We start from the raw sequence: 72089 nt of genomic DNA, 5'->3' as shown, positions 1-72089 counted from the left end.
TCCATTTTGAGACCATGATCCGAGATGATGTACTCCAGGAAGGGCAGGGACGACTTTTCATAGACACACTTTTCCAATTTAGCGTACAGACGATTCTCTCGTAAGCGTTGTAAGACCATCTGCACATGCCTGCGATGAGTTCTGATGTCTCTGGAAAAAATAAGAATATCATCCAAATAGACAACAACACAAGAATAGAGCAAATGTCATTGACAAACTCCTGGAAGACAGCGGGGGCATTACTGAGCCCGAAGGGCATCACAAGGTATTCATAGTGTCCATCCCTGGTATTAAAGGCTGTCTTCCATTCGTCACCCTCACGAATCCGTATTAAATTATATGCCCCCCGCAAGTCCAGCTTAGAGAAGATCCGAGCCCCACGGAGTCTATCAAATAATTCAGAAATTAACGGTAAAGGGTATTTATTCTTGACTGGTGATCTTATTCAGACCACGGTAGTCTATACAGGGGCGAAGAGACCCATCTTTCTTTTTCACAAAAAAGAATCCTGCCCCTGCAGGTGAGGAAGACTTCCTGATGAAACCCCTCTCAAGGTTCTCCTTAATGTAATCTGCTGTTGCCTGCGATTCAGCAGGAGACAGAGGATAAACACGACCCAGAGGAGGAGAAGTCCCAGATAGTAAATCAATTGGGCAGTCATAGGGGCGATGGGGAGGTAGTGTCTCAGCCTCTTTTTTATCGAACACATCCGCAAAGGAATGATAGACCATCGGCAAGGCCTCCAGGTTTTTAGGGAGGGATATAGAGACCCTTCGTTGAATAGAACATAAGCACTTGCCTTGGCACAGCTGTCCCCATTGAAGAACCTCTCCAGAGCTCCACTCGATTACTGGATTGTGCATCCTAAGCCAGGGAAACCCCAGCAAAAGAGAATGGGACAGTTCAGGGAGCACATATAGAGAAATCTTTTCAACATGTAACCACCCTACCTGCAGTTCCAACGGCTCAGTGATGAACCGGACTGGATCCGTCAGTACTTGTCCACTGACGGCAGTCACCAGCAGGGGATTTTTAAGCAGGCGTACAGGAATGTGGTATTGACTCACCATAGCTTGGTGTATGAAGTTCCCTGCAGAGCCGGAATCCAAGGAAGCAGATATGGAGACCTTGATGCCCCCAAGAACCAGAGTCACAGGAATTTGGAGAGTGGAACAGTTTTCGCCTAGGGCCGCCTCTCCCAAAGACCCTAAGCATTGGAGTTTCCCGACTTCTGGGGACAGTTGCGGACACGGTGACCCGGACCACCACAGTAGAGGCAGAGTCCAGAAGACATGCGAAGACGACGTTCCTCATCCGAGAGCCGAGTGGAATTCACCTGCATGGGTTCAGGATTCGAAAAGGAGATGCGTAATGGAGGTTGAGACATCTTAGACTTAAACAGTTTTTGTGGAAGTCTTTTTTCTCGACGGGCCTCCAGAGCTCGTTCCGAAAACCGTATGTCGATTTTAATAGCCAGAGAGATTAGAGCCTCAAGGGAGGTAGGCACATCACGACCTGCAAGTTCATCCTTAATACGTCCAGACAAACCTTCCCAAAAGGCCGCCACCAAAGCCTCCTCATTCCACGAAACTTCAGACGCTAAGGTGCGGAACTGAATCGCATATTGGCCCACCGACCAGCTTCCTTGACGGACGTGCAGCAGAGAGGAGGCCGCAGAAGAAGCTCGACCTGGCTCCTCAAACACTCTTTTAAAAGAGCCCATAAATAGTGCCACATTATTGGTGATAGGACCAGATCTCTCCCATATTGGATTCGCCCAGGCCAGAGCCTCACCCTCGAGATGAGAGATAATGAACGCCACTTTAGCGCGGTCTGATTGAAAGTGATGAGGAAGCAGTTCAAAGTGAATTGTACACTGGTTAAGAAACCCACGACAGGCTTTCGGGTTGCCGCTGTAACGTGGGCGGAGCAGATAATCGTGGTCCGGAAACGCTTGGCAGTGCTGCAGCCACAACAGGGACAGCAGGAGCAGTAGGAGCCTGTGCTGTAGCAAGGGAGTCCAGGCGAGCAGCTACATGCTGCAAGTAATTTATCACTTGTTTCTGGGTGGTACGCTGTTGTTCAAGTTCATGTAGTACTTCAGACATTCCTGGTTTAGAGCCAGCGGGATCCATGGCCCAAGCGTACTGTTACGACCAGAGGATGTGGATCCTCTGTGTCAGCTGATAGAGGACTGGAATTAGTCCAATATTGCTGACTGCTGACTCTCAGAGTCAGGACCCTGGTGTCTGCACCTGTTACCTTGAATGCAGCTACCTGCAGTAGTGTGAACAGAGTCCAACAAAGGCAGAATAAAGGAACAGATGGTCTTTTTTTTTTTTTAAAACATATTTTTTATTCGTGATGCATCAATAGTACATGTCATTTCCTCAGCATGTCACATAAATATGCATACAACACATCACATTTTTTGCTTTTATAGATACAACATAAAACAAAGCAGTGAAATAATATCATAACGGCTCAACTCCCCCCTCCCTCCCTTCCCACTTTCCAGGATGTCCAACCTTACAATCCCCTCCCCTACCATAGTTTCAGATATTATAGTCAAGCTACAACCCTCCGTTGTCTACCCTCAATGTCGTCAATCTCCCAGTTAACACTGCATTAGAGTACCATTCTGTATATTTGAATGATGCCATCAGCTCATTGATATCTCCCCGCGGAATATGCTTCTCAATAAATGTTTGCCATTTGCGAAAGAAATTTTTGGTCTTTCTCTCTTTCTGATGTTCCGTGTCTAATTTATCTATATACATGAAGTGAGACATCTGAGAGATCAACTCACCAATTTGAGGAGTATTGGGTTTCAACCAACAATTCAGAAGACCACGGAGAGACACCAATAAGGCCACATCAATTATCCCTCGAGGTTTGGATACATCCTCAAAAACATGAAAAAGCAAAACAGTGGGGCTGTGTACCAGCGTCAGACCCCAAGTCTCCCTTATCCACACCACCACCGCCTTCCAAAATGTTTGGACGAAGTCACACTCCCACACACAATGCAATAGGTCCGCATGCTCAGTACCACATTTCGGGCAGGCTGTCAAGTACCCAATTTTGGGTGAACGTCTCGAAACATTAAACGCATATATTGCCGAATGCATGAGACGGAAATGCGACTCCCTCCACTTTTCGCAGGGTACTGCCTTGCAAACCCTCTCCCACCCCGTCAGGACCTCCTCCACCACCAACGGGACCTGTAACTTCCTACCCCATTTCTTAAAGAGACCGGCTTTCTCTTTGTTATCTATTGATTCTCTCATGACAAGATATAGTTGGGAAATAGAATATTTCGTCGCCCCATGTCCCAGTGAGAAAGCCAAGTATTGGCTCGCGCATTCGCTAGAGACATCTAGCAACCTTTGTTTGCAAAAATAGACCACCTGTTGATAAGCCAAGAACTGGGATTCATCAAGACCAAACTTCTCACACATCTCCGGAAATGTCATATATCTCTTCCCAGCAATATGAAGCATGTCTAGAAACGTATGAATTCCCTTGGCCCTCCATGTCTTAAACATTTTGTTTTGAGCCCCCAAAGGGAACTCCGGATGCTTCCAGAGTTCCAAGTTTCTGGATGCTAGAAATGATCTCTTGGCTAATTTGCGCACTTCCTTCCATGCAACCATCGTGTCTCTCAGAATCAATGAATGCTTCAGACGGGGTGGGAGCAATTGCCTCTTGGTAAGCAGCAAGTTCACCAAAGGCCACTTTGCGGAGAGTTGCTGCTCCAGTGTGGAATCAGAATAATAATGTGTTTTGTGCATCCAATCCAGACAATGCCTAAATAAACACGCTAGATTATAAATTCTCATATTCGGGATATTTATACCTCCTTGGTGTCTAGGCAACATCAGCTTAGATAATGACACTCTGGGTTTCTTCCCTGACCACAGGAAAGTTGAGAACATTGATTGAATGCTCCGTACATCTGAATGTTTTAAAAGCAGTGGCATTGTCTGCATGGGATACAGCAGCCTTGGGAAGCAAATCATTTTGATGAGGTTGCCCCTGCCCGTAAGGGACAGCGGTAGGTTTTTCCATCTCTCCAGGTCATTCCTAATTTTTTTGAACAGTGGGACATAATTCAGGGCATACAGTGACTCAGAGGTTCTCCCTATTTTAATCCCTAGATATTTAATAAAGCTCTCAGCTATGACAATCTGGCTGCATGACCTTGGCAGTTCAAATTTGGCCCTGGGTGTGCGTAACGTAAGTAACATGCACTTGTCTACATTTATCTTGAACCCTGAAACTGGTCCAAAAGAGGACAGAAGCTGTGTCACTTTTTCCAAGTCCGTCATCGGATCAGCTAAGAAGAGGAGTAAATCATCAGCAAATAGCGATGTCCTTACCTCCTGGTTCCCTACTTTAATGCCCTGGAAGATATCCCCCTCCTCCAATAACCTAATTAAGGGTTCTAATGCCAAATTAAATAATAATGGTGATAAGGGGCATCCCTGACGCGTTCCTCTAGCTAACTGAAAAGGTGCCGACAAGAACCCTGGCAGCGATATCCTAGCCTTGGGGTCTCGATATAATGCTGATAAAAAAACTCTAAAGGGGCCTATGATCCGCATCCTATCTAGCACCCTATTTAACCAATCCCATCTCACATTATCGAATGCCTTTTCCGCATCAAAAGCCACCAAGGAAGGCAGTATAGCTCTATCTGACTCCCACCGAACTGCGTCTAACACTGTAAGGACTTTACGTATATTAGTCACTGCAGCCCTGTTCCTGATGAAGCCCGATTGCGATGGGGACACCAAATCCGGCATCATTAGTGACAGTCTATCCGACATAATTTTAGCTGCGATCTTCAGGTCAACATTGATAAGCGAGATGGGACGGTACGAAGCAGGGAGCGTGGCGTCCCTCCCCGGCTTGGGAATTAGTTTGACATAGGCTACATTATCTGAGGATGATAAGGAAGATCCCGAAAGGACACTGTTAAAAACTTTCGTGAGGGGCTCCACTATCTCCCCACCCAGCATCTTATAGAATTCTATTGAAAACCCGTCAGGGCCTGGGGCTTTATGTAGCTTTGCATTTTTAATAATCCCTAACACCTCTGGTTCAGTGAACGGCAAGTTTAAGGTATCTAGCTGATCCTGCGATGGCGAAGGCAGACTAGTGCATTTCAGGAAAAATTCAGACATGGGGTCGGCTGGGCCAGGGTCCTCATAGAGCCGTGCATAAAAATCTCTCAGGATAGAAACAATTTTCGCAGAGTTCGTATGCAACCCACCCTCATTATCAGCAATAGAAGTTATGTGATTCTGTTTTCTGGAGTTCCTAACCAATGATGCCAATAATCTACCTGATTTGTTTCCTTCCCTGAAAAATTTAGCAGTGCTATTTGACATATCCATCTTTGCCTTTCTCTCGTACCATAACTCATAATTAGTCCTGGCCTCTTTCCACCTCTGCCTAGCTTGCTCTGTTGGCGTAGTCGTGAAATCGGTATAAGCCAAGCGTAGGAGCTCGCTATAGTTCCGCAATGTTGATACTATTTTTTTCTTTAGCCCCCACGTATAGGCCATTATACGTCCTCTCAACACCGCTTTGGCAGCATCCCAGTAGAGAGACGGTGAATCCTGATAAGCAGTGTTGTCTCCTTTATATTCCCAATACCAGCCCCTGAGGAGATCGGAGAAATTCTCATCCTGATATAGGAATGACGGGAAGCGCCATAAAATGTCAGAGCCTTTTGGCTGCAACTCTGCTATATTTATAGATATGGGGGCATGATCAGATATAATAAGATCGTGGATTCTGGTATCCGAGATCCTGTTTGTCAGACTACCAGAGATCAGAAGATAGTCAATTCTTGACCACGAGTCATGAGGATTCGAATAAAATGAATATTCCCGACTATCCGGGTTTAGCAACCGCCATGAGTCAATCAATGCCGTCTCCTCCATGAACCCGGCCAGGGCCCCGTCGGCCGCAGAAGGGCGCTCACTAGCATTCCGCACTGGTTTCCTATCCTCCCTCACAGAGGCCACGGCATTGAGGTCTCCCCCCACCAATTTATTGCCCGACGTATCTCTTTCAATAATCCCAGCCAGCTCCGCCAGAAAAGGTCTACCATCCCCATTCGGGCCATAGATATTATATATCTGAAGCTCATCCGCTCCCAGAGAGATCCTTACTGTACACCGCCTGCCCTCGCCATCACTAGACTGATCTAAAACCGTGCATGCCAAGTTTTTATGAAACAATATCATTACTCCCGCTTTACGGTTAACCGCTGGAGAACCCAACACCCTACCTACCCACATCTTCTTCATCCTAGAGTAATCCTCCTCCAGCAAGTGAGTCTCCTGTAGGAGGGCTATATCCGCATGGAGAGTTTTCAGGTGTCTAAGTATCTTATTGCGCTTTTGAGGTGAGCGCAGACCTTTGACGTTCCATGAAACTACTCTCATGGTGGGTTCCACTGGACTTCATAACTGAGTAGTGAGCGATTGTATGTAGACATCCCAGAAGTAAATATGAACAATACCCTTCCCTTACTCCCTCTATATAGCAGTAAAAACCCCCCAAAATAAACAAAAAACAGAAGGGCGATAAGCCCTAAAAGTAACCCTGAAGGCCACAATTGTTTGCATTGAACCTTCACTTTTTTCCCCATGTGAAAATGAGCAACCATGATGTTTCATTTGCTCCGCTCCCCAACTCCCCTGCCCTTTATAAACATCACCTTAAATGCCACTCAGCGAAACATGCAATACTGTGCTAAACTATACATATGTTTCCCCCCCCCCCCATCCAAACAACCTCTCGGACCCGAGAGACCATGGCCCCAGGGACAAAGGCTACGCCCTAGGACCCTGAAGGAGCAAACTGCCCACCGTCTCCCCGGCCCGGGAAGCCGCCCCAGGTAAACCCGTGAATGGACTGGAGTGCATCCTACTCGTCATCTTGACTGCGATGCACAATAGCACAGCAGGACATGCCAGTGGATCCAAACCCCAGACCGGGAAGACCGGGCCCCCGGGTCAGAACAACTCCAGAGGAGCGAAATCGCCCCCGACCTCCCCCATCTAAAGGATTTGTCCCCAGAAACATACCAGCTCTCGCATCTTAGGCCCTCTCAAAGTCCACACGATGACGCCGTTAGAAAATGAGGATCTGGATCAAAGTCATCTCGCTCCACTATGTTGGCTCGGACTGAGCTGACCCACCGCGGGTCTCTCCCGGACGCCCGATCTCGACGGATCCTCGACTGAGCCCTGAAGTCCCCACTCTCGACGTCTCGGAGATGTCTGTGCCCCTTGGACAGATGGTAAGTATCCTTCCATGGCAACAAGCGCTTCATTCGGCGAGTGGTATAATGTAGACGAGATATGGATGGTGTAGAAAGGACAAAGGAAGAAAGGCCCTTCACACCCGTGAAAAAAAAGTTTGAAACACGTATCAGGCGCCAAATCACTCAGTCAATAGTCGTGATGTAAATGCAGATGGATTCTTATTAGTATATAAGATGTAGATAAGACCTTCACCGGGGTCTGTGTGATGTTAGAGGTCATAAAATAGTGATAATAATAAAATTAAGGGTAAGAATAAAATCAAGGATAAGAATAAAATCAAATCCACTCACTTCACGGGGGGGGCAGTCACCAGGATAAACTCAATACACCTGGGACTATTTTTCCCCCCCAGCCAGGATCGTATGTAGAGATGTAAATAATTGAACGCCGCCTACACATGTGGCTTCTGGTCAATCATTTTATTAATACAAGGCTCAACGCGTTTCGAGGGTCTGAGGCCCTCTTCTTCAGGAGTGCTTTGGTGGATTCCAAGACCAGTCAGGAGTCATGACTCCTGACTGGTCTTGGAATCCACCAAAGCACTCCTGAAGAAGAGGGCCTCAGACCCTCGAAACGCGTTGAGCCTTGTATTAATAAAATGATTGACCAGAAGCCACATGTGTAGGCGGCGTTCAATTATTTACATCTCTACATACGATCCTGGCTGGGGGGGAAAAATAGTCCCAGGTGTATTGAGTTTATCCTGGTGACTGCCCCCCCCGTGAAGTGAGTGGATTTGATTTTATTCTTATCCTTGATTTTATTCTTACCCTTAATTTTATTATTATCACTATTTTATGACCTCTAACATCACACAGACCCCGGTGAAGGTCTTATCTACATCTTATATACTAATAAGAATCCATCTGCATTTACATCACGACTATTGACTGAGTGATTTGGCGCCTGATACGTGTTTCAAACTTTTTTTTCACGGGTGTGAAGGGCCTTTCTTCCTTTGTCCTTTCTACACCATCCATATCTCTTCATAAGTGGACAAGGGCAATCCTTGATCCATTGAAACACTTGAGCTGCCTATCTTGTTCCATAACTTCAGATGAGCATAACTCCTATATTGTTCTGTATAGAACCCTCCTCCGCCCCCTGGCGCCTCTAATAGCCTCTACTCTAGGTACTTATTTTGCGACTCCTGGTGCACGGTTAGACCAGGTAGTTCAAATTGTACTATAATCCTCTTTTTGTATCTCTACATTCTGCTATAATGTAGACGAACCATCCGAGCGGTAAATCCGAAGGGAGGCAGGGTACGTCAGCGCAAAACGTATGTTCTTATTGTGCAGCTGCGTGCAGATCGGGGAAAACGCCTTACGTCTCCTTGCCACCTCAGCAGAGTAATCTCCGAACAGTAAGATTTTCACCCCTCTGAGCATTACCGGGCTTTTGCTAACTTTAAAGGCTCTGAGAATGGCCTCTTTGTCGGAGTAGTCCAGGTAGCGCATAATGACCTGTCTCGGTCTGGGAGACTGGCGCTCATCGCCCCGGTTATACGGGCCCACTCGGTGTGCTCTCTCTACTTTACAAAGTCTTTGTATTCCCAGGGCTTTAGGTAGCTCAGTTTCACAGATAGCCATTAGTTCACTTGCCGGGATCGCCTCCCTCAGCCCCACGACTCTCAAGTTATTGCGCCTGGATCTATTTTCCAAGTCCTCCACTTTCTCACAAAGTCTCTTATTCTCAGTAAGGACTTTCTGTAACTTGTGCAGAACGGATTCTGTGGTATCCTCTATCACTTGTATCCTGGATTCAGCGAGATTTAGCCTGGTGTCATGCTCCTGGACTGCATCTTGCAGTTGTTGCATCACATGCGCGACTGATGAGGCCAGAGTCTCTCTAAGGTCCGGGGCTAGGTGAGCAGCCACTTCAACTGCGAGCACTTTATAATCAATGTGCCTGATTAAGGAGTCTGGCATGAGATTCCGCACCTCGTTCCCCTCGTCGGGCCCGAGCACCAAGGCCTGAGCCCCGTCAGTGTCCGCCGCCTCCGTGCCTGACGCCATACTGGCGGGAACTGCGTCCCCTTGTAGTGGTGATGAAAGCACTCTGGATTTCAGTTTCTTGCCCATATTAACAAGATATCGATCCATACAGCGTAAGCGGATCGCGTGTCCTCTCTAACCGCACCGGTCTAAAGGGTGTACGGGCAATTTGTCACGGTTTGTGGCAGGTGCTTGGGGAGCTCACTTTCCAAGCGACTTCACATGGCGGCGCCGGAACCGGAAGTCGGAACAGATGGTCTTTACTGGCAGACAGTATTCAAAAGTCACTTGACAGATACAGGCAACACAAAGTTCAGAGCAATATAGCATGCAGATATAAGCAGTCTCATAGGCAGCACAGGGTCTGGATCCAGGCAGACTTACAGGAGGAGATGGACAGATGCGTAATCAGGCAGTGCAGATATAAGCTGTCTCGTTGTCAGGCAGTGCAGAGGTCTATAATCCAGGTGGTCCAATAAACAGACAGCAGGCAGATGCGTAGTCAAATGAAGCGGAGGTCAGAATCCAGGAAATCCAATAAACGGACACAGTGGAATGCTTCAGCGGGAGTCAAGAGGTACAACAACCACGCTTGGGCACTTCATGATGAGTGAAGCTGCCTTAAATGCAAAATAGTCCCGCCTCCGGGTGGGGATGGTAATCAGGAACCAGCTGCCTACTCCTATAAGAAAGGGAGAGGTGCGCGTGCTATAGCTCATCAGATGACACCTGGCAAAAAGGACGGATGCGGCGGTATGCTGGCGGGCACCTGCGTCTCCTACAAGGTAAGCCAGTACTGGGACCCATAGTGCTGCAATGTGTAGACAGCGATCTGCCACCCTGCCGTGGAGACACAGATCCCATACTGACAATACATAACAAAAAAGTGTGAAAAAATATGTCATATTCTAGGTTCTTCAAAGTAACCACCTTTTGCTTTGATTACTGTTTTGCACACTCTTGGCATTCTCTTGATGAGCTTCAAGAGGTAGTCACCTGAAATGGTTTTCACTTCACAGGTGTGCCCTGTCAGGTTTAATAAGTGGGATTTCTTGCCTTATAAATGGGGTTGGGACCATCAGTTGCATTGTGGAGAAGTCAGGTGGATACACAGCTGATAGTCCTACTGAATAGACTGTTAGAATTTGTATTATGGCAAGAAAAAAGCAGCTAAGTAAAGAAAAACGAGTGGCCATCATTACTTTAAGAAATGAAGGTCAGTCAGTCCGAAAAATTGGGAAAACTTTGAAAGTGTCCCCAAGTGCAGTCACAAAAACCATCAAGCGCTACAAAGAAACTGGCTCACATGCGGACTGCCCCAGGAAAGGAAGACCAAGAGTCACCTCTGCTGCAGAGGATAAATTCACCCGAGTCACCAGCCCCAGAAATCACAGGTTAACAGCAGCTCAGATTAGAGACCAGGTCAATGCCACACAGAGTTCTAGCAGCAGACACATCTCTAGAACAACTGTTAAGAGGAGACTGTGTGAATCAGGCCTTCATGGTAGAATATCTGCTAGGAAACCACTGCTAAGGACAGGCAACAAGCAGAAGAGACTTGTTTGGGCTAAAGAACACAAGGAATGGACATTAGACCAGTGGAAATCTGTGCTTTGGTCTGATGAGTCAAAATTTGAGATCTTTGGTTCCAACCACCGTGTCTTTGTGCGACGCAGAAAAGGTGAACGGATGGGACTCTACATGCCTGGTTCCCACCGTGAAGCATGGAGGTGTGATGGTGTGGGGGTGCTTTGCTGGTGACACTGTTGGGGATTTATTTAAAATTGAAGGCATACTGAACCAGCATGGCTACCACAGCATCTTGCAGCGGCATGCTATTCCATCCTGTTTGCGTTTAGTTGGACCATCATTTATTTGAGGACAATGACCCCAAACACACCTCCAGGCTGTGTAAGGGCTATTTGACCATGAAGGAGAGTGATGGGGTGCTGCACCAGATGACCTGGCCTCCACAGTCACCGGACTTGAACCCAATCGAGATGGGCAAAAGGGCCAACAAGTGCTAAGCATCTCTGGGAACTCCTTCACGGCTGTTGGAAGACCATTTCAGGTGACTACCTCTTGAAGCTCATCAAGAGAATGCCAAGAGTGTGCAAAGCAGTAATCAAAGCAAAAGGTGGCTACTTTGAAGAACCTAGAATATGACATATTTTCAGTTGTTTCACACTTTTTTGTTATGTATATAATTCCACATGTGTTAATTCATAGTTTGGATGCCTTCAGTGTGAATCTACAATTTTCATAGTCATGAAAATAAAGAAAACTCTTTGAATAAGAAGGTGTGTCCAAACTTTTGGTCTGTACAGTAGGTGTGCCTCCATTATACATATACACACATGTCGGATATTAGATACATGCATCACAATTCCCAAAACTATCATGTAGATACAGTGTACCAAACGTAAGTGAAGTGTGACCAGGGTGATAATGCTCAAGTGTGAGATTGTGGAACAGCTCTGCCTGTATAATGTTTTATGCCTAAATTGTATTTGAACTGTCATTTGGCATTCCGGGCACTAGAGGCCACTGTTTTGCAGCTACAGCCAGCACACTCTGGGATTTACATATGCAAAGCAGATGATGACTCATGCAGGCTGCTTCTGAGAATAACCAGGAAGTCTGAGCTGATGTGACATGGTGGAAGGATTGTGCTGGAAGGATTGTGCTGTGAGAGACTGAATCCAATTCCATCCTGGCTTGCGGATGTCCGGCAGTGAATGGACACTCAGAGGAAGGAAAGTAGCTGTCGTCCTCTTACTGGATCCAGCTCTTTGTAAGAGAGATTGTCCCAGGAAGACTATTTACAGTGTGTGGACAGAAGCCTTATTACCAAGCAAGGCCGCACGGTTGCTGAAAGGTTGGTGGCCATCCCGGGTAAGCAGCATCCTCGGGCCCAGAACGGACGCAGGTCAGTACACCTAGTTGCCAATTGTACTATACTGTGTGGCGCCTAAAGTAACAGAGACTAGCCTAGGCCTTGTATTAGCTAGATAGATAGGGTTATATCTTTGTTAGGCCTTACTGTACTGGACTGCAGCGCAGTAATTGACTTGTAGGATCTGCTGCGTCTGCCACCGGTTAGGTGTGTCCTCTGTAGCGGCACAGCATGACTTGTAGGCTCTGCTATGTGCACCAATGGGCAAGGCCTGTCTCTCGGACAGGGACGGTGACTGTGGGCCTGGGGTATTACTTATTCTGTTTATACTTGTGTTATTACTATTTCCAAAATAAAGTTTCTGTTCTTGCATATAAAGCTGGTGTCAGTGTCGCTTTCCTTGTCTGTGACTTCGCTGTATCCTGGGGAGCCCACCCTGGTACACAGCTTACACAAGTGCCATGCAAAGTGAAGAAAGAAGGAAGCTGTGCCAAAGTGATAATAGGCATTGGCGTCTGGAAGGCCAATACCTCCCTGTTCTTTTCTCATAGTTAGCTTATTATGTGCAATTCTGGGTTTCTTCCCCTTCCATAAAAAGCTCTCACCTGGGAGCAGTATGTACATGAGTTTGGACATAACATAAGTTGTTAGTACGTTTTTCCATCCCAGCCAGGATATATAAAGAATTTTCAAGGTCTTGAGTTGGTCTCTGATCTCTTTAAGCATAGGGATATAGTTCAGTTGGTATAATTGGTATAGTTGGATTTTAATCCCCAGATAGGTGATATGGGACCGTTGCCAAGCAAATGGGTTGTGGTTTTCAGGGCTTTAACTGTTCCTTTAGAGGCAGAAATGTTCATTACCTCAGTTTTGGTATGGTTTGCTTTGAAGTTTAATAGTTTGCCATATTTTTCAAATAGTTCTAGGAGACGTGGGAAGGCCCCCAAAGGGTTTGTAACCATGATAAGAAGGTCATCAGCAAAGGCTACGTTTGTATATCTGGTTTTCCCATCTTTTACTATAACACTTTGTATATCTGGATGTTCTCTTATTGTTTGGAGTAGAGTTTCCATCACTAGCACATATAAGGTGGGGGACAGGTGGCATCCTTGTCTCGTGCTATTTTTTATGGGAAAGGGGTCTGAGAGTATCCCGTTTACTCTAACTTTGGCACTCGGTTCCCTGTAAAGGGACATGATCGCCAGGGTGAAGTTTTCTGGGATTCCAAATTTCGATAATGTCTTCTGCATGTATTCCCAGCTGACCCTATCGAAGGCCTTCTCCGCGTCTACTCCAAGCAAAACCAATGGTTCTTTCGTTCTCTGGGCCATTTGGATAGTTGTAAGTAACCTGCAGGAGTTGTGGTTACCCTCCCTGCCTGGTACAAATCCCGCTTGCTCCAGGTGAATCAATTTAGGCATGTATGTCTTTAACCGTAAGGCCAGTAGTAGGCAATTAATCTTTCAAACCATGTGTTGACAGAGGTTCAAACGAGTATCTTGAGTAAGGGACTGTCACCACCAGACATCTGAGAAGCTCTGACAGACGTTCTTTAGAACCTCCTGCTTGAGGTTCCTTTTGTTTTGCTTTCGTTTTCTCATCTTGTTAGCCTCTCTCAGCTGTCATGTAGTTGCACTGATTGCATCCCTTTAAATCCCTTCCCATACTGCATCACTTTGCGGTTTATACTACTTCCTGGAGTGTGTGCATGCTGGATGCTACTACTGAGTCTTCTACAGATAGGTTTGTTCATTCATTTGGGTTTTCCTGTTTGCTGGATCCTAGGTGACCCTGACTCACTCCGTACTTAGTGTAGGGAGCCGGTGGTCGTGTCCCCTCACTATTATAGGGTGTTCAGGTTTCATACAGTCAAGGAACGAGGATATGCAATCATCTACCATAGATATTTTTGCATAGGCTGGGCAGTAAGGGAGAGAGCCAGGTCTGTTACAGGGCTTACCCTCTGGTTCCTTAGTTTTGGATCCAGTCAGTCGGATCTTCATTTTGTGTCTTCTAGTTTCTGTACACCTTCCATGACAGGGACTTACATTCTGTCCCACTGCTAATTTTGATCCTTTTATAGCCATAAAAGATCTGCACCTCTTGTCAAGAAGATTGTTTTTTAAAAGATTTTACCAAAAGAAAATGGATCCTAACTTTGGCACTGTGGCAGAACAAGAGGCACTGCGGGACTTAGTCTCACTGTTGGATGAACAGGAATTGAGTGGTGATGAATTCCCTGCATCATTGATCCCTAAATCAAGGAAATAGACCTATTCATCAGATTGGTGAGTAAGGAGTTAGAAAAAATTCCTGCAACAAGACATTTTGATAACTGTAGTGTGGAGGAAAGGAGGGCTCTTAATGAACTGAGTGGATAGAAGGATGTAGCCATTAAGCCGGCCGACAAAGGCGGGAATATTGTAATCTGGCCCGTCACAATGTATGAGAAAGAAGTCTTTAGTCTATAATTGAAGACACAGGAGTGTTAAAAAAAACTTACATTTAACCCACTTGTTAAATTTAGTGAAGAGTTAAAAACTATTCTACTAATTTGTTCCTGGGGCTGTGGGAGAGACACATCTTCCTCACGGACCCCCAGCCAATGATTGAGCGAGTCCTCTTTTGGGGAAGGTATATAGATGATATCCTGATCATATGGCGGGGGTCCGTGGGGAATTTTGAGGTTTTTGTAGACAGTCTGAATAACAATGGGCTCAATATCAAGCTCACATCGAAAACGAGCACCAGGGAAATTGACTTCCTGGATGTCCATATAACTGTGGAAGAGGAGGGCTGGATTCGAACTGAAACATCTGTCAATCCCCTCTTACATGCTGTATCATCCCATCCTAGGAATCTAGTTAAGAACATCCTGCTGGGACAGTTCCTGAAGATCAAAAGAGTATGCTCCACCCAAGCAGCTTTTGAAACACAAGCAGATATTTTATGGAGGCAATTTCAACAACGGGGTTATAAGGAGATGGACATCAGGAGGGCATACGAACGAGCAAAATTCACGGATCGGAATAACCTCCTATATCCTAGGGTCGATAAGGAGACACAGGCCAAGAAGGAGGGGAAAATGAGATTCATCACGGAATATAACGGAGATTCCAAAGAGGTAAGGCAGGCCCTGTTAAAATATTGGGAAATCTTAGGGATCGACCCTCAACAATCGGAATGTGTTGGCTCATGGCCTTCTATTGCATACAGAAGACCCAAGAATCTTTGAGATGTACTCGTGAGGAGTCACTATACAGGCCCCACAATGGGGTGGATTTTTGGCACAAAGGGCCCAAAATGTGGGTGCAGACCATGCGGGTCTTGTCTTGCCTGTGCTAATGTGGATAAAGCTGATCGATTTTGGAATATGCCCAGTACCCGAGGATAGGTCATGAATATTCATGGGTGGATAACCCCTTTAAGGCCCAAACCAGACTGTATTTTGTTTGGCTGGATGAAAAATAAAGCACAGTTTTGGCCTTTTAACTCCTGAAGGCTGTCATTTCTGACCTCATCCCAATTACACAGATCCCTACAATTGGTAGAGGTATGCAAAGGGCAAGTTGCTAAGGGCAATGGCATGAGTAAACAGCATGTGAAGATGAATGCTGCTGAAATTTAAAGGGCTGAAAGCCTGGTTTTGAAAAAGTCGTGTTGCATGAAAGCCCAAGTTAAAGGGAACCTGTCATCAAATTTATGCTGACCTCACTGTGATTTATATATTGACATGTTATGTAGGTTTACATGTTATTTTTCAATAAAAATATTGTGAGATAAATGTAAGGCTACTTTCACACTTGCGTTCGGTGCGGATCCGTCTGGTATCTGCACAGACGGATCCGCACCTATAATGCAATTGATGGTATCCGTTCAGAACAGATCCGTCTGCATAACAGCTTTTTCAGATCTGAGTTTTCAAGATCGTGAAAACTCAGATCCGACAGTAAATTCTAACACAGAGGCATTCCCATGGTGATGGGGACGCTTCAAGTTAGAATATACTAAGAACTGTGTACATAACTGCCCCCTGCTGCCTGGCACCACCCGATCTCTTACAGGGGGCTGTGATCTGCACAATTAACCCCTCAGGTGCCGCACCCCCTCCCTCACCAGTATTAAAAGCATTGGTTACTTAGCTTATACTTACCTGCGCTGTCTGTGGCCAGCTGACACTCCTCCTACTGGTAAGTGACAGGTCTGTGTGGCGCATCAGTAGGAGGTGTGGCACCTGAGGGGTTAATTGTGCGGATCACAGCCCCCTGTAAGAGATCAGGTGGTGCCAGGCAGCAGGGGGGCAGTTATGTACCCAGTTTTTAGTATATTCTAACTTGAAGCGTCCCCATCACTATGGGAACGCCTCTGTGTTAGAATATACTGTCGTATCTGAGTTTTCACGATCTAACTCAAATCCGATGGTATATTCTAACATAAAGGCGTTCCCATGGTGATGGGGACGCTTCAAGTTAAAATATACCATCGGATTGGAGAAAACTCCGATCCGATGGGATATTAATAGGGACTCCTGACTTTACATTGAAAGTCAATGGGGGACAGATCCGTTTGCAATTGCACAATATTGTGTCAACGTCAAACGGATCCGTCCCCATTGACTTGCATTGTAAGTCAGGACGGATCCGTTTGGCTCCGCACGGCCAGGCGGACACCAAAACGCCGCAAGCAGCGTTTGGGTGTCCGTCTCCTGAGCGGAATGGAGGCGGAACGGAGCCAAACTGATGCATTCTGAATGGATCCGCATCCATTCAGAATGCATTGGGGATGTACGGAACCGTTCGGGGCCACTTGTGAGAGCCTTCAAACAGATCTCACAAGTGGAAGACAAAGCTGTCCCTGCTGATAAAATATGCATGATTTAGAAATGTAGACAGTTTTGGTTATGGATAGTTTAGAGACCCCACTTTGGTAAATACTCAGGACAGTGATAAATGGTGTACCAAAGTAACCAGATGCTGCCATCCATTTCCACACTTTTCTATGAGGAGTGATCTTTGGTATACAAGTATCAAAGTTTACAGTGGGATTGTGGAGCAGCTTCTGGTACCAACGCCATACCGTTGTTTGGTACTTGACATGGCCTATATTCAGGGCTGCCATCAGAAATTTTGGGCCCCCTTACACAGCTCAAGGCCTGGGCCCCCCCTCCTACCCTTCAGAATTCGTCCTGACTCCACCTCCCCTCCACCCCCAAGGACCTACCCCCAATTTCATTATTTTTTTACAACTACAAAGACAGTAAAAAGTGATAATCAGCGATTTCAGTAAGGAATTAATTTTTGACCAAATAATATGAAGCCTGCTACCACGACAAGGTAGACTCTTTTAAGCAGGACCCCACACTAACACTAACTACACTACCTGTTCTAATCTGTCCTAGCAATCTTCCCCTGGCACATTTAAGAAAAAACACCTTAAAAGCACAAGGTTTACTGTTACAGTGTTATGGGGGGATCGGTGGATGACTTACTGTTATGGGGGGAATCTGTGGATGACACACTGTTATGGGGGGAATCTGTGGATGACACACTGTTATGGGGGGAATCTGTGGATGACACACTGTTATGGGGGGAATCTGTGGATGACACACTGTTATAGGGGGAATCTGTGGATGACACTGTTATGAGGGATCTGTGGATGACACACTGTTATGGGGGGAATCTGGATAACGAACACTGTTATGGGGATCTGTGGATGACACTGTTATGGGGGATCTGTGGATGACACACTGTTATGGGGGATCTGTGGATGACACACTGTTATGGGGTACTGTGGATGACACACTGTTATGGGGGATCTGTGGATGACACACTGTTATGAGGAATCTGTGGATGACGAACACTGTTATGGGGATCTGTGGATGACACTGTTATGGGGGATCTGTGGATGACACACTGTTATGGGGGATCTGTGGATGACTAACACTGTTATGGGGGATCTGTGGATGACGAACACTGTTATGGGGATCTGTGGATGACAAACACTGTTATGGGGGATCTGTGGATGACACACTGTTATGGGGGATCTGTGGATGACACACTGTTATGGGGGATCTGTGGATGATGAACACTGTTATGGGGGATCTGTGGATGATGAACACTGTTATGGGGGATCTGTGGATGACACACTGTTATGGGGGATCTGTGGATGACACACTGTTATGGGAGATCTGTGGATGACACACTGTTATGGGGGATCTGTGGATGACACACTGTTATGGGAGATCTGTGGATGACACACTGTTATGGGGGATCTGTGGATGACACACTTATGAGGGATCTGTGGATGACACACTGTTATGGGGGATCTGTGGACAGGGCCGCCATCAGGGGGGTACAGCCGATACCCCAGTAAGGGGCCCAGACCCTGGGGGGGGGCCCAGCCAGTTCCAATGTAAAAAATATATATATATATATGTATATATATTATTATTTTTTTTTTTTTTTTTTTACCCCCTCTCATTGGTCAGTGACTTGAGTTGAACTTTATTGCATCGCTAGAGGGGGGCAATTGATCATTCCTTGCTAGTGATGTCCAGTTCATGAGCGAATCATTCATTTGAATCGATTCAGTTCACTGAACCGATCTGTGTGAAGCCGCTCAGTCTGAGTCAGTGAGTCACACAGCACACAATAGCAGAGCCTCTGGCAGCAGGGAGGGACTCGGGAGGAGTGTAATCTGATCCTAGAGTGGAAGCTGCTTCTGCCAGCCCCTCCCCTCCCTGCCCACCAACCAATCAGAGCTGAGTCAGTGAGTCACAGCACACAATAGCAGAGCCGCTGGCAGCAGGGAGGGGAGGGACTCGGGAGGAGTGTAATCTGATCCTAGAGTGGAAGCTGCTTCTGCCAGCCCCTCCCCTCCCCGCCCACCAACCAATCAGAGCTGAGTCAGTGAGTCACAGCACACAATAGCAGAGCCGCTGGCAGCAGGGAGGGGAGGGGCTCGGGAGGAGTGTAATCTGATCCTAGAGTGGAAGCTGCTTCTGCCAGCCCCTCCCCTCCCTGCCCACCAACCAATCAGAGCTGAGTCAGTGAGTCACAGCACACACTAGCAGAGCCGTTGGCAGCAGGGAGGGGAGGGGCTCGGGAGGAGTGTAATCTGATCCTAGAGTGGAAGCTGCTTCTGCCAGCCCCTCCCCTCCCCGCCCACCAACCAATCAGAGCTGAGTCAGTGAGTCACAGCACACAATAGCAGAGCCTCTGGCAGCAGGGAGGGACTCGGGAGGAGTGTAATCTGATCCTAGAGTGGAAGCTGCTTCTGCCAGCCCCTCCCCTCCCCGCCCACCAACCAATCAGAGCTGAGTCAGTGAGTCACAGCACACAATAGCAGAGCCGCTGGCAGCAGGGAGGGGAGGGACTCGGGAGGAGTGTAATCTGATCCTAGAGTGGAAGCTGCTTCTGCCAGCCCCTCCCCTCCCCGCCCACCAACCAATCAGAGCTGAGTCAGTGAGTCACAGCACACACTAGCAGAGCCGCTGGCAGCAGGGAGGGGAGGGGCTCGGGAGGAGTGTAATCTGATCCTAGAGTGGAAGCTGCTGCTGCCAGCCCCTCCCCTCCCCGCCCACCAACCAATCAGAGCTGAGGCAAGGCAAGCACTAGCAGCTCTGAGTCGGAGTCACTGACACAAGTACAGGGAGTCTAAGAAAGAATCGAATGAGTCACAGGTTAAAGGGTTTCTACCACATCGTTTTGACATAATTAGCTATCAGACCCTAGCGATCCGCTAGTGTCTGCTCTACCAAACAATGCTATTATAATAGCTTTTTGTGCAGCCGTTTCCATAACAAATTAACATTTATTGATATGCTAATGAGCCTCTAGGTGCTATGGGGGCGTCTTTTCAGCCCCTAAAGGCTCGGTCTACCTTCACAAAATGCCGCCCAGCGCGTCCCTCCAGCACGCCCATCTCCTCTGGAATGTGATCCTACCTCTGTCTTCGGTGCATCTGTCTTCGGCGCAGTGAATGTCTGACCGCTGCCTGCACAGACATCTCGGTCATCGGTGCAGGCGCAGTGGAGATGTCTGTGCAGGGAGCGGTCAGACATTCACTGCGCCTGCGCCGATGACCAAGATGTCTGTGCAGGCAGCGGTCAGACATTTACTGCGACGAAGACAGACGCGCACGGCGCAGGCGCGAGAATTCGTCCGCTGACTCAGAGGTAGGATCGCATTCCAGAGGAGATGGGCGGGCTGGAGGGACGCACTGGGCGGCATTTTGTGAAGGTAGACCGAGCCTCTAGGTGCTGGAAAGACGCCCCCCATAGCACCTAGAGGCTCATTAGCATATCCATATAAGTTTGTTTTTTATGGAAACGGCTGCACAAAAAGCTATTATATTAGGATTGTTTGGTAGAGCAGACACTAGCGGATCGCTAGTGTCTGACAGCTAAATTTGTCAAAACTATGTGGTAGAAACCCTTTAAAAGAATCTAAAGATCCAACTTAGTTAGAGACTCATTCGATTCATCGAGTTAAAAGAGCCGTGAGTCAGGCTGGAGAACAGTTTACACTGAGGCTGATGCTTTTGTGGCAGCAGTGATAAGATTAAGGGACAGGAGCAGAGAGATAAGAGAAGTGACAGATGACTGTTGCTCAGAAGCCATGAGATTGTAAGGCTACTTTCACACTAGCGGCAGGACGGATCCGACAGGCTGTTCACACTGTCAGATCCGTCCTGCCATTATTTCGCTGGACCACCGCTCCATCCCCATTGACTATAATGGGGACGGGGGTGGAGCTCCGGCCCAGCACGGCAGTGCATGGCAAAAGGCCGCCGGACTAAAAGTACTGCATGTCCAACTTGTTGTGGGGTCTTTGCTCAGGGGTAAAATGCAAAGCTGTTTTCTGGATTATCCCACAGGGCCATGATCCTCCATCATTGTTATTAACCCCTCCCTTGCCAGCCCACACAGCCCTATTTAGCTTTGTGTTCAGCTTTGAAAAAAATGTTTAGGCCATGAAGGGGTTAATTAAGTGTTGGAGGGGGTGGGGGGTGTTATTGTGCATATTGTGTTTGGGATCCATTTAACAAGTTTGACCAGTTGGGTTTGAGAGTGGTTGAGTGTCATCCACAGATCCCTCATAACAGTGCGTCACCCACAGACCCCCCATAACAGTGTGTCACCCACAGATCCCCCATAACAATGTGTCATCCACAGATCCCCCATAACAGTGTCATCCACAGATCCCCATAACAGTGTCATCCACAGATCCCCATAACAGTGTCATCCACAGATCCCCCATAACAGTGTGTCATCCACAGATCCCCCATAACAGTGCGTCATCCACAGATCCCCCATAACAGTGTGTCACCCACAGATTCCCCCATAACAGTGTGTCATCCACATATTCCCCCATAACAGTGTGTCATCCACAGATCCCCCATAACAGTGTGTCATCCACAGATCCCATAACAGTGTCATCCACAGATCCCCATAACAGTGTCATCCACAGATCCCCCATAACAGTGTGTCATCCACATATTCCCCCATAACAGTGTGTCATCCACAGATCCCCCATAACAGTGTGTCATCCACAGATCCCCCATAACAGTGTGTCATCCACAGATCCCCCATAACAGTGTGTCATCCACAGATCCCCCATAACATTGTGTCATCCACAGATCCCCCATAACTGTGTCATCCACAGATTCCCCCATAACAGTGTCATCCACAGATTCCCCATAACAGTGCGTCATCCACAGATTCCCCATAACATTGTCATCCACAGATCCCCCATAACAGTGTGTCATCCACAGATCCCCCATAACATTGTCATCCACAGATCCCCCATAACAGTGTGTCATCCACAGATCCCCCATAACTGTGTCATCCACAGATTCCCCCATAACAGTGTCATCCACAGATTCCCCCATAACAGTGTGTTATCCACAGATTCCCCCATAACAGTGTCATCCACAGATTCCCCCATAACAGTGTGTCATCCACAGATCCCCCATAACAGTGTGTCATCCACAGATTCCCCCATAACAGAGTGTCATCCACAGATCCCCCCATAACAGTGTGTCATCCACAGATCCCCCATAACATTGTGTCATCCACAGATCCCCCATAACAGTGTGTCATCCACAGATCCCCCATAACAGTGTGTCATCCACAGATCCCCCATAACATTGTGTCATCCACAGATTCCCCCATAAGAGTGTCATCCACAGATTCCCCCATAAGAGTGTCATCCACAGATTCCCCCATAAGAGTGTCATCCACAGATTCCCCCATAAGAGTGTCATCCACAGATTCCCCATAACAGTGTGTCATCCACAGATTCCCCCATAACAGTGTGTCATCCACAGATCCCCCATAACATTGTCATCCACAGATCCCCATAACAGTGTGTCATCCACAGATCCCCATAACAGTGTGTCATCCACAGATCCCCATAACAGTGTGTCATCCACAGATCCCCATAACAGTGTGTCATCCACAGATTCCCCCATAACAGTGTGTCATCCACAGATTCCCCCATAACAGTGTGTCATCCACAGATTCCCCCATAACAGTGTCATCCACAGATTCCCCCATAACAGTGTCATCCACAGATTCCCCCATAACAGTGTGTCATCCACAGATTCCCCATAACAGTGTGTCATCCACAGATTCCCCCATAACAGTGTGTCATCCACAGATTCCCCCATAACAGTGTGTCATCCACAGATTCCCCCATAACAGTGTGTCATCCACAGATTCCCCCATAACAGTGTGTCATCCACAGATTCCCCCATAACAGTGTGTCATCCACAGATTCCCCCATAACAGTGTGTCATCCACAGATTCCCCCATAACAGTGTGTCATCCACAGATCCCCCATAACAGTGTGTCATCCACAGATCCCCATAACAGTGTGTCATCCACAGATCCCCCATAACAGTGTGTCATCCACAGATCCCCCATAACAGTGTGTCATCCACAGATCCCCCATAACAGTGTGTCATCCACAGATCCCCCATAACTGTGTCATCCACAGATTCCCCCCATAACAGTGTGTCATCCACAGATTCCCCCATAACAGTGTGTCATCCACAGATTCCCCCATAACAGTGTGTCATCCACAGATTCCCCATAACAGTGTGTCATCCACATATTCCCCCCATAAGAGTAAGTCCTCCACAGATTCTCCCATAACAGTAGGTCATCCACAGATCCCCCCATAACACTGTAACAGTAAACCTTGTGCTTTTTTAGTTTTTTTTAAAAAAAATGTGCCAGGGGAAGATTGCTAGGGCAGATTAGAACAGGTAGTGTAGTTAGTGTTAGTGGAGGGTCCTGAGTCTACCTTGTCGTGGTAGCAGGCTTCATATTATTTGGTCAAAAATGAATTCCTTACTGAAATCACTGATTATCACTTTTTACTGTCTTTGTAGTTGTAAAAAAAATTATGAAATTGGGGGTAGGTCCTTGGGGGTGGAGGGGAGGTGGAGTCAGGATGGATTCTAAAGGGGCGGGGTAGGAGTGGGGGCCCAGGCCTTGAGCTGTGTAAGGGGCCCCAAAATTTCTGATGGCAGCCCTGCCTTGAAGTGCCATCTGAGGCAGTTGCTGTAGGCTTGATGAGTCCCATAGTAAGGTCAGCTAGGGGAGACCAGTATGTTTTGGTAGTAGTGGATTGTGCTACATGTTATCCGAAGCAATGCCATTAAGAAGCTTGGTGTCGATAAATATTGCACGTGAGTTGTTTTACATTTTCCCTCACACTTCCTAATCTGGGACTAATGCATGAGGCAGTGATCTTAGCAAGTAAAAACTTATGAAACATCCTCTATAATGAGGTAATACAAAAGCCCCTTGACAGATGGATAAAGTGTATTGAAAAGCAGGTCGATTATGTAGAAAAATGATTTGTCTTTTCTGAAAGTTAAAGGGCTTCTACCATCAGAAATACTGTTATGTAGCTGACTGAGATTCGCGATGCGCTAATGTCAGCACTACATAACAGTATGTTTCTTACCTTTCTCCCTGCAGCCGTTCTGATACAAAAAGGCACTTTTATAATATGCTAATGGATCTCTAGGTGCTATGTAGGCACAGGATCAGCACCTAGAGGCTCCGTCTACTCAGGTCCCCTGTTCTGCCCGCCCAGCTCCTCTTGATTGATGCCACGGTCCACCGCATCGTTACACAAAGAAATCATTGTGTAAAACTTACATAAATAAAAAAAAGTACACATATTAGGTATCGCTGCATCCGTGACAACCTGGTCTATAAAAATATCACATGATCTAACCTGTCAGATGAATGTTATAAATATCAAAAAAATAAAAACGGTGCCAAAACAGCTATTTCTTGTTATCTTGCCTCACAAAAAGTGTAATATAGAGCAACCAAAAATCATATGTACCCTAAACTAGTACCAACAATACTGCCACCCTATCCCGTAGTTTCTAAAATGGGGCCACTTTTTTGGAGTTTCTACTCTAGGGTTGCATCAGGGGGGCTTCAAATGGGACATGGTGTAAATAAACCAGTCCAGCAAAATCTGCCTTCCAAAAACCGTATGGCATTCCTTTCCTTCTGCACCCTGCCATGTGCCTGTACAGCAGTTTACAACCACATATGGGGTGTTTCTGTAAACTACAGAATCAGGGCCATAAATATTGAGTTTGGTTTGGCTGTTAACCCTTGCTTTGTAACTGGAATTATTTTTTTTATTAAAATGGAAAATCTGCCAAAAAAGTGAAATTTTGAAATTGTATTAATTTTCCATTAATTCTTGTGGAACACCTAAAGGGTTAGCAACGTTTGTAAAATCAGTTTTGAATACCTTGAGGGGAGTAGTTTATAGAATGGGGTCATTTTTGGGTGATTTATATTATGTACGCCTCGCAAAGTGACTTCAGACCTGAACTGGTCCCTAAAAATTGGGTTTTTGAAAATTTCCGAAAAATTTCAAGACTTGCTTCTAAAATTCTAAGCCTTGTAACATCCCCCAAAATTTAATATAATTCCCAAAATAATCCAAACATGAAATAGACATATGGGGATTGTAAAGTAATAACTATTTTTGGAGGTATTACTATGTATTATAGAAGTAGAGAAATTGAAACTTTTTGGTAAATTTGGTATTTTTTTATAAATAAAACTCCATTTTTTTAACTTCATTTTACCAGTGTCATGAAGTACAATATGTGACGAAAAAACTATCTCAGAATGGCCTGGATAAGTCAAGGCGTTTTAAAGTTATCAGCACTTAAAGTGACACTGGTCAGATTTGCAAAAAATTGACAAGTCCGTAAGGTGAAATAGGGTCAAGTCCTTAAGGGGTTAAAATAAATTCCACAGCCAGAGTGCAGATATTTGGAGTTCTTCTCGTCATGGCACCTAAGGAATACTGGGGAGACTTATCAACACTGACAAATCCTGATCTCCAATGCACCAGTGAGATGCACCTAATTTATTAAGAGGCAAATGCTGGCCTCCCATGCACCAGAAACTCAAACCAACAGCAGCTCGTGGCATGCATAGACTTTAGCTATAACTTTAAATATAGTAAATATTGTGGGCCATGGAGGCCCCACCACCTACCACTAAGTCCTGCCACTTTAGAAGAGTGTCAAGAAGCTCAAAGTTGCAGATTATGACTTTTGTGGCATTAAAAAAGGGTTGTATGACATTTTGATACTGATGGCCTATCCTCCCAGATTGCACCCCTGTGAGATTGTGAAACAGCTATTTCTGCATAATGTCTGTACTTAAACTGTCATTTGGCATTCCGGGCACTAGAGGCCACTGTCTTGCAGCTACAGCCAGCACACTCTGAGATTTGAATATGCAAAACAGATGATGACTCATGCTGCTGCCTGTGAGTGAACCAGGAAGTGCTCTGGCATGGTGGAAGGATTGTGCTGTGAGGGACTGAATCCAATTCCATCCTGGCTTGCAGATGTCCGGCAGTTAATGGACACTCAGAAGAAGGAGAGTAGCTATAATATCCTTTCTGTATCCAGCTCTTTTGAAAGAGAGGTTGTCCCAGGAAGACCAGTCCAGTGTGTGGACAGAAGGCCTCACTATCAAGCAAGGCCGCACGGTTGCTGAGAAGTTGGTGGCCATCTCTGGTAGGCTGCATCCTTGGGCCCAGAACGGACACAGGTCAGTACACCTGGTTACTGATTGCAATATATTGTGTGGCGCCTGAAGTTACAGAGACTAGCCTAGGCCTAGCATTAGTTAGTTAGGATTTATATCGTTTTGCTAGGCTGTACTGTACTGGACTGCAGCGCAGTTATTGACTTGCAGGCTCTGCTGCGCTTGCCATTGGCTAGGGGTGTTCTCTGTAGCAGCACAGCATGACTTGCAGGCTCTGCTGTGTCTGCCATTGGCTAGGCCTGTTCCCTGGGCAGGGACATTTACTGTGGGTCCAGGATATAGAGTTTCTATGCATGTTTGTATTGCTTTGGTGATGCTTATGTTATTACTTGTTGTTTAAGTAAAGTTTTCTGTTCTTGCATATTAAGCTGGTGTCAGTGTCGCTTTCCTTGTCTGTGACTTCGCTGTATTCTGGGGAGCCCACCCCGGTACACGGCTTACACCCCCCCCTCCCCAACAAGCAGCTGTTTTAACAAGCTGTGGAGCTCTGGTGAGCACTGTGGCCTCCTTACAGCTTACCGAGCACAGCACCATACTTGGTATAGTGACTGTGCTTGGTATTGCAGATCTGCTTCATCCACTTGCATGTGACTCAGCTGCACAAAGGTCATGTGACCAGTGAACGTGACATCACAGGCCAAGGAAAAGGCGGAAGCCTCTTCAAACAGGTGAACAGCAGGGGTCCTGTCTGCATTTTTGCGGCCCCAATGAGATGAATGGGTCCGCATCTGATCTGCAAAAAACGTGCATCAGATGCAGACTGAAACTATGGCTGTGTGCATGAGTCCTAACTCATCCTCAAATGCACTCATTTTTAATAGTGCTTTGAATTAATTTTTTTTCCAAGGAGGCCTATATCTCTCTCCTGTAGATTGTAATCTCTTATGGAAAGTGACCTCTCTCCTGTAGCTTGTAATCTCTCATGGAAAGTGACCTCTTTTCTGTAGATTGTATGATCTTATGGGCAAGGACATTATATAAAGATCAGTTATTGCATGTGAAGGGCTCATTCAGATGGCTGTATGCTGTCCGCAAAAACGCGGATACGTTTTTTTTGTGGACAGTTCAGCATGTCTGCAAAAAAACAGATTGCATTCCGTTTTTTTGCTGATCCGTAGACTTCAATAGGGCCATGTCCTGATTTTCACTGACAAGTATAGGACATATTTCATTTTTTTGCTGAGCCGTGCAATGGAAGAAAAGTGCACTATAGAAGTGAATGGGACAGTATCTAATCCGCAAAAGAGACGATTACTCTTACCGGTAATTGGATTTTCCAAAAGCCTCCACAACGGCACTCCAGGAGGGTGTCCCCGCCTCCCCAAGACAGGAAACAACGTAGAAGCTCAGACTTAAAAGGCCCCCTCCCCTTACCTGCTTCAGTTAATGATATAGGACTCAGTTCAAGAACTGTATTGATATAATGATAACATAACTCCCACAATAATTACACAACTTGGGTAGGGAATCCAGTGCCGTTGTGGAGGCTATTGGAAAATCCAATTACCGGTAAGAGTAATCGTCTCTTTTCCCCGGCGCCTCCATAACGGCACTCCAGGAGGATTAATAGAGAAACAAACTCTAGGGTGGGACTACTGCAGAGAAGACTTTTCTGCCATACAATAAATCATGATGGAGTACATCTAATTTATAATGTTTAAAGAAAGTATTTGGATTCTTCCACGTAGCTGTTCTGCATATGTGCTCTACTGAGGCAGAGGCATTTTCTACCCATGAAGCCGACAAGGCTCTACTAGAGTGCGCTTTGATCCCTTTGGGGAAGGGGGGGGGGAGGGGGTCAAGCTTCTCTGCAGGTAACAGAACTCTATGGTGTTTCGGATCCATCTGGATATGGTACTCTTGCTTGCCGCTGATCCCTTATGCTGGCCCTGATACTGAAGGAGGAGATTATCTGTCTGATTTTCTGAATACGCCTGAGACTTCCAGGTAAGTTAGCAGACATCTTCTGACATCCAAATTATGGCATTTTCTCTCTAAGTCAGAGGCTGGATTTTCACAAAAGGATGGAAGCAACACCTCCTGTTGGCGATGGAATTTTGAGGCCACCTTGGGTAGAAACATCGGGGTGTGTCTAAGGATAATACGGTCTTCTAACACTGTGAGATAGGGTCCTTTGCAGGAAAAGGCCTGAATCTCGCCTACCCTTCTGGCAGATGTTATTGCCAGTAGAAAGGCAGTCTTTAGGGTCAGGAGCTTAAGTGGGATCTCCTGCAAGGGCTCAAAGGGTGCTTCTTTTAAAACCTCTAATACTAAATTCAGGTCCCAAGGAAGAATGGTAGAATGAATAAATGGGCATTTTCTGAATGCTCCATTTATGAATCGCTTTATTAATGGTAAGTCTGCTAGCTTTACTTCAAGAAAGCTACTTAATGCTGAGACATGAACCTTTATGGTGTTAGGTCTAAGACCTTTGTCAAGGCCTGCCTCCAAGAAATCCAGTATGAGTGGAATATTAGCTTCTTGACCGTGGTATAGTCTGTCTCCTGTAAACTCCAGGAATGTTTTCCATGTTCTTCTGTAGATCCGTGAGGTAGAGTCCCTTTTACTACAAAGTGTGGATATTATAGACTCTGATTGGCCTCTTTGTTGTAAGTTGGCCCGTTCACTTTCCACGCTGTTAAATGAAGTCTTGCTACATCTGGATGGAGCACTGGACCCTGGCGTAGTAGTCCCGGACACAACGGGAAAGACCAGAATTTACCTGCCGACATATTGTAGAGGAGGGGAAATCAGGACCTTTTTGGCCAAAAATGGAGCAATCAATATTAATTGTGCCTCTTCTTTATTACCTTTACTAGCACCTTCGGAATTATACTGTAAGGGGGAAAGGCATACAGGAGGTCTTTCGGCCATGGACAGGACAGAGCGTCCACCATTAGTGGGTGATCCCTGCTGGAGAGGGAAACGAATAACTCGAGTTGTTTGTTCTTTTGATTTGCAAAGAGATCCACTTTTGGTAACCCCCACTTGAGAGATATTTGCTTGAACATGTTGGGATCGAATGACCATTCTCCCACTCTTAGAACCTCTCTGCCGAGATAATCCGCTATTCTGTTTTCCTTGCCTTTCAGATGGACCGCTACCAGGGACTTTATATTCCTCTCTGCCCAACTGAAAATTTTCCATGACAATTGTAATTCTTTGCTTCTGGTACCCCCCTGTCGGTTTAAGTAGGCTACTGTGGTAGCGTTGTCGGACAGTATCTTTACGTGATGGGATTTTACATACGGAAGAAGATACGCAAGAACTTCCAGCACTGCCGACAGTTCCCTTATGTTTGAATAGGCTGCTGACATCTCTGGGCTCAAGGTGCCCTGAACTACTTGATTTCCTGTATGGTCTCCCCAGCCTCGGCTGCTGGCGTCTGTTATGATGATCTGATCAGCCGGTCGCCACAAAACTCCTCTTTGGAGATTTTTCTTTATCTTCCACCAGAAGAGAGACATCTTCACTCTTAAAGGAACTTCTATTCTTTTGTTTAAGGAGCTTTGATCTCCGTCCCAGGATTCCAGGAGAAATTTTAGTAATGTCCTTGTGTGATGCTGGGCCCATCGCACTGCGGGGATGGTGGATGTTAGATGTCCTAACAGTCTCATGATGTCCCTTATGGCCACTCTTTTGGCTTCGCAAAATTGGGAGATCTTTTGACTTATCATTTGTTTTTCTGGAGGTAAAAAGGACATGAGGTTGTATGAATCTAACAAGATTCCTAGAAATTTTTTCTGCTGACTGGGAACCAGGTCAGATTTCTGGGTATTTATTAGCCAGCCTAACTCGGTCAGCTTTTCCTGCACCCTCTAAAGATGCCCCTGGAGGACCTGAAGAGATGAACCTGCTATCAAGAGGTCGTCTAAATATGGGACCACTATTATACCTTGAAGGTGTAGATATCCCGTCACCCCAGCCATAATCTTGGAAAATATTCTTGGGGCTGATGATATCCCGAAGGGAAGTGCCTGAAATTGAAAGTGGTACTTCTGATCTTCTAGGAGTATTGCTATTCTGAGATATCTTTGGTATGCTCTGTGTATGGGAACATGGTAATATGCGTCCGAGAGGTCTATAGTTACCATGTAACAGTTGCGAGATAGGAGATTCACTGTGGATCTGAGCAATTCCATTTTGAATCTCTTGTAGGTCATGTATTTATTAAGCTTTTTTTAAATTATTAGTCTGAAGGACTTGTTTGGTTTTTGAATAAGGTATATGGGAGAATAAAATCCACGCCTTTCCTGATCTTGCGGAACTGGAACAATTACGCCCTTCTTTAGGAGAGATGATATCTCCATCTCTAAGGCCTGCTGTTTTTCTGATCTTTTTAACAGCTTGTTGATGGTGAAGTGTTCCAGAGGAGCCATATTGAACTCTAGTTTGTACCCCATGGATATGGTGTTTATAACCCAAGGGGCAGAGGAAATTTTTCCCCAGGCCTTGGTGAACATCTTTAACCTGCCACCTACTTGAGGCCTGGCGTGATTGTCCGGGTTTAGAAGTGGATTCGGGGTTGAATAGGAACCCCTTCCCTTTCCCTCTGGAGGACTGCCATCTTCTGGTACTGTCTTTCCTCTTCTGGTCTGGTCTATTTCTCCTTTGATTCCGAAAGGGACCGACGCTGCTGATAAAACTTTGATTCTGAAGGAAATCCTTTTTTGTCTGATGCTTTCTCTAAAATGTCCTCAAGGACTGACCCGAACAGCTTATCCCCCTCACACGGAATAGGCGCATAGCCGACTCTTTGAACTGGAGTCACCGGACCAAGATCTAAGCCATATAGCTCTTCTTGAATTGGAGAGGCTGAGGATCTAGCAGAGAGCTTCACCAGATCTGCGGATGCATCTGACAAGAAATTACAGGCCTGTTTTAGGGTAGGTATTGAGGCCAGGATCTCTTCCCTTGGAGTCCCTACCACCAGGTGTTCTTCAAGCTGTTAGCCATACTGACAGGGATCTTGATGTGCAGGTATTGGCTATACTGGGCCTAAGCATGGCCGTGTTGGTCTCCCATGCACGTTTTAACAGATTTCTTATCCATAGGATCTTTTAAACAGGCCCATGTCTTCGAAGGGAAGATACTTTTTTTTAGATATCCTGGCAACAGGCGCATCAATCTTAGGAGTCTTGTCCCACAGAACTGAATCCTCCTCAGTAAATGGATATTTCCTTTTACAGGAGGCAGGGATTAAATAATTTTTCTCAGGATCTTTCCATTCCTTTTTAATCAGCGTTTTAATGTTACTATGAACAGGAAAGACCTTCCTCTTCTTTTCTCCCAGCCTCTGGAACATTCTGTCCTGCACGGACTGAGGCTCCTTAGTCTCTTCTATTTTCATTATGGTCCTAACTGTATCTTCTACAAAGGGGTCTCCCTGATTCCTCGTCAGAGGATTCAGTTTCCTCTAGGGATAATACTTCCTCCTCAGAGTCAGGCTCCGGCTGACAGTCCGACAACTGAGATCTTTGAGAGGTAGAGAGCTGAGGAGAACACGGAGGGAGCCTTGTGTCAATTGCTGATTTAACCTCTTCCTTAATCATGTCTCGGATTGATTCAAGGAAAGAGTGCGATTCCTCCGAAACTATCTTGTCCGTACATTTTGGACATAGTGATTTCTTTGATTTAGAGGGCAGGGATTTTCGACATATTGCACATCTTTTCTTGGATAATGACTCCTCATATCTTCTGGTGCTGGTGTCCTTGCCCTGTAAGATAATATTTGAATCTTTTCAGGGCTCTGTAATATGGCTACACTATAAACACCAGCACCACACCAGTGAGGGAATAGTAATGTGCTTCCCCCCCCCAGCAGGGTCAATATCAGACAGGAAGGAGGCTTACCGGGCTCTGGGCAGCAGGATCCACAGGTTTACGGGACTCGGGAGCTTCCATAGGAGCCGACATGTCACCGGTCAGCCATGCAGGATGCCAAACTCTGCGCTCCCAGCCCTATATCCACCAGTCCTCTGACGTCACCCGCCACCGTAAGTGACGCAGAGAACTGGCAACTTAATTTCCGGCCTGTGCGCGATCCCTCGTTCCCGCAATGAGCCAGGGAACGGAAGCCCGGGGCTGCCTTCACTGAAGGACTTATGCTGAAGGAACAGGACCGGTCAACCCCCGACCTCTGCACGGCCCTCCCGGATGGGGCAAGTTATCCAGGCAGTGCGCGATGAACCCTTGGCGTAGCAGGAGCGGCTTCCACGCGATCCCGAGGACAGGAAACAAACTGGAGGTGGGGAGGGGGCCTTTTAAGTCTGAGCTTCTACGTTGTTTCCTGTCCTGGGGAGGTGGGGACACCCTCCTGGAGTGCCGTTGTTGAGGCGCCAGGGAAAAAACGGATCTGCATTTTTGGGGACGGCATACGACCGTCTGAATGAGCCCCAAGTCTAATAATGTATATTCTGTGCTGGTCCTTTATTGAAAATCTGCAATGAATGTGCCAAGTCGGTGGTAAAGTATATTATTGCAAAATAGCTGGAAAAGTGTGACTCTCAGAAAAGGATGTAATTTTTTTTATTCACTCTAAAAACACCAGTCCAAATAGAGGTATAATATAAACTTTAATTTACATAAAAATAAAAAATAAATCAAGAAAGTTCCTGATACCATGTGAATCAGGCAGACATAATGTTATATACACTATGAAAGTACTCCTTTACCATAGTCCATGGCCGCATGAGTCCAGGTAAAATGTCAAATTCTTTACAGGTAATGTACATTTACTCTGACAGATAAAGTTTGAAGGCGTCACAAGTCAGATGTCCAGAAGAGTTGGGGGGTCCTGCCGCTCCATGGCTTACAAGTCTTCATGTAGCAATCCGCTGTGCTCAAGAAGCATCTGAATGAATACCTGTAGAACTATCGATGTTCCAATAAATCACTGAAAGTCACTTCAAAGGGCACTGGTGAGCCAAACGTGTGAGGAGAGCCTGAAAAATAAGAAAAATTACAAATGGGAAAACACTGTATACTCCCAAAATTGACATAGAACACATGGGGCAACTTATGGCTCTATGTTGTACCATTCCTTTGTTAATTCTGCTAGCAGTCTGCAGTTAGGGTACAGAGGGGTGGTAACCAGTTGGGGGAGTGTGCCTGCACAGTCTGAAAATGGCAGCACTGACTGAGTCAGACTGTGCAGGTACACCCCCCCCCCCCCCCCCCAAAACTGCTTACCACCCCTCTGTACCCTTACTGCAGACTGCTATCAGTTAATTCATAACTTCTAGTAGAAATAATAAAGGAGTGGTACAATATACAGCCATAGGAATAGATGTTCCAGAATTGTTATTACATGGGGGAAAGCATATAGCTATTAAAACAGCAATGTTAGGAGCGGTGACATGTCCTCTATAAAGGGTTCACATAGTTCCCTCTACCAAGTTAACCAAATTCTCTCCATCAAGCACCATTAACTGCAGTACTACATGAACAGTATAGCATACACTGACTCTGCATCTCTACTTTATATGTGTATACGCCCTCCTACTGTGCTGCCACAAACTTGCGCTCAGGGAGTCCTCTCATTGTTTCACTTCTCTGTTTTCCAGTAGCACTGCAGGTGAATAGAGGGGTTGGGGTCAGTATACACAAAGTAGTGATCCAGAGTTAAAAGGGGTTGTGCAAGAACATTTAGTTTTTTCAAGAACCCATGTCCCATTGATCCCCTTGTGTGATGTGAAGATTTCTCACGATGTCTGTCTGAGGAGTCTGCCACTGCCGTGGTCAGTGATTGGCTGCAGGCGGAGTTTTCAGCAAGGGAGCGCAGCAGAGCATCACAAGCTTGGAGAAGGAGCAGGGAGCCAGCACCGGGAACAGGTAAATCAGCTTCACTTTTGAGTTCCGGGATGGTTTGCCCAAAACACTCAATTCTTGCACAACATCTTTAATGTCAGCTATAGTACATATACATATTTAATAGTGCTTTAGGGAGGGAGCAGACTCCCTTTAAATGAATGTTTCCACTGACCACCGTTTTTCACCTAATTAGGACCAATATTCTGTAATGACTAATTTCTCCCATTAAGGGGAGCTTACTGCCTATAGCTTAGGATGGGCTCACACCAGACTTCTTGGTTCTGCTGGACTACGAAAATAACAGATGTGCCCGATCCAGCACATAAACTAACAAGGCCGGATGGACTCCATTGTCTATAATGAGGTCAGTTAGGTTTTCAAAGGGATTCAAATTTTTTACAGAATAGCGCAACATGCTGAAGGAATCTGCAATGAAGGCTCCTAACAAAGCCCCCAACACCGATGTGAATAGAGCCTTACACATGAATAGTAAAACAGTATGCCGTAAGGACTAATTTACTCCAGTCCTAAGAACAGCATTTGGCGTTCTGGTATCAGAAAAATAGAGCTCCAACTGTTATGAGGGGAAAACAATGAGGAAATTAAATCAGCACAGAATGGCAGAGCAGGGGGCATTCACGTTCAGATTGCTGGCCAACTTCTTACCTTTAGTTGAGCTTTCGTATAAGCTGGTTAATGCCAACACCTCGGTTTCCAGGATCGCCAACTTCAGTGAGATAACCTTTCCTGTTAATGCCTGCGTGACGGGCTATAGACAACTGGAAGGGGCACAGGAACTTATTTACAGCTGTAAAGTTGCTTCCTGCTGAATATAGGTCATGAATCACATCTTCTAAGCAGATGATTCCAAATTGCCCTAAGACAGGAGGAAAATAAAGGTCAATACTTAGAGTCATTAACACACCTTTACAAGCAGTTTCTGCCAGTTTTTGTAATGAACTGCAACATGTGTTAGGGTAAAACTTGTAACCAGTCACGAAGTTTGGAAAATGTAAGTGAGTAGTCTCCAAAGAGGCGTAATTTAACCCCTTCCCGACATATAACGTAATAGTATGTCATGGCAGCAGTTGCGTTCACGCATTTTGACGTACTATTACATCATGGTGATCAGGCGGGCACCGAAGCGGTGCGCGCCCATCACTGCAGGGGCCCAGCAGTCCTTGATAGCATGGGCTCCTGCTGTATATGGCATCGCTGTACAAGTCAATGATAGCGGATTAACCCCTTCTATGCCATGATCAGCGTTGACCGCGGCATAGAAGGGATTTGTGGCGGGTGAGAGCCCCACAAAGTGACTTCAGACCTGAACTGGTCCTTAAAAAGTGGGTTTTGGAAATTTTCGTAAAAATTTCAAGACTTGCTTCTAAAGCCTTCTAACGTCCTAAAAAAATTAAATGCCGCAAACATAAAGTAGACATATGGGGAATGTTGAGTAATAAATATTTTATGAGGTATCACTTTCTGTTTTAAAAGCAGAGAAATGGAAATTTTTTAAAAACAAATTGTAAATTTTTTTTTCATAAATAAAGGTGATATATATTCACAGAAATTTATGACCGTCATAAAGTTGACACGTCAGATTTGCAAAAAATGGCCTGGGCAGAAAAGTGAAAACTAGCCCAGGGTAGAGGGGGTTAAGCTACATTTATGCAGAGCGCTGTACTCTGCTATCCTCGAAATGCCCATAAAAAAAAATGAATGGAGTGGCTGCTCCGTTCATTTCAGGGGGGCTGCAGGGGGTAGGGATCCCAGTTCTCATGATTGCTGGGGGTCCTAGAAGGACCTAGGACCTCCACCGATCTAATAGTTACCCCTTTAACCCCTTAATGCCCAGCGCCGTACTGATCGGGCTGGTGCAGGAGCTGCGCCCGCCCGATACGCACTGATAGCCGGAACCCTGCTGTATGCGCCGGCATTGGTGAAATCACGATGCATTAACTCCTGCACGACCACGGTCAGCGCGGACTGCGGCACGTGCGATATCCGTACAGGGAGGACGCAGCCATCGTGGCTGCCTTCCGGGAGAGCCTGTGAGATATATACTTACAACCAATGCATCACAATACAGAGGTATTGTGGTGCATTGTAAAGGGGATCAGACCCCCAAAAGTTGAAGTCCCAGAGTGGGACAAAAAAAATAAAGTGGAAAAAAGTAAAAAGCGTCTTTTTAAAAGTAAATTTAAAAAAAAAAAAAGAGAAAAAAAAAAAGTAGACATATTAGGCATCGCCGCTTCCGTATCGACCGGCTCTATAAAAATGTCACATGACCTAACCACCTCTCGGGTGAAAATAGAACCACACAGTCACATCATCCCACAAAAATGAGCCCCTACCTAAGACAATCGGCCAAAAAATAAAACTTTGGATCTCAGACTATGGAGACACTAAAACATGATTTTTTTTTGTTTCAATAATGCTTTTATTATGTTAAATGTAAAAAAATATAAATAAATAAAAAGTAGACATTAGGTATCGCCGCATTCGTAACAACCTGATCTATAAAAATACCACATGAACTAACCCCTTGAACACCGTAAAAAATAAAAAAAGCGTCAAAAAAGCCATTTTTTGTCACTTTACATCACAAAAAGTGTAATAGCAAGTGATCAAAAAGTCATATGCACCCCAAAATAGTGCCAGTCATCTTATCCTGCAAAAAAATGAGACCCTACATAAGACAATCGCCCAAAAAATACAAACAATAAAAATAGGGCTCTCAGATTATGGAGACACTGAAATAGGATTTTTTTTTTTTATAAAAAATGCTGTTATTGTGTAAAACAAATTTTAAGTGTAATATAGAGCAACCAAAAATGATATGTACCCTAAAATAGTACCAACAAAACTGCCACCTTATCCCGTAGTTTCCAAAATTATGTCATTTTTTTGGAGTTTCTACTCTAGGGGTGCATCAGGGGAACTTCACATGTGTGAAGGATAACTGTCATTTTTATTTTTGGAGTATTGGATTGTGGTGATTAATATCTCCTTGGTGGCCCTATTTCAACTTTTCACTGTGTATTCAATTACCCCTTAATTCCACAATTTTGTTCCCTGTACTGCCTGCTTTTACCTCTGCTTAAAATAGGGTTGCTAGGCATAGTCCGTCTATCTGTTAAAGGACGGAGGACGCAGAAGCACGCAGCGCACAAGGTCAGATTACTGACAGCCAGGGACTGTAAGTAAATGATGAAAGCCAGGTCCTCCCCAGCAGCTGATAACAGTGCCTGGGCTGTGTGCACTTCTCCCTGTCCCTGCGCTTGGCAGACGCTCCCTCACTCAGCAGAGCTGGAGAAGTAGAGTTGAAGCAGCGCAGACCAGGGAAGGGAGATCTGCTGTCTGCTCAGTGTATAAATGAAAGCAACATGTGGTAAGAGGACCCCTTTGTGCTGCAGGAGATTAACCCTTTAGGGGGGAGGGCTCTGGTTACTGACACTTTTGGGGGCTATTGTTACTGGCTAGTGAGCGCAGGCGGGATTAGCCTCGGGGTGAGAGCAGCGGCGGCCATCTTAACTGAATCGTGAAATTGCAGTTTTATGCAGACTGGTTGCTAAGGGCTGAATCTTATTAAATATGGGGTAAGTCAGTCTAATAGTAACTGATTCTGGAATATCATGTTATTAGTAACTACATATATGAAAATTGAAATTAGGGTCTAAGTATGACAGTTATCCTTTAAAATTAATCCAGTGATATCTGCCTTCCAAAAGCCATATGGTGTTCCTTTCCTTCTACGGCCTGCCGCGTTCCCGTACAGCAGTTTACAACTACATATGGGGTGTTTCTGTAAACTACAGAATCAGGGCCATAAATATTGAATTTTGTTTGGCTGTTAACTCTTGCTTTGTTAGTGGGAAAAAAAATTATTAAAATGGAAAATCTGCCCAAAAAGTGAAATTCTGAAATTACATCTCCATTTTTCATTAAGTCTTGTGGAACACCTAAAGGGTAAACAAAGTTTGTAAAATCAGTTTTGAATACCTTGAGGGGGTTGTTTCTAAAATGAGGTCATTTTGGGTGGTTTCTATTATGTAAGCCTCACAAAGTGACTTCAGACCTGAACTGGTCCTCAAAAAGTAGGGTTTGGAAATTTTATGAAAATTGTTTCAAGATTTCCATCTAAACTTCTAAGCCTTCTAACGTCCCCAAAAAATAAAATTGAATTCACAAAATGATCCAAAGTAGATATATGGAGAACGTAAAGTAATAACTATTTTTTGGAGTTATTACTATTATAAAATTATTTTTCCAAATTTTTTGTATATTTGGTTTTTTTTTTATAAATAAAAATAAATTTTACTCAATTTTACCACTGTTATTAAGTACAATATAAGACGAGAAAACAATCTCAGAATGGCCTGGATAAGTAAATGCGTTTTAAAGTTATTACCACAAAGTGACAGATGTCAGATTTGCTAAAAATGGCCTGGGCAGAAAGGTGAAAAATGGCTTGGTCCTGAAAGGGTTAAGTGAAAATGGTGCAAATTTTGGTGCAACCAGGAGGAGCTGAGCCGATTGGGAAATGATTCCGTAAAACTTGAATTTATATATTCAAATTTCTATTATTTCTGACTTTAGTTGTACACTGGGGAGGTGATATCAGTGATTGATGCACTCCCTGTATAAGTGTGTATACATAGATGGCTGTAAGCCACTGATAGCTGGTCATGGGAGTGGTCTTAAAGGAAAACTGTCAGTTTTCTGCTGCCCTTACTTTTAAATCCTAACTGCTCCAATACAATAAATTTTTTTTAATTAGTGGATTCTACTCATGAGCATAAAATCATTTTATTAATTGGTCTTCATTAGAAAATATGTAGTACTTTTCTCTGTACTGAGCTGAGATGCTCTTCTAGTAGGACCTGAATTTTCTCTCTGCTCTGTCAGTTGAGGAGCTGAAGGGCTCCTCATCTCTGCTCTCAGACCTTATAAACACAACAAAGGTCAATCCTTATCTTATTGATAAGAACGTTAGATAAGTGTTATTAGACGACTGGCACAAAGTGAAAGTACCAGTCACACAACTAGAAAAACTGTTAGGGCTGTTTCACACGAGCGGATGCCGTGCGTGACATCCGCTCCGTGAAAGAGTGCCAAGACCCGATGCAGACTGCAGAGGCACGGAGCATTAACATGACTGATAATGCTCCGTGCCTCTCTGTGACCTCTTTACTACAAAATCACAGTGACAACTTAAAGATTATTCACAAATCGAGGTTTGTCTATTTCACAATGACCCTCTGCCTCCCACCTATCAAACTTTATGACTGTCAAACTTGTTCTGCTCTTAAAGCTTCGGTTAGCCTTTGGACTGAATAAGCAGTTCTTGGAGATGCACACCATATCCCCCACACCTTTTGAAACTTGGGCGTACAGCCTCTATTCTTATATACCATGTTCTCATATGGTATAACAGTTGTTTCCATTGCGCTAAGGTAGGCGCTCTATCACCCATAAAATTGGTTTCTTTAACCACTTCAACCCCGCTAGCTGAAACCCCCTTCATGACCAGAGCACTTTTTACACTTCGGCACTACACTCCTTTCACCGTTTATCGCTCGGTCATGCAACTTACCACCCAAATGAATTTTACCTCCTTTTCTTCTCACTAATGGAGCTTTCATTTGGTGGTATTTTATTGCTGCTGACATTTTTACTTTTTTTGTTATTAATCGAAATGTAACGATTTTTTGCAAAAAAATGACATTTTTCACTTTCAGCTGTAAAATTTTGCAAAAAAAAAACGACATCCATATATAAATTTTTCGCTAAATTTATAGTTCTACATGTCTTTGATAAAAAAAAATGGTTTGGGTAAAAGTTATAGCGTTTACAAACTATGGTACAAAAATGTGAATTTCCGCCTTTTTGAAGCAGCTCTGACTTTCTGAGCACCTGTCATGATTCCTGAGGTTCTACAATGCCCAGACAGTAGAAAAACCCCACAAATGACCCCATTTCGGAAAGTAGACACCCGAAGGTATTCGCTGATGGGCATAGTGAGTTCATAGAACATTTTATTTTTTGTCACAAGTTAGCGGAAAATGATGATGATTTTTTATTTTTATTTTTTTCTTACAAAGTCTCATATTCCACTAACTTGCGACAAAAAAATAAAACATTCTAGGAACTCGCCATGCCCCTCACGGAATACCTTGGGGTGTCTTCTTTCCAAAATGGGGTCACTTGTGGGGTAGTTATACTGCCCTGGCAATTTAGGGGCCCAAATGTGTGAGAACTACCTTGCAATCGAAATGTGTAAAAAATGACCGGTGAAATCCGAAAGGTGCACTTTGGAAAATGTGCCCCTTTGCCCACCTTGGCTGCAAAAAAGTGTCACACATCTGGTATCGCCGTACTCAGGAGAAGTTGGGGAATGTGTTTTGGGGTGCCATTTTACATATAACCATGCTGGGTGAGAGAAATATCTTGGCAAAAGACAACTTTTCCTATTTTTTTATACAAAGTTGGCATTTGACCAAGATATTTTTCTCACCCAGCATGGGTATATGTAAAATGACACCCCAAAACACATTGCCCAACTTCTCCTGAGTACGGCGATACCAGATGTGTGACACTTTTTTGCAGCCTAGATGCGCAAAGGGGCCCAAATTCCTTTTAGGAGGGCATTTTTAGACATTTGGATCCCAGACTTCTTCTCACACTTTCGGGCCCCTAAAAAGCCAGGGCAGTATAAATACCCCACATGTGACCCCACTTTGGAAAGAAGACACCCCAAGGTATTCAATGAGGGGCCTGGCGAGTTCCTAGAAATTTTTTATTTTTTGCATAAGTTAGCGGAAATTGATTTTTTTTTGTTTTTTTCTCACAAAGTCTCACTTTCCGCTAACTTAGGACAAAAATTTCTATCTTTCATGGACTCAATATGCCCCTCAGCGAATACCTTGGGGTGTCTTCTTTCCGAAATGGGGTCACATGTGGGGTATTTATACTGCCCTGGCTTTTTAGGGGCCCTAAAGCGTGAGAAGAAGTCTGGAATATAAATGTCTAAAAATGTTTACGCATTTGGATTCCGTGAGGGGTATGGTGAGTTCATGGGAGATTTTATTTTTTGACACAAGTTAGTAGAATATGAGACTTTGTAAGAAAAAACAAAAACAAACAAAAAATTGCCGCTAACTTGTGCCAAAAAAAATGTCTGAATGGAGCCTTACCAGGGGGGGGGGTGATCAATGACAGGGGGGTGATCAATGACAGGGGGGTGATCACCCATATAGACTCCCTGATCACCCCCCTGTCATTGATCACCCCCCTGGTAAGGCTCCATTCAGACGTCCGTATAATTTTTACGGATCCATGGATCGGATCCGCAAAACACATGCGGACATCTGAATGGAGCCTTACAGGGGGGTTATCAATGACAGGGAGTGATCAGGGTGATCACCCCCCTGTCACTGATCACCCCCCCTGTAAGGCTCCATTCAGACATCCGCATGATTTTTACGGATCCATGGATACATGGATCGGATCCACAAAACACATGCGGACGTCTGAATGGAGCCTTACAGGGGGGTTATCAATGACAGGGGGTGATCAGGGTGATCACCCCCCTGTCACTGATCACCCCCCCTGTAAGGCTCCATTCAGACATCCGCATGATTTTTTACGGATCCATGGATCGGATCCACAAAACACATGCGGACGTCTGAATGGAGCCTTACAGGGGGGTGATCAATGACAGGGGGGTGATCAGGGAGTGTATATGGGTGATCACCCACCTGTCATTGATCACCCCCTGTAAGGCTCCATTCAGACGTCCGCATGTGTTTTGCGAATCCGATCCATGTATCCATGGATCCGTAAAAATCATGCGGACGTCTGAATGGAGCCTTACAGGGGGGTGATCAGGGAGTGTATATGGGTGATCACCCGCCTGTCATTGATCACCCCCCTGTAAGGCTCCATTTAGACGTCCGTATGCGTTTTGCGGATCCGATCCATGTATCCGTGGATCCGTAAAAATCATACGGACGTCTGAACGGAGCCTGACAGGGGGGGGTGATCAATGACAGGGCGGTGATCAATGACAGGGGGGTGATCAGGGAGTTTATATGGGGTGATCATGGGTGATCAGGGGTTTATAAGTGACGGGGGGGGGGGGGGGGGGGTGTAGTGTAGTGTGGTGTTTGGTGCGACTGTACTGACCTACCCGAGTCCTCTGGTGGTCGATCCTAACAAAAGGGACCACCAGAGGACCAGGTAGGAGGTATATTAGACGCTGTTATGAAAACAGCGTCTAATATACCTGTTAGGGGTTAAAAAATTCGGATCTCCAGCCTGCCAGCGAGCGATCGCCGCTGGCAGGCTGGAGATCCACTCGCTTACCTTCCGTTCCTGTGAGCGCGCGCGCCTGTGTGTGCGCGTTCACAGGAAATCTCGCGTCTCGCGAGATGACGCATATATGCGTGACTGTGCGCAGGGCTGCCACCTCCGGAACGCACATCTGCGTTAGGCAGTCCGGAGGTGGTTAAGATGTAAATTTGGCAAACATCACTACCTCTTTAACTTTAATAGACTGCAAATACACAGTTTTGAAAATGCTGGCCGATAGTTTTTCTTTATCAGAACTGACACTGCTGTAAATATACCACCAACGGCTGATCAGCAGCAGACCGAGAGCTGAAACTCTAGAAAGCAGTTGTAGCAGTGCTAGGAAGTCCCAAGCCACCTCATCTCATTTATACCACATGACTGGTCCACTATAGTCAATAGCAGGACACGTAGCTGCATGAAAACAGCGTGCCCACAGAAGTGGTGGCATAGGGCTTTCCTAGAACCTCTTCATTTTAGCATCACAAAAGTAGACCCCCTGCTGATCAGACATCTTAGTAATAGGCAATAGAGGTCTGTCCAAAGACAATGCCTTAAACAATCATATGTATTACGAAAACAAGACACTTACCCAACTGCTCTTCTATCATATTGTTGTCCGTTAGAGGCATCTTTTTGCCTTTCACCATTCCTTGTCCACGTTTTAAGATGAGTTCTCGTACAGATTTCAAGTTTGGGATACTGCAAAATAATAACTGGGTCAAATACTAATAATATAAAGTAAATATATTTAAAGAAATTACATCTGAGAGAACTGAATGGGAAACTCCTCTGATCAGAAAGTGATAGTATGAGATTATGTATTAGAGTTTATAGCAGGCTTTCCTCCTGCCAGTGAGCTCCGTACACTTCTCTAGGGCCATCTGGTAATCTAGCACTTATGCGCCATTTGTGCTAGATTAAAGGAATTACATTAAAAAATACAAATGCCTTTATTTCTGTCTAAAATCTGAGCGGTGGCCTGACATCAGAAGTCAATATCATCTCCTCACATGTCTTTAGGATACCAATTTGATGTGCATTTCCACTTATTATACAATATGCAAAATAATGAATTAGGCTACTTTCACACCTGCATTCGGTACGGATCCGTCTTGTATCTGCATAGACGGATCCACACTCATAATGCAAACACTTGCATCCGTTCAGAACGGATCCGTTTGCATTATTCATAAAAAAAAAAAAGGCTAAGTCAAAACTGATCCGTCCTCACTTACAATGAAAGTCATTGGGGGACGGATCAGTTTTCAATTGCACCATATTGTGTCAGTGAAACCGGGTCCGTCCCCATTGACTTGCATTGTGTCAGGACGGCTCCGCTTGGCTCCGCATAGTCAGGCGGACACCAAACCGCTGCAATCAGCATTTTGGTGTCCGCCTACAGAGTGGAACTGGAGGCAAACTGATGCATTCTGAACGGATCCTTATCCATTCAGAATGCATTGCGGCTGAACTTATCTGTTTTGGGCAGCTTGTGAGAGCCCTGAAACAGATCTCATAAGTGGACCCAGAAACGCCAGTGTGAAAGTAGCCTTAGATAGAAACTCTAATGTAATGCAAGCCTGAACAAACCATAGCCGGCTGTAAGAGCCAGTAATGTTGAGCTGTATGGCCAGATCTGCACATCATTCAAGGCGTGACACCACCCTCCAGTAGATAGACCAGAGCCCTCTCTGGTATTTACACTAAATTGCTACTCCCTCCCTTGTTAAAGGGGTTGTCACATGACAAACACGTATTCCCTGGTGCTCCTGACAATCATGACAATGGGGCTAGGTGTTCCAGTGTTTGAATGTGAAGGCAGTCATATATGCACTGCCAAGAACACGGCAATCGCCAGCAGTCCCATAGAATAGAATGGAGCAGCAGTGCACACACACTCTAAATGGGAGAACACAGGGCCCCCTATCTTGTGATTGATGGAGGGCCCAGCAGTCAGCCCCTCACACAGACGCTTATCCCCATCCTGCACATAAGTGTTTGTCATGGGACAGTATAACTTATCCATCGCCTCATTATGCAAGGTCCATCCACACACGGCAGTAATGATGCAGCAGAGATCTGCACCATAAGGGCTGTTTCACACGAGCGGATGCCGTGCGTCGCATCCGCTCCGTGAAAGACAGCCAAAACCCGATGCAGACTTCAGAGGCACGGAGCATTAACATGACTGATAATGCTCCGTGCCTCTCTGTGATCTCTTTACTACGAAATCACAGTTGTCACTGTGATTTCGTAGTAAAGAGATCACAGAGAGGCACGGAGCATTATCAGTCATGTTAATGCTCCGTGCCTCTGAAGTCTGCATCGGGTTTTGGCTGTCTTTCACGGAGCGGATGCGACGCACGGCATCCGCTCGTGTGAAACAGCCCTAAAGGCAACATGACAAAACCACAACCGCCATTCTGCCACAATGTGGCCCATGTGACTATCTAAAAACTGTGCCCCACACCACTTCTTTCACTGGGTAATTGAACGCCTATAATACGGCCAAAATAATAGGTAAGGACCTACCTCACAGATACTGCACTGCCACTCTGGTTCCTCCGGCCAGGCTCTAGTTACCAGTTGCAATGTCGACGTTACATCGACAATATGTGACCGCTGCAGCCAGGTAAACAGAGCCGTGAGTGGTGGTTCTGGATCTTTGAGGTAGGTCCTTACCGGAAAACCCCTTTAAAAAAGCTGCTGTCCCATCTTTTATTTAAATGCTAGTCACATAAGGCTTTCTTTCCACCCCTAATAGTCACAGGGGCACTAACTTCCCTCTTCCTCAAGAGACTGTAACAGCTTCCTAACAGTCCACCACTACTCCTAGAAGTCCCTTCTCTAATGCCAGTGTGCCCTCTGCTGGAAGGAAGCAGCCCACTATATATACCAGCTACATGCCTTTTTCTGCACTGCCTGAGTGGTCTGACTGCTTCTCAAGACGACATGGACATTGAGGCACCAGGAGGAAGCACTAAGTTGCCAAAAGTTCAGTGGGCAAAACCAGTTTACCAGGGCTTTACCATGGCGACTAGTTTTTATCCAGCCCGGCTTAAGATACTGTAGGGCTGTGATGGCTAACCTCCGGCACTCCAGCTGTGGTAAAACTACAACTCCTAAGATGCCCCCTTGCTTGGCCGCTCTCAGAACTCCATAGAAACGAATGGAGCATGCTGAGAGTCGTAGTTTCACCACAGCTGGAGTGCCAAAGGTTAGGCATCCCTGCTGTAGAGTTTCTCAGAATATAACATCTCGATGGATTCCCATTCTACTGGGGGGGGGGGGGGGGGGAGATTTATGAAACTGTCTAAAATAAAAATAAACACTATCTGTTGCCCATTGGCAGCCAATCACAGCACAATCAATTTTCAGGATTACAATAATGCAGGAAAGCTGAGCAATGATTGGTTAAAGCCTCATGCACACGTCCGTGAAACAGGAACCGTGTGATACCAGCCTGGATTTCTTCTGAGAGCAGGAGCGCACAGCGTCATTGGTTGCTATGACGCCGTGCGCTTCCTGCTGCCACAGTACAGTAATACACTGGTATGATCTATAGCAACCAATGACGCTGTGCGCTCCTGCACTCAGAAGAAATCCAAGATGGTTTTTCAATTAGATTCATAAATCTTTCTTCATTCTAGTTTGAAGCTCAGTGACCCCTGGGGGTAACACACAATGCTACTCACCCCCATGCCACGTACGGCTCAATCGCTTGTATCATCTTCAAAGATTCTGGGGTCAGCTTCACAAAAACGCCAGAGAAAATCTTTCCCAGTCTAAAGATTTTGATGATTCTGAGCACGTGCTGGTTCACACCCTGAATGCTGAGGTGAGGGAGAGATTGGAAAGCTACATGAGGCAGACATAAAAAGAGACGGACGTGACCATGTCTAGATAATCGAATACAGGAAAAGACCAACCAAAGGAGAAAATGTTACTTGCCACCAGCCATACTGGCTGTCATGGGGCTACCTGCATTGTCAACCAGTCACCCATAAAGTCTCTCTTAGGTCCCCCTGGCAGAGCCAGCCCCCGACCCCCTCCTCCATCAGAGACCAGATAAACAGGGACAGCTGGAAAACTGGCGGTGTAACCAGCTTCTCTTCCTAGTATACAACGTGTCACCACGGCAACGTACTCGGTAATTCTCAATACAAAGGCGTACACAACATGTGTCACTACGGCAACGTACTCGGTAATTCTCACTACAAAGGCGTACACAACATGTGTCACTACGGCAACGTACTCGGTAATTCTCACTACAAAGGCGAGCTTCTCGCTGGAAATGTTGGGAATCTGCTTCTTATAGATCTGCATTCTGCGTAACCTGCAGTCGTCTCTCATCTTTCTTCTGGAGTCTCTCACAAAGCTTTCAAGACGTTTAAATTTTATCTGCTTTCCCGGCTGAATCTGTAAAAGATTTAAAAAATAAATAAAATAAATGCGGATTAAAAAGTTTAAAAATGTCAAAATCCCAACCCTTCCGCAAAAAACTGCAATAAGTTTAGATGGGTTAGTACTAACTAGGGATCGACCGATATTGATTTTTTTTTTAGAGCAGATACCGAACTTCCAGGCCGATATAATATATATTATAAGATATAAACTATTAGTTGGTAGTCACTGAGGTGGTGGAAATTTGCATTTGGCACTAGTATATTATAAATGTAAATAATAAATTAATAAAGCCCTTAGTCGGTAGTCCATTTATAATATACTAGTGCCAAATGCCAATTTCCACACCATCCCCCCTTCTCACTGACTTTATTAACCAGATTAATAAAATAAACTCCTGACCCCTCCTTCGCCTCCTTCATCTCCAGGTCCCGCGGCTCGCTCCCCTGTCACCTGGCAGCGTTCAGCATCAGGTTATAGTGCGCGCACTACGTTCTGACGCTGTACGGGGTCAGGACAGTGCAGCGCGGGCCCTATCAAAGAAGACCAGGGAGGTAGAGTATCAGAAGCGCTCGCTGCGCTTCTTCCCCACTCCCAACACATACTAGTGCGCACTTCCATAATGGAAGCGCTCACTAGTATTCCCTTTATACGCATTATCGGTATATCGGCAAGGTAAGATGCCGATAATGTACAAAATCCTGAATATCGGCCGATAATATCAGTACTTCCGATAATCGGTCGATCCCTAGTACCAACTACTGATTAGATATAATATGCAGAGAACCCTCTTAAACTTAAGGGGGGGGGGGGGGGGGTTTGTTAGGAATTTAAACATTTTAAATACGTTTTAATGCCCAGAGAACCCCCTTAAATAGGTTGTTCACTACTAAGGACTTTTTCTACAGACCAGACCTGCGGTGATAAACATACTTGCTTTATCCCTGCCACTGGGTTCCAGATCCATTGCAACCCCGTAGGCTCTGCAGGTCCCAGGTCTCCCTGCATCAACATTAAATTTGATGCAAGCCACATGACCGCTGCAGTCAATGACTTGCCTTCGGAAAAAGGGGTGTTTTAGGGGGCACAATACTTGGCTTGCCCTAGGAGCTGACAACCCACGCTAAACCACTGCCCGGAACATGCAGAGCTGGCGGGGCAGCGACTGAGTCAGAACACACCGACTGGGAACAGGCAAGTATGATTACCACCATGGGTTCGCCCAAGCTGCTGGGTCTGTAGAAAAGAGGTAAACAATCACTTTAAAGGAAAACTGAGAAAAGTTTTGTACCTGGGGTCAGTATTGGGCCCTATTCTCTTCAATATATTTATTAATGATCTTGTAGAAGGCTTGGACAGTAAAATATTTTTTTTTGCAGATGACACTAAGCTGTGTAAAGTAAGTAACACTGAAGTGGACAGTATTCTGCTACAAATGGATCTGGATAGATTCGAGGCTTGGGCAGATAAGTGGCAGATGAGGTTTAACACTGACAAATGTAAGGTTATGTACATGGGTAGGAATAATGCAAGTCACCAGTACATACTAAGTGGTAAAACACTGGGTAAGGCCTCATGCACACGGCCATTGTTTTGGTCCGCATCCGAGCCGCAGTTTTGGCGGCTCGGATGCGGACCCATTCACTTCAATGGGGCCGCAAAAGATGCGGACAGCACTCCGTGTGCTGTCCGCATCCGTTGCTCCGTTGTGTGGTCCTGTAAAAAAAATAAAATATATATATATATACACTGTCCTATTCTTGTCTTGCGCAAGAACAGGCAGTTAGATCAATGGCTGTACGTGCTGTTCAAGTTGCGGAACGCACACGAAGACGGCAAAATACAAACCGGTCGTGTGCATGAGGCCTAACACTGACATGGAAAAGGACCTAGGAATTTTAGTGAACAGCAAACTAAGCTGTAAAACCAGTGTCAGGCAGCTGCTGCCAAGGCAAATAAGATAATGGGTTGCATCAAAAGGGGCACAGATGCCCATGATGAGAACATAGTCCTACCACTTAAGGCTACTTTCACACTAGCGTTTTGGTTTCCGTTTGTGAGATCCATTCAGGGGTCTCACAAGCGGTCCAAAACGGATCAGTTTCGCCCTTATTGCATTCTGAATGGATAAGGATCCGCTCCACCTCCATTCCGCTTTGGAGGCAGTTTTGGTGTTCGTCTTTCGAAACTTAGCCAAACGGATTTATCCTGACAAACCATGAAAATCAATGGGGACGGATCCGTTTTGGCTATGTTAAAGATAATACAAACAGGATCCGTTCTGAAAAGATACATGCGGTTGTATTATCTGAACAGGATGCATTTGTGCAGATCCATAACAGATCCGTGCCAAACGTGAATGTGAAAGTAGCCTTACAAAATCACTAGTCAGACCACACAAGGGGTACTGCGTACAGTTCTGGGCTCCTGTGAACAAGGCAGACATAGCAGAGCTGGAGAGGGTTCAGAGGAGGGCAACTAAGGTAATAACTGGAATGGGGCAACTACAGTACCCTGAAAGATTATCAAATGAGGGTTATTCACTTTATAAAAAAAGACTAAGGGGCGATCTAATAACTATGTATAAATATCTCAGGGGTCAGTACAGAGATCTCTCCCATCATCTATTTATCCCAAGGACTGTGGCGAGGGGACATCCTCTGCGTCTAGAGCAGGGATCAGCATTCCTCATCTCCCAGCATGCACACTTCCTTGGTTGTTATTGTAACCCCACAGAAGATTCTGGGAATAGTAGTGTCAGAACAGCTGGAGTTTGCTGATCCCTGGTCTAGAAGAAAGAAGGTTTCTACGCAAACATAGAAAAGGATTCTTTACGGTAAGAGCAGTGAGACTATGGAACTCTCTGCCTGAGGAGGTGGTGTCACTAAAACAGTTCAAGAGGGGCCTGGATGTATTTCTGGATTGTAATATTATTACGGGTTATAGCCAACAGATTTCTGGAGAAGGGTTGTTGAACCAGGCAGTTATTCTGATTGTTTGGAAATGGAAGGATTTTTTCCCCCTAAAATAAGGTGGAGATTTATCAAACTGGTGTAAAGTAGAACTGGCTTAGTTGCCTATAGCAACCAATTAGATTCAACCTTTCATTTTTCACAGCTCTATTGGAAAATGAAAGGTGGAATCTGATAAATCTCCCCCTGTGTTACCCGACTACTCCACGTGACCACTGCAGCCTATCACAGGTCACCTGGGGTAGTCTGGTATGTCATCGTTGCAGCACCAGAAACAGACCACGGGAGCACCAAAGTGGTGGAGCTGGAAAAGCAGCGGGATTGAGCGGGCGAGCAAAGAATTCTTGCATGCATTTTAAAACATTCCCCTCTGCAAAATTAGCTGTGGTCCCAGAAAAAACTGCAGTAGTGCACAAGTACCTTTCTCTTTTCCTCTAGAGCTCTCTTGGCCTCCGCTGCCTTAAGACCCTGATATTTCTTCCTTTTCTTCAGAAGATTCTCGGGGACACGTGGAAGTTTCCGGGGTCTAAGAGAAAGATAAGAATTTATAAGGCAGGGAATGCAGCTCGTCAGTTATTTTGGTGGACAGCTTTTCACACAATCCTAATACATTTTGCTAAAGACTATCATACAGAAATAACAGTTACCTCTGTGGAGTAGAACAGGGGACCCCTGACCCACATCTCTCTGGGAAAGGCGAGCGCACCTTCCCGTAACTCCTACAGACTCGAATAGAGAGAGTTGCATACTTTTCTGCCTCTCCCCTTCCCCCCCCCCCCCCCCCAGTATGGCCAGACCCGCGATGGTAATCACACTTACCTGATCCCCGTCACCGAGTTCCAGCTCTATAAATCCCCATCTGGTGCTGCAGGTCTTGGGTCTCCCAACATCAACATCTAGTCTGATGCGGGTCACTTGGTAAGGACATGTCACCCATGCGTCACAACACGTGTGACATGTCACTGCTGCAGCTAATTATTGGCAGCAGCAGCCATGTGACTTGCATCAAATAGGATGTTGAAGCAGGAGGACCAGAGACCTGGAGCACCTAAGGAGGAGGTATGGAGCAGGAACCCAGCAACGGGGATCAGGCAAGTATGATTCCCACCGCAGGTACAGCCACAGCCACTCTGAGGGGTCTGCAGAAAAGGACCCGAGAATGGGTTCACAGACCTGTACTACAAGACGTTTCGATCGGAACTCTCCCCCCACCTCCTGGCCTTATTCAACTTGTTTCTACTGGGCTCCCCAATCCAGTCGTCCATGCTGTCATCCCACATTGTAGTCATCCACAAGACAGGTAAGACCCTCAAGACTGCGCTAACTATAGACCGATCGCCCTTCTTAATGCAGACCTTAAAATTTTAACTCAAATTCTCGCTGCTCGTCTGAATGTGTGGCTCCCCACCCTGGTCCAACCAGGTGGGGTTTATCCCCTATCGACAGGGTGGAGATAACGCTCACCGGGTTATTAATTTGATTGACGTGGCGACTCGCACCATGACCCCCACAGTAATTTTGAGTCTTATCGCAAAGAAGGCCTTTGACCGGCTCGACTGGTCTTTCCTATTCGAAACCCTCCGATCCTTCGGTATCGCAGGACCCCTTCTACAAGCCATTCTCAGCCTCTACTCTGCCCCTTCGGTACTTGTCAAGTTGCCCTTCTGCTCCTCCACTCCGTTTAACATCTCTAATGGTACTTGTCAGGGTTGTCCACTTTCACTGTTTATTTTTAGCTGTGTATAGAACCCCTTGCAGCACACACACACGACTGAACCCCGACATCCAGGGACATAAAGTTCAGGATAAGGAATTCAAGATCTCCCTTTACGCGAACAACGTCCTCCTCACCCTGACCAATCCCCACATCACACTACCTAACCTACAAACAGGCTTATCACATTACGGAGCCCTCTCAGGATATAAGGTCACTACTTCTAAGAGAGGCCCTACCTGTCCTTATACCCACCTGTGACCTAACACTGCTCCTAAGCAACTTTCCTTATCGATGGTCAGATACCACACTGAAGTACCTGGGGGTTTATATAACCCCTACGTATGCCTCCCTGTACACTAGTAACTTCCCTCCCCTCTTTCGAGAGCTCAAATCCCTCCTTGATAAATGGAAACCCCATACATATCACTGCTAGGCCGCATAGCAGCGGTGAAGATATCCCTCCTCCCAAAACTGCTTTACTACTTTGAGACCCTCCCAGTACGAATCCCAGTGTCAGAAGTTTAACTACGCCTCCTCCAACAGGCCATTCTCGACTTCATATGGCAAGGTAAACAACACCGCATCCCCCGCAAGGTCATGTTTGACCTAATATTATGCACTATTACTGGGCTTCTCATTTACGTGTTATTCCATTTTGGGGCGTCCCAACAGGCACACACCAAAATGGGTAAAAGTTGAAAAGCTCTAGATTGCCCCGGTTCATCCTAACACCCTGCTATGGCAGCGGACCTCCGTAGTAGTGCCCCCCCACCACCACCTGGGGCCTATGGCCTTTACCAAACACATATGGGACACCTGCCACAGTCGATTTGCCTTAGCCTACCACCACTCCTCTAGGATCTCTTTGCTTTACAACCCAGCTATTCCCTCCAGCTTAACCGCTCCGAAGGTCCAGGTCTGGTCATCGTTGGGTCTCTTCCACCTGGCGGACATTGTAGACTCTTCTACTCTGACGCTTAGGCCCTTTACGCAGCTTCAGGAGCAATCGAAAGTACCGACGATGGAGAAACTCCACTACCTCCAGGTTAGTCATTGTGTGAGCACTACTTTTGGATCGCTTAAAGGGAACCTGTCATCAGGATTTTGTGTATAGAGCTGAGGACATGGGCTGCTAGCATATCCGCAATACCTAGTCCCCATAGCTCTCTGTGCTTTTATTGTGTAAAAAAAAATATATATATGATTTGATACATATGCAAATTAACCCGAGATGAGTCCTGTCTTTGACTCATCTCACGTACAGGACTCATCTCAGATTAATTTGCATATGTATCAAATCATTTTTTTTTACACAATAAAAGCACACAGAGCTATGGGGACTGGGTATTGCGGATGTGCCAGCGGCCATCTAGCAACCCCAGTCCTCAGCTCTATACACAAAATCCCGGTGAGAGGTTCCCTTTAAGGTGTCACTCCCTACCCCATTTGAGCTTCTTTGCCAACTAGGAATCGGGACGAGAGGTCTGATTTCTCTCATCTACCGCCTTTTGGCCACATTGGCGGAGGATGAGATTCTTCATCATGCATGCATGGATAAATGGGCTAACACCCTCGGATCGCCTCTTTCTCTCAGTGCCTGGCAGACTGTATGGATTAGGGCAGCCCAGTCCTCTATTTGCACCACATATAAGGAGACCCAGTATAAGCTGCTAATACACTGGTACCATACCCCTGCACTCCTACATTCCATAAACCCCACTGTTCAGTCTGTCTGCTGGCGGTGCTTGAACAACGTGGGTTCTTTGTACCATATTTTTGGGACGTTCTCCAGTATCACTCCATTTTGGGAAGAAGTGAGGGGTGTGACTCATTCCCTTTTTGGATTCCCTGTATCGCTAGACCCAAAGGTTTACCTACTCAACTTACCACCTCCGGGGTTAAACAAGTACTCCCGCAGGCTGTTCCTCTCCCTATGTACTGCAGCCAAAACCTTGATCGACAAATTCTGGAAACAGACTACCCCTCCCACCAAGTCCATGCTTCTGGCCAGGGTCCATGACTTCAGGTCCATGGAATGAATGTCTCACGGCAACACTTAACAACGCCGAGGAACAATTCCAAGCGATCTGGCTACCCTGGGATACCTACTTGACATCCCACTAGTGGTCTCTCCCCCTCCCCTACCACCCCTGCTCTTACTCCCCCTCATCTGTTCCTTTCCTCTTGCATTTTGTCAGTTGTCTTATCCCTTGTCTTGAGTGTTCTGTGTTACATCATTGGGTATAGCTATGGGATCTGTATTGCTGTTTCGGTGCCTTTTCTCCATTTCGATGGTCTGCAGAGTGACTACACGAGCAATGTTGTACCACTGTATGCTCTTCATTTTTTCTGTATTATTAAAAATCTACAGTTTAAAGAGAGAAGAAAAAAAAAAGGACCCCAGGGGTGAACAACCCCTTTAAATAATTGTGGGCATGCTGCTACAGATTGCTGTAGACAATGAATGTGAAACACACACATCGGAGACCCACTTTTAAAGGGGCTTTCCATGGTCACACAGACGTAGGACCCTAGAATAATGAAAAGGAAGGATCCTTCAGACTTTGTCCCTCCATAGCTGCATTTCTTACTTTCTCCATAACAACACTGCCACATTAACCTGAATGCAGCTGCCCCTTCATCATGGAGGGCACCAGGGGTCTCTGAATCCCCAATGATCATGACATATTCTAGCAATACTCCGTCACCGCCCAAGATGAAAATCCCCCTTCCATCACTGTACGAGAGGTTCCCTTGTTTTAGAAGGGTTGTCACAGAATGACAGCTTATCACCTGTCCAGCAGATATGAATGGAGAAGCACTGCGCAGGCTCCACCACTGCTGCATTCACACAGGGGCCCTCATCCTTATGATCTGTGGGGGCCCAGCAGTCAGACCCGCATCATCTATTCTGTGGCCATGTGGCAAGTTCTCCTTCTTGAACAACCCCCTTTCACCTAGGTTTTTAATATCTCTGCTCTGTAATAAGTATTCTTCAGAAACCCTGCAGGACGCTCTTGCCTGTCCTGACAGTTTGCTACAATGTATCAGTCTGATGCCCAGACCATGTTACTCAGGTATTTGTCTAGACTGGATACATTGTAACAGATGCTCAGCTGCGAGACAGGTTTCCCCCCTCTGGATGTGGGTTCACACATCCCGTCTGAAGTGTAGCCACAAGATGTAACACCCCCGTGGATGCCTATCAGCCATATGTTTAGCCGGTTAACATGTACTATAGTGGATGTCTCTTCAGATAAGCGGCCCACCATTCTGGATCATACAGGGGCACTCCAGCTGTTCTGAAACTACAACTCCCAGAACGCTCATTTCACTTCTATGGTAGTTAAAACCAAACAAGTGTGCACGCTGGGAGTTGTAGTTTCACAGCAGCTGGCGTGCCGTAGGTTGCTGATCCCTGCTCTAATGGAACACATGGACAAAAGACTGAAAAGGCAAACCCTTAAAGGGGTTGTCCAGTTTCAAGAGCAAAACTAGAGAACTCAAGGGATCAACTTTTTATACAGAATACATGATCCGTTACCAAAGATCCTGCGTCGTCACAGCTCAGTTTCTCCCGGCAGGGCTCCGCTTACTTGGCAGCAGCAGTGATGTCGTATCGACAACATGTGATTGCTACAGCCAATCATTGGCCTCTTCAGTGCACCTCTGAGGCTACAGATTGGCTGCAGTAGTCACGTGATGTCACTGCTGCAGCCAGGAAAACAGAGACCTGCCGGTGATGGATCTGTCAGGTAACTAATCATCTATTCTTTATTACTGCAGGACCCCCTGAGTTGTCTGGTTTAAAGGGGTTGTCTAGCTTCAGAGCTGAACCCGGACAGCCCTCCTGATGCCCTGCGCCTGGGTGAAAATGGAGGTATGTCCGGGTTCAGCTCTGAACCCAGACAGCCCCTTTAAGGGTATATCATTATGTGTCATAGGCAACACAGGTAACGAGGTCAGCACTGAGTGCCCGACTGTTTAAGCCCTCATGCCCACGTCCGTAACGGTTTTGCTGTTCGCAGATCCGCAAAATACGGATACCGGCTGTGTACATGTCAGAAATACCCATTCTTGTCTGAAGAACAGAAAGGCCACAAGGATGCAGACAGCAAGCGGAGGACATCAGCCATGCCCGGATTTTTCAGACCCATATAAATGAATAGGTCCTTGTGAGATCCACAAAAATACAGATCAGACGTGTACATGAGGCAGGACATATGGCTCTGTGACAGCAGCTCCCCACTGTGGGGGTCCTGAGCAGGCCCCCTCTTCAAGGTGGCCTACACACGTAATAACAAGGCTATGGGGCAAACACTTGCTGCCATCTGTTATGCCAACATGCAGAGATGAGGGGTCCCGTCTCCTCTAGGAGTTGTCACAGGTAATCCTACTCTCACAGAAGGCTCACGCTCCTCTATGTGGCATCTGCTGTCCTGCACCAGCCCCATATCATCCCCGTTCACCTCCCCCCGCTCGGCAGCCATCACACCGTCACAACGCACTGATGGCTTTGGATTCTACTCCCAAGTCACTTACTCTGTCGCTTCCATGGTGCTGTACCGATGAGCAGCGGAAACCGGAAGTAGGTAGAAACGCGCACTTCCGCCCGTAAACACGTGCAGTCCGACATGTTGAGGCCGGGCAAAGCATCGCGAGATTACACTGCTTTGTTTAGAACGCACGCTCATCAGTGCGCATGCGCAGCTAGGAAGGTTCTTGTTTGGTGGTATTGAAGTGCTTGCTGTGTGTAAAGCAAGGAGATTTTTATGTCATGTCATATGTAACTAAAACATGTGTAACCCCTCTAAATGTTAAATAATTATCCTGTGCTCACCTGATAGTCCACTGCAGTTTACAGCGCCAAAGCCCCGGTTATCCTGTAGTAGCGTACAAATGTGTAGAGGATATACCTCTTGGCAACGGTGGACGATACTCCCTGGTCGTTGTACGGTCAGTGTCGGTCTTTATAATGATGTATATTTGTGGGACCCCAGAGACCAGGGCACCCCCTGTCAGACCAAGCCCTGGATGTTTTGTCCAGGGAGCCTAATCAAATGCAATCAACTGTACTGTCATCTTCAGGCTGTTGATATGGTTGAGCACTGCGGTGGGGAACCAGAGCCGAGGTCTCCTGCACTGTTGTTCACTATCATAGGCCACTTTCACACGAGCGAGAAATACCCTCTGAGTTATGGTCCGTGGTAGTGGAATCCATAACGGAATTCTTAGATACCCCGAACTTAAAGACACAAGTTCACTCATCCCTATCTGTGTGTCAGAGATTTCCTGTCCTGAAGGCTGCTCCTATGACATGGGCCAACTGCATTATACTGATTTATAATGCTTTGTGTTCCTACCTAATGTTGGAGGGCAGGTCCTATCATAGGAGCGGCATTCACTAATTCAAGTGCTGCTTGTCTAAGTGCATTGGAGATATTCAGGAGATACTCAGGAGGTAATCTGGAGGTGGATACAATCTAAACAAGTAAGATTTGTTTGTTTAAAATCTTTCCCCTCTTTACAATGGCAGACCTGGTTCTGTGCAGGAATTGTTATGCTTTTATTTCAGGTTCCACTCTTCAGAGGTTTGGATACTGTCTGATCTGTAGACAGCTCTCCATAATGCAGCAGGAAATTACCTTTTTGAAATATGAGATTTTTAAATTAACCACTAAACAAACTCAGGCTGAGAACATTGCAATGCCACTGCCACAGAGGCCCCCTAGAAATGTAAGATGGGTTACTGTAGGTTCTGGTAGACTGAGAGTTGTGAATAGAAGGCATGTCCCACAGTCTGTGGCTCTCCATAATTCATTTGCAGCACTTTCAGAGTGCAAGAGCAACATGGAGGATGGCTCAAGCACAGTGGGTGAGAAACAATCATCTCCCATGCCTAAAGTATGTAAGACTGCAACCAAAGACAAAAAGGAGAAGGTGAGGATTGATAGTAAGCAGCTGTTGGTGGGCGATTCAATCATAAGAGGTGTGAAGTTTGAGGAGAATGGTGTTGTCAGATGTCTCCCTGGTGCTACCGCTAGCAGGGATAGACGACGGATCCTAAATATTGTTAGGCAAGCAAAGCAGGAAAGGGAAGTGGATGTTATTCTCCATCTTGGGACAAACGATCTGGCATGCAATGAGGTTTCAAAGGTGAAGGAAGCTTTTCACACACTTGGAAAGGATATACGGGAGGTTGCATCAACTGTTTCATTCTTTGCAGTTTTGCCTGTGCAGAACCTTCAGCATGACAGGAAGATGCGCATTAAGGAATTCAATGTATGGCTTGGTGAATGGTGTCTGAACCAAGGGTTTGGCTTTGTGTCTCATGTTAGCTCTTGTTGGAATGGAAAAGAACTGTACAAGAAAGATGGTTTGCATCTTTCTCTCAAGGGAACGAATGTCCTCGGTGAACAGTTCCAAGTATTTGCTAAGAAGCATTTAAACTAGGAAAGGGGGGCAAAAGAGTGATAATCCAGCAGTCCGACTGCCCCCCGGAACAATGCCAGAAGAGGCCAGTAGCACAAAGGTTAAGAAATGACAAGCTCAGAGTCTTGTCTACAAATGCTCGCAGTCTAGGGAATAAGATCAATTAACTTGAGGCTATAATGGCATCTGAGAATATAGATGTAGTGGCTGTTACTGAGACGTGGTTCAAGGGGAGTAATGACTGGGATACATCAATACCAGGGTTCTCTTTATACAGGAAAGACAGAGTAGGCAAGAAGGGGGAGGGGTGGCCCTGTATGTGAAAGATAGCATAAAATCTAATTTGATACAAGTTAGCGAGAACAATTTGGAGTCAGTTTGGGTTACCTTGCAGCTTGATAATCATAAGGTAACTCGTGTAGGTGTGATCTATAGACCACCTAGCCAAGTCAAAGAATTAGATGATCTACTAGTTGAGGAAATAGCTAAAATGACATTGAAGGGGGAAGTTATCATTATGGGAGACTTCAATCTTCCAGATGTAAACTGGAAAACCAAAATAGCTAGTTCTGCCAGGAGTACAGATATTCTAAATTCCATACTGGGATTATCTCTACAGCAAGTAGTGGAGGAGCCAACCCGGAAGGAGGCCATTTTAGATTTAGTATTCACAAATGGGAATTTGGTATCTGATATTACTGTAGGGGAAAGCTTGGGATCTAGTGATCACCAGTCAGTGTGGTTTACTATAAGTACAGTGACTGAGTCACACCACACAAAAACAAAAGTTTTAGATTTTAGAAAAACTGACTTTTCTAAAATTAGATTAGTGGTACACGAGTCCCTATCAGACTGGAACAGTTTCATTGGAGTCCAGGAGAAATGGGACTACTTAAAAGTGGCACTATTGAAGGCAACAGAAAATTGCATTAGGCTTGTCAGTAAAAGCAAAAAAAGGAAGAGACCACTGTGGTACTCAGCAGAAGTGGCCAAAATCATTAAAAACAAAAAGATTTTAGGAATTTAAAAAAATGAGGCTGACAGACAAATTTATAAGATTAGGCAGAGAGAGGCCAAACAAGTTATAAGAGCTTTTAAAGCACAGGCAGAAGAGAAATTAGCTCAGTCAGGGAAAAAAGGCGATAAGGCATTCTTCAAATACATAAATGAAAAAAGGAAACTAAAACAAGAAATTACCAAATTAAAAACTAAAGAAGGAAGGTATATGGAAGAAGATAAAGAACTAGCTGACTGCCTCAATGAATACTTCTGTTCAGTTTTTACAAAGGAATATGAAGGAGAAGGGCCTCAGTTAGGAAAGAAGACTAATGAATCTTTTGACGCATGTGTCTTTACAGAGGAAGAGGTTCTAAGTCAACTGTCTAAAATTAATACAAATAAGTCACAGGGGCCTGATGGGATACACCCAAAGCTATTAAAAGAGCTCAGCGGTGAACTAGCAAAACCATTAACAGATTTATTTAACCAATCACTGCCAACAGGAGTCGTCCCAGAAGATTGGAAATTAGCAAATGTTGTGCCCATTCACAAGAAAGGTAGTAAGGAGGAATTGGGCAACTATAGGCCAGTAAGCCTGACATCAATAGTGGGGAAATTAATGGAAACCATATTTTAAGGAGAGGATTGTGGACCATCTAAAATCCCATGGATTGAAAGATGAAAAACAGCATGGGTTTACTTCAGGGAGATCATGTCAAACTAATCTTATTGATTTTTTTGATTGGGTGACTAAAATAATAGATGGAGGAGGTGCAGTAGACATTGCTTATCTAGACTTTAGTATGGCTTTTGATACTGTCCCACATAGAAGGCTTATCAATAAAGTGCAGTCATTGGGCTTGGACTCCCATATTGTTGAATGGATTAGGCAGTGGCTGAGGGACAGACAACAGAGGGTTGTAGTCAATGGAGTATATTCAGACCAAGGTCTTGTTACCAGTGGGTACCTCAGGGATCTGTTCTGGGACCCATATTGTTTAATATCTTTATCAGCGAAATTGCAGAAGGCCTCGATGGTAAGGTGTGTCTTTTTGCTGATGATACAAAGATTTGTAACAGGGTTGATGTTCCTGGAGGAATACACCAAATGGAAAAGGACTTAGGAAAACTAGAGGAATGGTCAAAAATCTGGCAACTAAAATTTAATGTTGATAAGTGCAAGATAATGCACCTGGGACGTAAAAACCCAAGAGCAGAATATAAAATCAGTGATACAGTCCTAACCTCAGTATCTGAGGAAAGGGATTTAGGGATCATTATTTCAGAAGACTTAAAGGTAGGCAGACAATGTCACAGAGCAGCAGGAAATGCTAGCAGAATGCTTGGGTGTATAGCAAGAGGAATTACCAGTAGAAAGAGGGAGGTGCTCATGCCGCTCTACAGAGCACTAGTGAGACCTCATTTGGAGTATTGTGCTCAGTACTGGAGACCATATCTCCAGAAGGATATTGATACTTTGGAGAGAGTTCAGAGAAGAGCTACTAAACTGGTACATGGATTGCAGGATAAAACTTACCAGGAAAGATTAAAGGACCTTAGCATGTATAGCTTGGAAGAAAGACGAGACAGAGGGGATATGATAGAAACTTTTTAATACATAAAGGGAATCAACAAGGTAAAAGAGGAAAGAATATTTAAAAGAAGAAAAACTGCTACAAGAGGACATAGTTTTAAATTAGAGGGGCAAAGGTTTAAAAGTAATATCAGGAAGTATTACTTTACTGAGAGAGTAGTGGATGCATGGAATAGCCTTCCTGCAGAAGTGGCAGCTGCAAATACAGTGAAGGAGTTTAAGCATGCATGGGATAGGCATAAGGCCATCCTTCATATAAGATAGGGCCAGGGGCTATCCATAGTATTTAGTATATTGGGCAGACTAGATGGGCCAAATGGTTCTTATCTGCCGACACATTCTATGTTTCTATGTTTCTATTCAGAATGGGAAATACCTCGGACACACAGAAGGTATTTCTCACATGGAATATGGTCTGAAATTGGCCATAGATTATCAGACCTGAAGCCTATAGGAGGACATATAAACAGTGCAAGCTGCAAAATAACATCATTGCCTCTGCCAGAATCACAGCATGGAATGGGAATCAGGTATTTGATATGTTTTATTTTCCACATTGGGGGAAGCATACTATAGGGGGCACAATAGGAGGGCCTTATTACTACTTGGGGCAGTATAGAGGGCATTATTATTACTACTGGGGACATTATTAGGAGACCTCATTACTACTGGGAGCACTATTGAGGACTGTATTACTAGTGGGACACTATAGGAGGCATTATTATTACTACTACTATGGAGTCTATAGGTGCCATTATTACTACTGGGGGGCTTTATTATTATTATTGGGAGCACTATAGAGGGCTTTATTACTACTGGGACACTATAGGGCCATTATTACTACTGGGGGCACTATGGGAGGGGATTTTTGTTATTACTGGAGGCACTATAAGGAGGCTTTATTACTATTGGGGGCACTGTCGGGGCCTTATTACTATAGGGGCTTTATAGGGGCATTATTACTAATAGAAGCAGTATAGGAGAACATTATGATTGGGGGCACTGTGGGGAGCTTTAGTATTACTCAGAGTACTATAAGGGGGTCCTATTACTACTTGGGGCGCTATAGGGATAGAGCTTATTGGTGTGATGGTGGCATGTGGCTTTTTTAACACCTGTGTTTTTGTGACCTTTTTTAGGCGTTTTAGCAATGTGCTTGACTTTTTAGCATTTTCTTAAATGCATTTTTACACTATACAGAAGATGAAGTCAAAACATCTTTGATCCAGCTCTCCTCTGCTTTGTCCTCTTCCACAGGTTGCTGCAGTGTCAACATACATCCCGTATACTGCTACAGCCAATCACTCGCCTCAGTGGTCTTGTGCCATATACTACTGAGGCCAGTGATTGGCTGCAGCCAAAACAATACGTCTCCGCTCAGCCTGGGGAACAGTGCTGGATCAGAGGTGAATAAATATCTCTGTAAAAGACAACTTTTCCCATTTTTTTTTATACAAAGTTGTCATTTTACAGAAAAATTTCTCTCACTCAGCAAGGGGCCCAAATTCCAATGAGTATCTTTAGGATTTCACTGGCATTTTTTACGCATTTGGATTCCAAACTACTTCTCAGGCTTTAGGGCCCCTAAAATGCCAGGGCAGTATAAATACCCCACAAGTGACCCCATTTTGGAAAGAAGACACCCCAAGGTATTCCGTGAGGGGCATGGCAAGTTCCTAGAATATTTTTTATTTTTTGGCACAAGTTAGCGGAGAATGATATATATATATATATATATATATATATATATATATTTTTTTTTCTTACAAAGTCTCATATTCCACTAACTTGTGACAAAAAATAAAATTTTCCATGAACTCGCCATGCCCCTCACGGAATACCTTGGGGTGTCTTCTTTCCAAAATGTGGTCACATGTGGGGTATTTATACTGCCCTGGCATTTTAGGGGCCCTACAGCATGAGAAGAAGTCTGGAATCCAAATGTCTAAAAATGCCCTCCTAAAAGGTACTTATTGGAATTTGGGCCCCTTTGTGCACCTAGGCTGCAAAAAAGTGTCACATATGTGGTATCGACGTACTCAGGAGAAGTAGGGCAATGTGTTTTGCGGTGTATTTTTACATATACCCATACTGTGTGTGAGAAATATCTCTGTAAATGACAACTTTTTACATTTTTTTATACAAAGTTGTCAATTTACAGAGATATTTCTGCTCACCCAGCATGGGTATATGTAAAAATACACCCCAAACCACATTGCCCTACTTCTCCTGAGTACGGCGATACCACATGTGTGACACTTTTTTGCAGCCTAGGTGCAACAAAACGGGCACAAATTCCAATAAGTACCTTTTAGGAGGGCATTTTTAGGCATTTGGATTCCAAACTACTTCTCACGCTTTAGGGCCCCTAAAATGCCAGGGCAGTATAAATACCCCACAAGTGACCCCGTTTTGGAAAGAAGACACCCCAAGGTATTCTGTGAGGGGCATAGCGAGTTCATAGAAGTTTTTTCTTTTTATTGGGCACAAGTTAGCGGAAAATGTTTTTTTTTTTTTCTTACAAAGTCTCATATTCCACTAACTTGTGACAAAAAATACAATTTTACATGAACTCGCCATGCCCCTCACGGAATTGTGTGAGAAATATCTCTGTAAATGACAACTTAAAAAAAAAAATTATACAAAGTTGTCAATTTACTGAGATATTTCTCTCACCCAGCATGGGTATATGTAAAAATACACCCCAAACCACATTGCCCTACTTCTCCTGTGTACGGCGATACCACATGTGTGACACTTTTTTGCAGCCAAGATGCGCAAAGAGGCCCAAATTCCAATGAGTACCTTTAGGATTTCACAGGGCATTTTTACGCATTTGGATTCCGTGAAGGGTATGGTGAGTTCATGTAAGATTTTATTTTTTGTCACAAGTTAGTGGAATATGAGACTTTGTAAGAAAAAATTAAAAAAAAATTCCGCTAACTTGTGCCAATAAAAAAAAAAAATCTTCTATGAACTCGCCATGCCCCTCAAAAGTGATCTTTATAGCGCCGCAGCGATTTTACAGTGTTTTTGCAGTGATCAGAAAAAATTATATTCTGTAACTGCGGTGGGGCGGACTGAACGCAAGTGTGCGCACAAGATCAGGCCTGATCGGGCGAACACTGTGTTTTTTGTAGAGCTTATAGAACATGTCCTATTCTTGTCCGCAATGGCGGACAAGAAAAGGCATTTTCTATATAGCTCTGGTAATGTGCGGATCCGCAAAATGCAGAAAGCACATTGCCGGTGTCCGTGTTTTGCGGATCACCTCTCGCGAGATGACGCGCCGATGCGTCTACGAGGAATAAGCCAGCCGCCCGCAGGACGCATCCCTGCGTTAGGCGGTCGGGAGAAGGTTAAGGGCCTGGAAGGCAGACTCAGCTTTAGGGGACCATTGTGTGGCATTTACCCCCTTGCAGGTGAGGGCTTAAATAAGCACATTCATGGTAGAAAAATGAGGACTGAATTGCCTGTAATAGTTTGTGAAGCCTAGAAAACATTGACTAGCTCATAGATCAGTAGGACGAGGCCAATTCAAAACAACAGTCAACTTCCTGGCTCCATCTCTAAGCCACGATCAGATGTAATGTAGCCCTGAAAGGCAGAACGTTTTTTTCAAAGATGCACTTCTTGAACTTGGCATAAAGTCTGTTTTCTCTCAGACACTAAAGTACAGTATGAATTTGTCTCTGGTGAGAGGTCAGGTCAGACAAAAAGATTAAAGGGAACTTGTCACAGGGATTTTGTTTATAGAGCTGAGGACATGGGTTGCTAGATGGCCGCTAGTACATCCGCAATACCCAGTCCCCATAGCTCTGTGTGCCTTTATTGTGTCAAAAAACGATTTGATACATATGCAAATTAACCTGAGATGAGTCCTGTCCCTGACTCATCTCATGGACAGGACTCATCTCAGGTTAATTTGCATATGCATCAAGTCGGTTTTTTTACACAATAAAAGCACACAGAGCTATGGGGACTGGATATAGCAACCCATGTCCTCAGCTCTATAACCCAAATCCCAGTGACAGGTTCCCTTTAAAGTCTAACTGCCATTTCACTACCAAAAATGAAATTCCTAACATATGTGATGCTGAAGGGTAGATATTCATGAAGCTTTATTTTTCAGTTAATTCTACCTTTCAAATGTCTGTATTCAGCCCTTAGCAACCATATTTCTTTGTGCCTCTTTTTCAGCATATTCCTAAGATGGCCTCTGCTGCACTTCCTGTGATGATCTTTGCCATGTCCTTGAGGCCATCCTGTATTTCTCTCACTTCCCATATCCCCTTGCTCTCCTTACATGAACTACCAGGACCAATCAGATTGTAGATAACTTCTCCACTACCCAAGAGCAGTGTGTATCCTCTTACATACAGCTAACCAGAGACAAGCCCTGCAATTACATGAAATCAGTGTTTTAGCCTCTTAATAGTCACATTAAAAGTTTTTTTAGGAACCATTTTGGGGTATATATAGTGTATTAAATAACTTTTATTAATTTATTTTTAGGTGGAAAGATAAAAAAAACAGCAATCTTTACATTATTTTGTGGAATGTTTTGATAGCTTTCACTGTGTGGTAAGAATAATGTAATTTTACTATGTGGGTCACTATATTGATGATGACGTCACACACGTTTTCATATATTTTTCTCAACTTCTGTCAGGTCTGCAGCTACTCCCTCATTCTTCTCCACACTGACAGGGAGGGGGGGGGGGGGGGGGGGGCAACTGCTCATATCTCTGGTTTGGTACCAGCTAGATATATGGGCAATCTAATTTTGAAAGATTATCAAAATTAGGGTTATTCACTTTAGAAAAGACGACTGAGGGGAGATCTAATTACTATGTATAAATATATCAGGGGTCAGTACAGATGTCTATCCTATCATCTATTTATCCCCAGGACTGTGACGAGGGGACATCCTCTGCGTCTGGAGGAAAGAAGGTTTGTGTAACGGTCATGTCCACACACACACAGGGGGAAGGATAGTGACCACTGCACTCCACCCTCACCTCTGGCCCTGCCTACTTGCCTCACGAGTCCTGATGACAGGGGACAACTGGACGACAGTCCCTTACTTAGGATATGTGCAGGGAAGACAGACAAGACAAAATACGGAACGTGAACGGACCAGGTCAGAACCAAGAGAGCTACGCAGTTCAAAGGGTTAAGCAAAGAATGGTCAGGAGAAGCCAGAGTCAAATACCAGGAGAGTAGAGAAGTACCAGAGCAGTCCGCAAAGAGTAGTCTATTGGGAGCCGAGGTTACAATACCAGGACGGATGCGCAGTACAGGAGGAGCAGGCAAAGGATCGTCAGGGAACAGGATCAGGTGAGTATTCAGTAGTCCAACAAATAGCCAGGAACCTAGAAATTAACAGGCAACCTGTGGCCAGCAGGCTGCCTGTATTTATAGTGGGGAGTGAGGGTCATGTGACGTGGCCAGCCGAGCACTGAGTGATAAGCTCGGCACTCAAGGCAGACCTAGGAGCAGGCTGCCTCCCAGCTAGCAAAACCGCCCTGGGAACGAGGTCAAACACAGATCCTCGCTCCTGAAGCTAAGCAGCAGGTCTGCGGCTGATGGGAGACCGAGTGTGCCTTCGGCGACCCGTTACAGTTTGTACACAAACATAGAAGAGGATTCTTTACGGTAAGAGCAGTGAGACTATGGAACTCTCTGCCTGAGGAGGTGGTGATGGTGAGTACAATAAAGGAATTCAAGGGGGGCCTGGATTTATTTCTGGAGTGTAATAATATTACAGGCTATAGCTACTAGAGAGGGGTCGTTGATCCAGGGAGTTATTCTGATTGCCTGATTGGAGTCGGGAAGGAATTTTTTATTCCCCTAAAGTGGGGAAAATTGGCTTCTACCTCACATTTTTTTTTTTCCCTCTCTCTGGATCACCTTGCAAGATGACAGGCCGAACTGGATGGACAAATGTCTTTTTTCGGCCTTATGTACTATGTTACTATGTTACAGGGGAAAATATCACTGATAGTCACTGATAGAAATCGGAATGCTGTGAATGAAGCTGAAAGTGAAAGTAAAAGTAGATTTTACCCATGATTATTCCCGACTCGATTTCTAACACCGATTTTTCCTCTGTTGTATGGACTATAGCTGTCATTCTGGTTTCCAACATTCTGGAATGTCAGCTTTCAAACAAGACCAGTTGCATGTTTCTAGCTGCTACCATTCAGGAGATATCACCATCTAAAGCAGCCCTCTTTTTAAGGACCAGTTCAGGTCTGAAGTCACTTTGTGAGGCTTACATAATAGAAACCACTCAAAAAGGACCCAATTTTAGAAACTAAACCCCTCAAGGTATACAAAACTGATTTTACGAACGTTGTTAACCCTTTAGGTGTTCCACAAGAATTCATGGAAAATGGAGATACAATTGCAGAATTTCACTTTTTTGGCAGATTTTACATTTTAATCAATTTTTTACAGTAGCAAAGCAAGGGTTAACAGCCAAATAAAACTCAATATTTATTACCCTGATTCTGCGGTTTACAGAAACACCCCACATGTGATCGTAAACTGCTGTATGGGCACACGGCAGGGCACAGTAGGAAAGGAACGCCATATGGTTTTTGGAAGGCTGATTTAGTTGAACTGGTTTTTAGATGCCATGTCCCATTTGAAGCCCCCGTGATGCACCCCTACAGTAGAAACTCAAAAAAGTGACCACATTTTGGAAACTACAGGATAAGGTGGCAGTTTTATTGGTACTATTTTGGGGTACATATGATTTTTAATTGCTCTATATTTCGTTTTTTGTGAGACAAGGTAAACAAAACAAAAAATCGATGTTTTGGCACCGTTTTTTTTTTAACAACATTCATCTGACAGGTTAGATCATGCGCTATTTTTATAGAGCAGGTTGTTACAGACGCAATGATATCAAATATGTCTACTTTCTATGATGTTTGTTTTAGTTTTACATAATAAAGCATTTTTGAAAACAAAAATTAGGTTTTTGTATCTCCATTTTCTGAACGCCCAATTTTTTTTTATTTATCTGCTGATCGTCTTGTGCAGGGGCTTGTTTTTTGCAGGAAGAGTTTATGTTTTTATTGGTACAATTTTTGGGTACATGTGTTTTTTTGATCATTCATTATTACACTTTATGGTGGCAAGGGGACCAAAAAATTGGTTGTTTCGGCGCAGTTTTTATTTATTTATTTTTACAGTGTTTACCTGAGGGATTAGGTCATGTTACTTTTTTATAGAACAGATCGTTATGGACGTGGCAATACCTAATATGTCAACTTTTTCTTGTTTATTTAACTTTTACACAATAATAGCATTTTTTAAACCGAAATAATGATATTTCAGTGTATCCATAGTCTGAGAGCCATAGCTTTTTATTTTTTGACCAATTGTCTTAGGTAAGGACTAATTTTTTGCGGGATGAGGTGACTGTTTGATTGGTACTATTTTGGGGGGTATATGCCTTTTTGATCACTTGGTGTTGCAATGTTTGTGATGTAAGGTGACAAAAATGGCTTTATTTTTTTTAAACTGTTTTTATTTGAATTTTTTTACGGTGTTCATCTGAGGGGTTATTTTTATAGAACTGGTTGTTACGGACAGTTTTGAAGCAAAAAAGAATCATATTTTAGGGTCTCCATTGCCTGAGAGTGATAGCTTTTTTAATTTTTTGACTGATTCTCTTAGGTAGGGTCTCATTTTTTGTCGGACGAGGTGACAGTCTGATTGGTACTTGGGGGTCATACGTCTTTTTGATCACTTGCTGTTGCAATTTTTGTGATGCAATGTAACAAAAATTCCTTTTTTTACACAGTTTTTATTTTTTATTTTTAACGGTGTTCACCTGAGGGATTAGGTCATGTGATATTTTTATAGAGGTGGTTGTTACGGACATGGCGATACCTAATATGTGTGTATTTCTTTTTAAATGTATTTCACTTTAGCACAATAATAGCAGTTTTGAAACAAATAAATTATGTTTTAGTGTCTCCATGTTCTGAGAGCTATAGTTTTTTTTTATTTTTTGGGTGATTATCTTAGGTAGGGGCTAATTTTTTGTGGGATGAGGTGATGGTTTTATTGATTTTGTGGGCCTTTTTGATCGCTTGGTGTTGCACTTTTTGTGATGTAAGTTGATAAAAAATAGCTTTTTTTAACACTGTTTTTATTTATAAATTTTTTATGGTATTTATTGAACAGGGTGGATCATGTGATATTTTTAAAGAGCCGGTCATTACGGACGCGGCGATACCTTTTTCTTTCTGTTTTTATTATAAAATAAGGGGAAAGGGGTGTTTTTTAAATTTTTTTTACTTTATTAATTTTATTACTTTATTAATTTTATTAAAAACACTTTTTTTTACTTTTTTTCTTTACTTTATTTCTGATGTTCACTTTTGGGGGTCTGATCCTCTCTGCAATGCATTACAAATCATCTGTATTGTAATGCATTGCCTGTTAGTTTATGACACTGAGTCATACACTAACAAGTTGCCTAGGAGACCCAGCATCGGGCTGCCTTGTCACGCATCGGGTCCCCGCCACAGCAGCGCGGGGACTCGATGTGCTCACTCACCCGACACAAACCCCTTCTATGTCGCGGTCAGCGTGGACCGCGGCATGAAAGGGGTTAATCCACCGGCATCTGCTTTTACAGCGATGCCGGTGGATACAGCAGGGGCCCGACTGCCGGGCCCCTGTAGTGATCGCCCGCGCACCGCTTCGTGCGCGGGTGATCACTACATCACCACTACATCACTACATCACCACTACATCACCATGACGTACTATTACGTCAAATTGCGGGAACGCAGTGGTTCCCATGATGTAGTAGTACGTCATGGGTCGGTTAACATAGCCAAGATGGGTCCGACTTGAACACCATTGAAAGTCAATGGAGGACAGATCCATTTTCTATTGTGTCAGTTTCGTCAGCAGCAGTTTTGGTGTCCACCTCGAAAGCGGAATGGAGACGGAACGGAGGCAAACTGATGCATTCTGATCCTTTTCCATTCAGAATGCATTAGGGCCAAACTGATCCGTTTTGGACCGCTTGTGAGAGCCCTGAACGGATTTCACAAACGGAAAGCCAAAACGCCAGTGTTAAAGTAGCCTAAAACTGAAAGGCATGGCAAGCTACTCGTAGTGAACGTCATGAGTTTTAAAAATGGTTTTGGCTCCACTGAGCAAATCAAAGAGTTTGGGTATCAGGAGCAATGGATACTTATACTTTACTGTAATTTTAGTTGATATAAGGTCGGAGAAACCATTCCATTTTAAAACAGAAGAATCTGACTCCTGCAGACGGAGATGATTTCCGGATGAAACCCCTGTCCATCTCCTCTTTAATGTAGTCAGATCCAAAGCTGGCACAAGTGGCTAAGGAGCAATACGAGGAATAGGCAAAGGCAGGCGGGTGGAGTCAGAGTCGGTTGTCAGGCAGGAAGGTGCCTTATACACCCTGGGTTGGCCAGTCATAGGCTCCCGAAGAACTTGGACATGTGTGCTGGCTGTTTAAGATGCAGGGAAAGCGTGTACCCTATAGGACACCAGGGGATCCTAGCAAGAGGCATGGCGCGCAGCCTGCAGAAGATACTACATGTGCCGATGGCTAAGACTGCCGCTGGTTGGGAGGAGAGCAGGAGAGGGCCACCGGGGGGAAACTGCGCCGCACCCGTGCCTGCAGGGAACAGCAGGGCAGTGCTGGGCACAGGATGGTGGCGTAACACCGAGTATCAATGCAGGATAGCAGCACAGGTAGAGTCAGTTTTGGAGAGAGCTTATCTTCAGCCAGGGTCATCTCTCCTACCAACTCTAAGTTCTGGAGTTTCCCACCTTGAGAGGACAGGTACAGGCATAGTATCCCTTGGCTCCGCAATACATGCACAGGTCATTGGTATGCCTGAGCTGACACTCCTCTTCAGACAGTCTGACATGGTCCACCTGCATTGGTTCCTGGAGCCAGAGGTGAAAGTGCTAAGAGTTGCACAAAGAATAGTGCCAGTCTAGGCTCCGTCTCTCACATACTATTTCCTTGGCATACTCTCTGAGGTCAGTGTGGGTGGCAAGAGAAATCAGGTTGTCCAGAGTTGATGGTATATCACGACCCGCCAATTTATCTTTAATTCAACCAGACAGACCCTCCCAGAAAACTGTTACCAGGGCCTCGTTATTCCATGCCAGTTCAGAGGACATAGTGCACAACTGTATGAGGTACTGGGTGACTGTGAGGTTGCCTGACGTAGAAGGGAATAAGCTGTAGATGAAATTCGGCCTGGTTCCTCAAAGAAAAGTCATCACAAATTCTTGCAGGTTGCTGGTCAGAGAATCACTTCTGTTCCAGAGATGAGTGGCCCAGGAGGACCTCAACTGACAGGGGTGAAATCAGAAAGGCGACTAGGGCCTGTTCAGAGGAGAATTGGTGCGGCAGCAACTTGAAGTGCACTGATGGATGAACCCTCGGCATGACTTAGGGTCCCCTTCATGGAGAGGAGGAAGTGACAGATGAAAGCCTAATTCACCAGAAGCTGAGACTGGTAGAAGTGCTGGTACAGATGTGTAGGATGCGGTGGAGGTGGTCAGGTTGCTCAGGCTGGCAGAGATGTTATGCTCATAAGAGAGAAGTTGCTACTAGTGATCATACTGGCAATCTAGTTATTGGAATACTGGGATGGGTCAACAGATTCCATGGCTTGTGCAAACTGTTACAATCAGTGGCTATGGAATCAATGTGTCAACCACCTGGGTTGACTTCGGGCTAAAACTAAGGATGTTACCCTGCCAGTCCCTTGGTATTCATCCTTTAACCCCTATACAGGGGTCTGGACTTCACTGCAAGGGAGCCACCAGGCCGCTACCTCCAGGAGTAGTTCCTGTGCGGTTGACAGCTGACCCATGGGGGTCAGAGACACCGGTTGCGGGACACCAAGGGATCGCGGCAAAATTCGTAACAGGTTGATGTTAAGGCATGCAGAGTTTGTGTGAAACCGTGAAACAAGTCCGAGGTCAGGATAGGCAGCAAAGGGTCAATACAGTAATCAGGCACAGGTCAGGCAGCAGAGAGCCGGAATCAGGCAGAGGTTGGTACATTGGCAGGCAAACACAACAGCACACCTTATGCAGGGACTAACAAGCTAGATCAACATACTGCTCAGGCATCTTCCCACAGGTGTCTAGAACTCTTATGTCCATGTGGTCTCAGACTTAAACTCAGACCAAGTAGCCTCCAACCTATATGCAGTCTCCTGCTAATTAAAAACACCTAAGCCGAATGGGAGGAGTGCTGATGCCATGAGAAAAAATTAGAACACTAATACATTTTCAAGAAGAGAAAAAACATGGATTGCACATCCGCAAGCTCTGCATTGATCTGCTGGATCTCAGAACAATTTACATTGCTTATAGGCATAATTACAGGTATACAATGCCATAGTCCCATGTAACTGGC

The 72089-nt window shown here is 45.0% G+C and overlaps 1 protein-coding gene across 2 annotated transcripts; it reads right to left on the bottom strand.

Moving 5' to 3' along the window:
- Positions 1–32908: 32908 nt before the first annotated feature.
- Positions 32909–56279, bottom strand: RPL7L1 (ribosomal protein L7 like 1). 2 transcript variants are annotated; one of them, XM_044297682.1, is made up of 7 exons: positions 56155–56279; positions 50316–50421; positions 46721–46938; positions 46215–46352; positions 43109–43218; positions 34831–35041; positions 32909–33296 (listed from the first exon to the last, which is right to left on the bottom strand). In XM_044297682.1, exons 1-6 carry the CDS (start codon positions 56166–56168, stop codon positions 34833–34835), a joined length of 795 nt encoding a protein of 264 aa, XP_044153617.1. In that variant the 5' UTR covers positions 56169–56279; the 3' UTR covers positions 32909–33296; positions 34831–34832. The 2 variants fall into 2 exon arrangements, with proteins under 2 accessions (XP_044153617.1, XP_044153618.1); XM_044297683.1 differs by having other exon boundaries at positions 46775–46938; positions 56155–56266.
- Between the last annotated feature and the right edge of the window lie 15810 nt (positions 56280–72089).

Source organism: Bufo gargarizans, chromosome 6 (genome assembly GCF_014858855.1).
Source record: "Bufo gargarizans isolate SCDJY-AF-19 chromosome 6, ASM1485885v1, whole genome shotgun sequence".
Lineage (NCBI taxonomy): Eukaryota > Metazoa > Chordata > Amphibia > Anura > Bufonidae > Bufo > Bufo gargarizans.
Note: the sequence above shows the minus strand (reverse complement) of the source record. Positions and strands in the feature narration are given on the sequence as shown.

Excerpts from the sequence above, each read along its gene's own strand:
- RPL7L1 (XM_044297682.1), bottom strand. Across the intron at positions 46,353-46,720 it reads TTTGTAGTGAGAATTACCGA|CATTCAGGGTGTGAACCAGC; the intron begins GTACGTTGCCGT and ends CCCTCACCTCAG. Across the intron at positions 35,042-43,108 it reads TATGATAGAAGAGCAGTTGG|GGCAATTTGGAATCATCTGC; the intron begins GTAAGTGTCTTG and ends CTCCTGTCTTAG.